Below are 72,089 nucleotides of genomic sequence, written 5' to 3'. Positions count from 1 at the left end.
GCGTGCCTGCCTCCAGCGCCGCTCCCCGCGCAGAGCCGCTCCGCTTTCTGCACGGCCCGCACCGGTAAGGCAGGAGCCAGCCGGCCCGCAGGCTCGGCTGCCAACAACCAAGGTGCTTCCCGGAGCCTGGAGCGGCAGCCCGGTGTCTCGGCAGGCTCCCGGGCACATCCCCGTCCGTCGCTGCGTGCCCGAGCCGGGCGCACAGCACCGGGAACAGCGCCGTCACTCGCTTCGGGACTCTGAAAAACGACCCAGGGGTCACCCAGCAGTGGGTGGGTATCCAATTCATCGGCTCGGCTCTTCCGCAAGGGAGCAAACAAATACTGCGCGAGTCCCGGAGGGTTTATTCAGGAGTTGTTGGTCTAGAGTCAGAAATCCAGCACTAGAGCGCTGCAGAGTTTAAGGCATCGTTTCTAACCCGCCAGTGGGTGGTTTTTGTACATCCCTAATCGGTCTGAATTGCAGATAAGATCAAGATCAAACAGAAAAACATACGTATTTGAATTAGTTAATCCACCTATTTCCACCCAAGAAAAAACTGAAACAAACAGAATCCAGCTAACACTGTCTTCAAAAGCAAATGGTATTTAAGCAGTATCCAGTAAATGATATTAAACGTTAATTAAAAGCATACTGAAAATATGAATTGAAAATATTCTCTTTAGTCTTGTGGGTTTTCAGGAATTTCCCTCCCTTTTAAAAAGAAACTAATAATTTAATCTCAATATATTAAACTGACCTACATAAAATATTCTGTGTAAAATATTATTTCTGCCATAAAACACATAATCTGTCACTGGTTTAATTCCATTAGAAAGCATACATTAAGGTCTATGTATTATGATCATTAGGATAATAAAAGTAATACAATATCACTTTTATTATGCTTGAATTTAAAACATTCTTCATATGAGCACAAAGAATAATTAAGGGGATGGAAGAAAGGTGTTTTTTTAAAATTTATAATGAAATAAAATCAGAGGCGAGAGCAAAGAAACTGGTTTTTAATATGGAAAAAACAGAAGCTATGCTTTTTTGCCCACTGTGTAGCCTTAGAGCTTTTTGTTCTCTTTAAATTTCCTTGTCTTTATAACTTTGATTTTGGTCATTTAATATAACCAATGTAAGCATAGATTCTCTACCCCTTACAACTCTTCTTCTGAGCGTCGTGGACGTTTTGGAGAGACAACATTTCTACTTGTACAAAGTAAGTTTCCAGACGTTTTCATTAAGAAAAAAGTTTGGGGGGAAAAAAAAAAAAAAAAAAAAAAAAAAGACTTTCAGCTCTGTATTATAGTTCCCAAAATATGTTTGCTTTAAAACTCAAGATTTTTTTAAGCTCTTCTCCAGATTTTTGAAGGTTAGTTTGTAATTTATTAAGATTTTGGAATAGAAATGTGATTAAGACCAGGAAATAAAAACAAATACGTTGTAAGCCACCCAATATATCAGATTTTTTTGACATAATCCTGGAAGCCCCAGGGCCCACACTCAGCTCAAGAGTTTTAGCAGTCTGAAAAACAGACAAAAGATTATTTCTGTAAAGATGTCTTGTTTTGGAATGTAAAGACTATGCTTCAAGTTTAAAAGCAGTCATGCTCCTAGCATTCATTTTACCAGACAACAAATGAAAGCACAGACCCCAAAACCTCAAAGAAATAAAACTATTTCTCCACAAAAAGTGGAGGAGAGGAGCTGGGACTTATGATGTTGCACACCTCAACAGCAGGAAAACTGAGTGCATTTAGGACATTGGAATTCTCCTTGGGTTTCAGCCAGGCAATACTTCCTCCCAGTTCCCTGCTACGGTGGGGAATGCCAAAGAAAAGATGATGACGTGTGCAAAGCAGCCGTGTTCCCCCCTGGTGCCACATGTACTGTCACCCTGGCCAAAGAGCAGTGACTCTGTGCTCTGCCTGAAGCACCTGCAGGAGCTTAGCAGCACACAGGTTTAGAATGCAGGAGTCACACCTGCCTTTAAAGCCTTCTCACGGCCCAGCACCTCATGCAGCTACACATCGGTTACATCATTTGGGACTATTTGAAAAGGCTTTGGTGGAAATATCCTTGCACTGAAAAAACATTTGTGTGTACATTTTTAACAATTTCCTATAATAACCAAGCAACATTAAAACTAAACATGGCCTCTCCTTTTTCTCATTTTTAAAAAAATGTTGATTCTGTTTTCATACTAAAGTATATGGGAATGAACTGTTTTCTTCAAAGCCACTCCGTTCTGAGGGCCTGCACTCTCTGAGCATCAGGCACCATGGCTCGGTGGCTTTATGGAGAAGGGAAGAGCCAGGAGGCTAATAAGAACAGGGAACTTGGTGTAGAATTCTCTGGAAAGGCTTGCTTCCAGCCCACTAAATTTGCTTGCAAGAGGAAAAGACTTCTCTGCCAGCAATAAATCCCATTCTGAAGACTGGAACTACAGGAAGGATTGGGATTCATGTTTTCTTGAAAGGGGTGTTGGGTTACACCATATCCTCACTTATAACATGTTTTACTAGCTGTAGTGCGTCTGTAATCTTTTATTTACAGCAGCTTCTCTCGTACAGAGTTTTCTGGCTTGCAGAGACAAAACCATGGAAACGGTGCTAAGGCAACATAAAATTTTGGAATTGTATTTTGTCTTCTGGTCAAAAACTGGCAGTGTGGCTGCATTTCTAGGATGCCCTCATTAATTTGACTTTTAATATTTCACTTCTGCAGGAAGCCTCAGATTCTACCTTAAGATTTATTAGAATCAACTTGGAAAAATACAGAAATGGCATTCTGCTCAATGTCCTAACAGGCTAAAATATTTCCATTCCAGATTTTTGGAGAGCAAAGGTACATGCTTCTGGAAACCCAGAGGAGGAAATAGGTGAGTCCGTGGTGGGACTTTCACTTCCAGACAGGAGGTTAGAGGCAAAATAACAAAACTGAATGTCCTTAGAAGACTTTCTATACTTTTTATGTGTAGCAGATAAGCATTGTGAGCTTGTACTTGCCTAGTGCTGCAGAGTCCTGTTGTGTGACTGACACTTTGAATTATGTGTATGAGGAGAGAGCATGGGAGTCAGATGCTGAACACAGGCACCCTCCTGCCTGACATACAACCCTTGTGTACACACAGTGATGCCAAATCACAACACATAGTTTAAAATTCTCTTTCCTCCCAGCAAAGACTTACAGAGGCAGAACGGATGGGCAAGGCAGGAGGCGAGGGACTGGGAGGTGGATGTGTGCATATCTGCAAGCAGCAATAACAGTTTGGAAGGATGCAGATTAGCAAAGGAGTGTGGATGGGGGATTTTGCTTTTGGGGTAAAAGTAAAGGCCTGGCTCTAAAATTCAGCTGAGACCTGCACACATCAAAAGCTGAAGTTGTTCATTATCTTAAAACACCCTCAAGCCCCTTAGCCACAGGTTCACATGGTTTCATGGTATGCAGGGGTTTGAAAGAATAAACCCAGAATCCCCTCAGCTACTGCTCTGGCTCAGCTTTTTTGTTTAGGTATGCATTTAAACTTTGTTCCATCTAAAACTCAAATAATGTATTTATTATTTAACGGTGTGTACTCACTGAGTTGTTTTCAATATTTGCAGATTACACATACGTTATTATAGGAGTTACTCTGGGAGCAGTTCTAGCAATTGGTTTTGTAGCAGTAATAATCTGCATGATCAAAGCCAAAGTGATTGACAGTGTCTTTGGAGGTAAGAAAAAAACACTCCTGATCCCTTTTCCATAGATCTAGCTCTCCTCATCTTCTGATACAGCAGATCTGAGGTTCAGTGTTAGCTATTGTGTATGCACAACAGCCCTGGTTTTCCTGTGAAGAACTAATTTAAAGGTGTCTGAATTGCTGGACTGCCTAGAATTGCAGATTCATATTTTACTATAACCAAGTCTACTCTTTAGCCTGGAAGTTGTTTCTCATGATACCCTGGGGATATGCTACAACCAAACTCAAACCAGACAAAGTATTAGCTAAGACACTGCTCTGAGATATTCCAGCTGGAATAATCAAGAAGGGCTTTAGGAAAGTTGCATGACACAACTAACATCAAAGAGCTTTGCCTCAAAAGGGATGGCTGGATCTTTACCAGCTCTGTACTCCTGGTTGCCTCCTCAAAATTCTGTGGAGGCCTGCTCATCATCACCACTCTGTTTCCTGTTTCTCAACTAACCACACTTTCTTCTTCTCACTTTAGAGTCAGATGGCAGAATGGATAAAAGGTAAGAGTCACTGTGTTTTCTGTTATGCACAGCTTTTAATTTCTCTCTCTCGTTATGCATGGTGCTTCCCACATTTGAATGATTGCACATAACACACATGGCAAGCTTCTAGAGGACTGGGATATCTAGCAAATCTGCATGGAAAAAGGCATTTTCTTCTAACGGCTTTTTAACATTTCGGAAATATGCAGGAAAACTCAGCAGACTGAGCTTCTTTTTAAAATGAAAATCCTTCAAACACTTGTGATGAAGCTTGTTTTTTTTTATGGTTGTTTTTTTGTTTGTACTACGTATAATAACAGCAAAATCTGGGTAAATGGCTTCATCTGAGGTTACTGTGTCTGCATCTCAGTTCTGAAAACTCCCTTTACTCTGGGCTCATACGAGTCAGGGTCATGCAGTGATCATTCCTGCTGGAAGGGATACCTCCTTGCCCTTCACCCTCCTCCCTTTTACCCAGCAACAGTAAGGCCATTGTGGGGTTTGAGCACCAGACCAGTTCACCAGCAGGAGAGCAGTGCCAGCCTTCTTGGGCATTGGGGAAGGGATGTACAGGAGCAGAGACTCTGGCCTGCGAGTGGTCTGTTGGATCATGGTAACCTACAGATGTGGACACATTTTTGTGTCCCTTTGAGGCATTTCATAAGTGACTAAGAAACCCCAAACATTAATTAACGAGCATTCTCATCAAGTGAAGATAACAGCTGTACTTGATGATATCAGAAACGGCTTTTGGCCTCTCTCAGAGAGCTGGATAGGAGAATGTCCCCACCACAGCCATTCATCACGAAATGAGCGCAGCATATGTAAACACTGCATTAAAGACCAAAGCAAGGACACCCTTTGCAGCAGCAGCTTCAGTGTTTTGCGTGCCTGACAGAGAAGGGCCCCAGTCCTGAAGCACACATTATTTTCCCGGGGAGATACTCCTTCAGTGGTAACTGGCACAAAATGTTTCCTTTCTAGTAACACACAATTCTCTGACAAGATTGGCAATTTCTGTGTGTTAACCTGAAATAGATTAGGGCTATGATAAGGTGAGAAGAACAAACATAGACTACCTGGTAAACTTTATGGTGCTTTCAGGACTATATAGACGGAGCAATGAATGAGAAAGAGCCAAGCAAGAACAGAAAAGCTAGAGCCCAGAGCCAAGAGAAAAGAGAGTAAAGTGATGAGAGGGACAAAGACAAGAAGAAACATAGAAGGTAGTGGTAGATTTACCGCCTGGGTGAAATGCAGACAGGATGATCTATGAACTGTTCCACACTGGACTTCTCTGGCTCTTTTTGCTGTTTATTATGTGTCATATTTTCCTTCACAGACAGTCTGAACATTTATTACACCATCTCCTGATCTTTCTAGGGGAAGTGATTGACTTTGTGGTGGCAGCATAACTCAATGTCTTTAATGGTGACCTTACATTGACCTCTTTGATGTTTCCTTATCCCAGTCTACAGGCATATGGTAAAAAGTAGAGTAAAATTTCCAGTTTCATGACAAAATTCTGGTCTTAAGGCTGGAAGTGTGACACAATATGCAAACATTCTGCCTTAGAGCCACTGACACTGACCAGTGAGAGAAACTCTAATTCCACAATGTTCTGAGGCAAAATTATTTATGTTAAAGATGACGCTTTTATGGCTAAGTAGGAAAAACCTAGAAATCCACTGTAATTTCTTAATCAATGTACTTTTCAATTCTGCTATGGTAGTCAGTAATTTACTAGCAGACCTTTGTTCTCTTTCACTTCAGGGCATCTATGTATTAGTCTCTGGTAGGTCACTAAGGGATTCTATAATGCTGGTAAAAATCTGTGGAAAGGGTATAGCCTCCTACTGCTTTTGAGGAAACCTCTGCTGTGGGCCTGACATTCCTAAGTCTGAAGGGATTTTATCCTGCTAGCAGTGCTAACTCTTTCCCAAGGGAAAAGTTCTCAAGAAAGCCTCTTCTCCAAACAATCATGGCAAAACAACTATCCTTTCCCAAAACAATCTTTCTCCAGGTGGTGTTTTGCTGTTTCTCTAGTTTCACCAGTGGGATGAGAGAGGTGTCGTTCCTAGTCACCAATCATGTTAAGTCTGTGTCAGAACACCTTATAAAAGGTGGTAAGAATTAGACAAGAAAGCCTTCTGTACTCTTTGCCTTCTGAAATACTTGGAGTCTTTTGTCTTTCTTTTGTGTCCAACAGCGACACTGACAATAAAAATGCTACCAGAGCCATAGAAACATTTAAAAATGCCCCTAATAAACTAATCCTTAGTAGGATTTATTCAGATCACTAGAGAGACATATGACAATTAGGCCTAAGTTGATTGCTTGCTTCAGTTGCCTAGGGAATTCTAATTCATGGAATTTTTAGACCAGTGGCTAGTCCCAGCAAAACCTCTGATAAAGTGAAGTCTATAATGTGAAATCATCTAATTTATTCCAATCAACTGTAGAGCCATCCTGAATCCCTCAGGGAAAGGCAACTCGAAACCTTCAGTGTTAAGAGATTTAGGATCCCTTTAGGACTGGACAGAAGAACTGGCAAATCTTCTACAAACAGCTTCATTTTCTGCTTGACCAGAGATGATTATTAATGCTTTTTCAGGAAAAATGTACTTAATCCAAATGATAAAACACGCAACCAAATATCACCTTCAGCCAAATTTTGTTTTAAATTTTACATCATTATTCCTACAAATGCCACCAGCCACTCAGTATTTCCCTAGCTGGGAAATACTCCGAGTGGGCATCGCTCAGCACTGCACTTTCAGAGCCAGTGGGGTTGCTCAGCCTGGTACCACCCAAAGGTCTTGATGCAGATAATCATCCTCTGTGTCAGAACCCCAATTAGCTGGTACTGAACCCTTTCCAAGAACAGATTTTCACTAAAAACAGGAACTATTCAGATGCATCCCCCTTGACAATTTCCAAAATACTTAAAACACAAGTGTTTTGATACCCACATGGCACTGACAGCTCATTGTGAAATAATTAACAGAATTTACCACTTTACTTAGTCAGGTACATAACATTCAGATTTAAACAATCAATTCACAATGGGTTGCCCTTAAACTCAATGGGGTATTTACTAACACTTGAGAAGAAAAAGGCTTGAGGCAAGGTTCTGTCAGCCAACAAAACAGCAATTTATATGTCAACTGACAATTACTTAACGTCCTCTTTTTTAATTAATAGCTCATGTCATTATCAAATGCCATCTTGGTGTAAGCTTGGTAAATTATAATGCTTAAAAATTTCATGCAAGTTTAATGTATTCATAAAAATGTCTGGGCACATTTAATGCTGGCAATATTTTGAATTAACTACAGTGCATGTCAGTCAGATTTATTTTGACAGGAGACAAAGAAAGAGACATACAGAGACAAGGAGAAGGGTGGAGAGACAGAGAGTGTTTACTAAAAAGGAAAAGGTACATATTTAAACCTGCCACAAATGAATCTGTTGTCAAAACAGCCTGGGCAACAGCACACACAAAATTCCTCATGCCATTCTCTGGGTTCTGCAGGATACTGTGTAAATCATTCAGGACTCCATGTGAATCATTCAGTAGAAAATCAGGTTTTAAATGCAATACACAAGTTCTTCTGATGTTTTGTGGAAGAGAGGAGGAGTTTGGGAGGTACTTGGCAAGTGCATTGGTGATTTTCTTTTCCCAAAGCCTCATCTAAATATTCTCTTATATTTTCCCTCCTGATGTCTAAGGCACCAACTTCTTTCTCCTTTGCTAGACTGTGCTTGAGAAACACAAGATGCTTTTGAGAGTTGTAGCATTCTTTTGGTGAATGGAGGAGTTCTTGGAAGGTAACTGCATCCTGAAAGCCTCTAATATGTTCTCAAGATCTCTAAAAAACAGTGTCACACATTGCATAGAAGTTGAAATCATCCACTTTGAAAATATAAACGTCACAGATGGATGCCATGGAAAAGACTAGGTTTGGGCAATAGTATGCAGGTTTCAAAGTTGATCTGCAATTTATTCCAACTCTCAGAACTGTGGCAGCCCAAACATCTGAACTAAGAATCTTTTTTTCTAGCATTTTGTCATGTTCAGGTCTATAGCCTGATAGGCAGGGACAGTGAACAAGATCTGATCTAAAAATATCACATCTTTCAAAGGTTTAAAGTCAGGTAGAAAGAGAAACATCTTGTTTAGGAAATGAGAAGAGTTCTTTCTGGTCCAAATAATCCAACTTGGTCTATACCACTGTGAATTGCAGAATGCATCATGTAACAAACAGGAAACCAAAAACATAGACATGAGTGCCATCACCTGCAAATGAGAGACACAGTCTGTCAGTCACCAGAGTCTGAGCCTACAAATAAACTTGAGATATAGTTTTGGTACTAGAGTGGCTACTTGAGAAAGCTACACGTATGAGTCCTTTGGAAAATGGTCCCCAAATTTACAAACCAAATCCATAAGTAAATACAAATTGAAAAAAAGTGACTTTGGCTTGTCTGAGATTGTCATTGGAAGAGTGGTGCTCAAGGGAAAAGGGTCAATACGGAGAACTCGGGTTTCCCAGGATGCTGGGCACTGAAATGCATTGCAGCCCCTCAGATACTGTGCCAGCTATTCACAGGTGCAAGTTCAACCCACAGCCTGGTAGAAATCTGCCTGCATCTATCTTTACTCTCCTAAAACAAGCCTATTTTTTCTTTTCCTCTCCCAGGAATATTCCTTTTAAACTATGCAGTCAGTTTCATCTTCTGGGATCTGTAGCAGAACAGTCATGTAGATTCAGTAGAATCTTTGACACCTGTGTGTGAAGAGATTCTCTTAACATCACTCAGAGATACCCTAAGCTGTTCTTTCACTTGTCACTCTTAGTTTCCCAAGCAGACCTTCACAAGATCTTTCATTCTGAAAGGTAGGATATTCTACATACAATTCAATCATCACGCCAACAAAGTTCTCACAAATTCTTAGTGGTTTACATATAAGGAAGAACAGAGTGAGCAATGACACTTAACCTCCTCAATGATCCAAATAAGCCTTGCAAAATCAGTCACATTATTCCTGTGAAGTCTGTTTTGACTACAGAGCCCCTCTTCTCATTGCTGCCATGGCCCAAAACCACGAGTGAAGAGCTGTCGCGAGAATGGGAGGGGAAGGCAAACTTGGAGGGCTCCAGCCCTCTTGGGCAGAAGTGCATTTGCACCCCACAGAGTAGATACCACCTGCACAAGACGAGTCTGGCCCTGTTGATACACCAGAAGAGGGCCAATTCCTCGCTCAGCACTGCAGGGGTTAGTGGGTGGTGCATAGGCTGAAGGCTGTATGCACTCACTGCTTTAGCTTTCCTCAGCCTGCATCCTGGGGGTTGACTTTAATGGAAAATGTTTAAAGCTTCACAAATGCCATAATAATGCGTGCTATAGCAAATAAATTTAAGTACAAGTAGAGATGATCTAAACAACTCCATGCGTATGCATATGCTAAAAAAAGGGCAAATAATCTCAGCAGAAATGGCTGTCTCAATTCCTTGTACATACAGATTTGCATAAACAAAATGTCAATATCCATTCTGTGTTGAGGCAATAGTTACCAGTGATTAGAGTAATAAAGTGGTTTTTCTTCCTACTTCTGTCACTGCCCTGTCTAGCTGAACTTGTTCCTCTGAACAACCTTGGACAAGTCACTGGCTCAGGTTACCCTTTCCATAAAATGAAATTAATCTTTTTATCACACACTTCAAAATCAAGGACATTAAGCTTTGCACTATGCTGGGGACAGCAGGCTTTAAAAAGCAGCAGTAAGACACTCTGTAGGCTCTCAGCTCCCTTAGCCATTCCTGGATTGAGGGAATACAGACACACACAGCCCCTGAAAGACAGTTATATATCTATATATACACTACACACATACGTATGTCACAAACTGCTGGGGTGAGATTAATTCATTAAACCCGTTTCCAGGATACAGCATACCTCACTGATGCCAGCTACCAGCCTGATGGGCAGAGCCACACTTCTGGTTATTTTTTGCTCCTCTCTGGTCACCCTCCACATTCCCCGGGAGGGTACCTCGCCCAGGGCACCTGCTCTCCTCTTGGATCTGGGGGCTGCCTTTGTGGTTGACCTTTTCACAGCTGCCAAACGGGGAAGAATCCTTACTCCTTCCTACCCCTCTGCACACCTGTTTGAGGCTAGTCTTGAATAGCTCTGAATAATGTGATTGTAAGAGTTGGTGCCAAACCTGCTGAGTCAGTGGAATGCTTTCCTGGTAATATTCAGACACCTGTCAGAGGCAATTCCTTCCACAGCCATCGTGGTCGCTGCTGGCAAACTCGGTGCAAATGATTCCAGCACTAAACGAGTAATTCTACCCTTCCCTAGAGCTGCTGCAAGTCTGGATACAAAAAAAAAAAAAAAAAAAAAAAAAAAAAAAAGAAATGTTTCTGGAAGAGTACCCTCTTCACCCCTGTCAACAGGCACCCAGGGTAACTCAAATATTAGATACCACCGAGCAGAGAGCCTCCTGCTCCCTGGCAGCACCAGTCTGCCAAACAAACTGAGTAGCTTTTGTTGCCTAGGGCTTGTCAGGGAAGTGACAACATGGGATTAGCTAGGAATGAAAGCTGCTATGATAGCCAAAGGACAACTTAAAACCAACACAAACCAGGGCCTCTTGATGCAAGAGACTCAAGAGTGTTAGTCAGACAAGAGCAGTATCGCATTAGAGCTCCTGCATATTCCAACTCACAGGTTTTCGTGTATCATATTTAATTTCTGTGCACAAGTTCACACTGAACTTATGAAAAAGGAATTACTGATTTCAGATCCTAGGAGCATTTATCAGTGAGACCTCAGAAAATAAGATTATTTACTGAACATTTTTAAGACAATGTGTACATTCTATCACGTTTTTTTATTTTGATTCCCTGATCCCTTACTGTCCAAGAGTTCTGCCTTGAACAACCTGCACTAAGTATCAGCACTGCTGTTTATTTTTCTCCTGTTTGCTGCTTATAATCATCCACTCTCCATATTCCATGTGTACTTTACAGCCTGGTGTCAGAGAACAAATAGCAAGCTGAAAGAAATCAATGAGTACCACAAAGTAAGGCTGACTTCTGCCTCTAGGCTGCAAATGCCTGGGGATCCGTGGTGTACTTCTCAGCAGTTCACGGAAGTTTATGGGCTTAAGGGCTTTCCACAGAGATTTAAACAGGTTTAAGGACAATTTGCAGAGGCACACAGAATCAATGGAAAATTTGTATGGTCTTCTAAAGGAAAAAAACACAGAGAACCACTGCCTGAAAAGTAATTAGGTTTTTGTGTGTGTTTCTGTGTGTGCATTAACACAACACCTGGCCCTCTCCCATGTCTTATTTACTGCACACTTATTTACTAGACATTGTAATGCTTGTGCTGGCACAGGAGAGGGGGAAGCTGGGGATAAGAAGAATAACTAACCCTGTAGGCAGAAATGGACTTTTTAAAGTGTTTGTGAATGGGCTTCCATGACTCCCTGGAGGAGAGCAAAGCATAGGAGCAAAGGATGTTCCATCTCTAGAGAAAGGCCTGCTTAATTTCCAGCCCTTCCCCACAGAGCTGTATGTTCTGCTCAGGCAGTTGCTCTTCGCTACTGCTTCAGGGACCTGGCCCTACCAAAAATCAATGTGGTAGAACATAAAAATAATTTTCATAGGTATCAGGTTGTTCAAGGACATCTGGCACAAGGGAGCTGAGGTACCAGGGAAGGCTGGACTGTCCTGTCTTGCGGAAACTGGCACTGTCAAGAGTGGGAAGATTGCTTGAGAGCATCAGCAAGACAGCCACTGTCGTGGGGTGACTTGCTAATTGCATTGGACTACATGGAGAAGAGCACTGGCCTCCCAACCAGTCTCTTCTTTTCTCTTTTTATGTGCAGAGAATTGAGTTACTTAGGATTAGACCACTTAGGCAAGCACTTAGGAACTTCCCTTCCTAGCAGTTCCCTGCCAGCTTCTTCTCCTGTGACACAGGCAGGAGAGCATCCCTGAACCTAATCCACTACTGATTCACCTCAGTTAGCTCATATCACTTTGCACTAGCCTGTTCTGTATTAATCGGTTGTTAAAAGTGGGAAAAATACTGTATTTTTTTAAGTGGCTACAGATCCAGACAGAAATTTGTGTAGCACTTCACAGGCTAAAGTCTGTTACTTTGTGTGAAGAAATTTTTGAGAAGTTCATAAGCACACCCTATGTCAGGTCCCTGGTTATGTTTTGAAATGCCCCTTCCTTCAGGGAAGGAGGTGCCACAAACTGGAACAAGCTGAAAAATATTACTGCATGACTGTTACCTCTTGGGTAATGTCAGAGCCGTGTCACTAAAGGGAATTCCTTGTGTCCGCAAAGCGCCCGACCAGCGCAGGCAAAGGAGGGCTGAGACAAGCCCCTGGTACTCCAGTGTGCCACCAGTCTGCAGGCAAGCAGGCAGGTGCAGGTGAGCCTTTGTCCCTGCATTCAGGTGAGCCTTTGTCCCTGCATTCCACCTTCCCTGGCTGCCCTGGAAGCTCCCAAGGGCTGGGAGAAGCAGGTGGAACGGGAACTTAGCTGTGACTGCGCTGCAGGACAGTGCAGAGCTTACAGAGCTGTGCTGGCTCACCCCAGCCCCAAAGCAGAGAAAGAAATAAGGGAGGAAAAGGAGCAGAACAGAAGAAATGCCTCTAATTCCAGCCTATCTGTGTCCCACCATATGGTCTCCCGTGGACTGTATGCCCAGGTCAGACTGCAGAGATGAGAATCAGAATCTTACAGACACTAACAGGGCAGCGAATTTCACGTGAACAGGAAATTTTGGCAGCGCATTCTAAAAGACACACGTGACAAAATTTCTCTCAGAGAAGGAAAAAAAGGAGGAGGCAAATTGTGTGAAGCTTTGTCTCTGCCCACCAAATCTCCGGTGCCATCTTTCTTTAGCAAAGACACCAGAAAATGCTTAAGTAGTATTGTAGGAATGGGGCTACGATGAAGTTCATTTTCCTGCGGAGTCATGAGATTTAATATAAACAAGTCGAGGGCTTCAAGACAAGATCGTATTCCCAAGCACTGACACTAGATGGAGCAAAACTGAATAAAAGATTTAGCGCGGTGAAGAAAAGATAAGTTCCTGCATTTCCACAACTCTAAAGTGTTACTCATTTGAATTCTCATCTTTGATTATGGCTCTGAAAGTCGCAATTAATAGCTCACTCTCTACACTTTGCAGGTCGAATTCGGGATCGAGCCAAAACAGGTATGTTCTTGGGGAAGGGGGGTGCTGGTGGCACAGGGAGGTGGAGTGACAGGACTGGGCAGCCCCGAAGTGGCAGAGGCAGGTCCAGCTAGGGAAAGGTCACACAGCAGTGAAGGCTGTGGGGTTACCCTGAGCTCCCACTGGCAGCCCGGCTCTGCTGGGCACTCGGAATGGGCTAAGGCAGCAAGTGTAGCTGTGCTGTCCCACAGTTCCCAGTGGTTTACCTGGAATACCCTAGCCTAAGGCCCAGGCACACTGCATGGCTGCCCCGTGCAGCTGCCCCACAGCAGCAGGCACTCGGAGCAATAAACTCCTGGGAAAGTGCATCCACGAAAGGGATCCAGGAGCTGCTCAGCTGCTCCCCACTCTGTGGCAAGGCAACGCTGGGAAGCACCTCAAATGACAATAGTCCTATGTCTGCCATACAGGGAGCACTGGGATGCTACCCAAAAATGCATGGCTTGCTGCTAGTGGATTCCTACCCTGCAGTGACAAGGGCATCTGGGAGTCACCACAACAGCCACAGGCATGCATTTGTTCTGTTAATCCACTCACGAAAACCAGATGCCTCCAAAGGTACAAAGAAACATCTAGTAAAAGAAAAGTTATGTCAAAGGAACTTCAGAAACGTAACTCCAGCATCTCCATTAATAATTTTCTAGAATCCTGTGATTTTTATCCGAGTATCTCCCAGCTCAGCTTTTACAGTGATGTTTTACCTGGGATAATCCAAGTAAAACCAAAGCCAGAGAGTTATTGTTAACCTGTGATTTTTCTTTCTTTTCACAGATGACAGCAATGCAATAAGAAACCAAAGGACAAGAGATCAATAACCCTTTTGCAATCAACAGTTACCTGGTCTGAGGATCAATAGAAATCTCTTGTGCACAGGCAGGAATCTTACCAATGCCAATCCTTTTCTTTGTTCTTTAGTTGAAAGGCTGATTGATTGTTTACAGGAAGACCTTATAGTGCAGCTAACTTCAATGGCCTGCACCCAAAAGGCCACTCAGCATGTATATGAAGGAAATGTATGAGGAAAATAAAATAGATGAGCTCTGTTCACTAATAGATCCTCTTTATTCTGTGATAATTATATGATTGATTTCTGAAGTCAGTTAAATACCAGCTAATCAGAAAGGTGGCAGTATAATTCAGGAGCAGAATTTATGGTCACACCCATATTTCAAGAGAAGTAAACAATGATTTCATCAACCTGGAAAATATTTCATTTGAGGTTAAAACAGAACAAGGCTTCTCATTTCAGGAAAAACATGTTTTCTGTTATTAACACAAAAACGTTTCATCAGTTTAAAGTTTTATCTTTTTTAGATCTAGAACTGATGTCTTTTTTAGGTGATAGTGATGATTTCAACCATTTGAAATTAATTATGGCCATTTAAAATTAGAAATTCCTTTTTGAAAAAAAGTTTTTCATGTTCTCTTGACACTTCATGTCAACACTGTAAAACAAGCTACTCTGTTATTTCCAGAATTTCCCTATCCCTATTTTTTAGTATAAAACTAAGTTCAATCAGAATTTATGAAAAATTTCAGTTTCCCAGCATGTTCGTTCTTGTCCTAACCTTATATGTTCTGGTGGGCTTGATTACATCAAAATTGCTTTGCCTGGGTCCAAAAACAAGCTTCTTACAGTGGAAGGGTTGAGAAGAAAAACTAGAGCTTTGTTTCAGAACATTCAGAGTACTTTAAATAATTTAAACCCAAGTTACTCTCTAAACATCTTCCAGCTTTTACCAAAGCTATGAGTCGGTGGCTTTGGTTTCAGTTCAGAATAATGCTGTAGATTCTATTCTGTTTAATCCTCTTCTTTCAAGAATGCTGTATATAGCATATTGTTATCACAAGGTGCAAGAAAATAGGGAGATTTTTGTATTTCAAGCCAGGCTTTTCTTTCACCTTGTGAAGACAGGGCAGCCAATGTCAGCTGTGGGAGCTTTGGGAGCTCTTGGCCAGCATGCTCTGCTATTCCTACAGCTTCTCTCTGGAAACCCAGCAGAACTTCAAGGCTTGGGAGCCTCAGGTTGATGGCATTGATCATTGACCCAACTTAATTGCGTAACATCCCAATATTTCACAGGCAGAGCTTTATGTCGTAGCACTACAGGATGACTCCAGGATGTTACACAATTTTATTGTAATTTAGCATTATCCAGATCCAAAGACCACAACCTGTAAATAAATAGGAACCTCATAACCTTTTAGCTCAAGCCAATGTCTATAGACATATGGGTTTTTTAAATCTCTCACCTTACATATATTCTTGAAGTTCACTTTTGTACCTGATCCTGCTCTCAGTGTGGCAGATCATAATAAATAAAATTCTTTCCAGCTTTCCGCTAATATAAAAGACTTAATCCAACCTAAAAATAAAATAAAATTTAAAAAAAAAACAAAACCCACAACCAACCCAACAAAACAATAGTAAGACTGAATTCCAACCTGAATTTCTGAGTGTTATTAAGAAATATCACTCAGAAAAATCATGGAGACCAGGGCTTCCTATCCAGTAATCAACTCTCAGACCAGGCAGAGCTGATGTGCTGGGTCAGAGACTTAGAGGAAACATGCTGTTAGAGCATAAGAGCAGATAAATCAGAATTTTGTTTTTATAAAGAATAAGCTACTGTATTACTTGTAACTGTAGCTAAAGGAATCTCAATATGGGTGTTTCTTGACTTTCACACAGCAGGCCATTTGTCAGAGTGCAAAGGAAACTGGATAGCAATTTTCCCACACATTTTGGACAACAAAATGTAAAATTTATTTGAGAGAAGAATGATACCTTGGAATACTTTCCCTGGTTTCCTAGGTGTCTGCTACCCATTTCAGTATCACTGCAGTTCATTAGCAGCATTTGCTAACAGATAAACTAAAGCAGTAATGTGATACTTGTAAGTAATTGTGTGTACATGTGTAAGTGAATAAAGCTTCTTGTAAGGTATCTGTTAATTGATTTGCTTCCTGTAGTATTTTAATTAAGACTTGGAACAGAACCGAGAGCCTGTGGTCAGGGAGGGAAGCTATCACCTTCCCTTATTTGTGTGAACAAATGTTTCAGTACACATCATTTCAGTTCACTATGGGAAATAAAGATGAAAATGAACAAGAAATGCTAAGTTACAAACAGTAGAGGAGAAAGGCCTGGAGAATTAGGGCTGGTAATCTTGATCAGGCAAATGTGCTGGGGTGGTGAATAGATTATGATTTCTCAAAACCTTTTGGTGTGTGTCTTGGCCCCCTGGGGATGGGGGGTGATGAGGAGTACTGAGACAAGAGAGCTGGGCACAAGGGACCCTCAGAGCTTCTGCTTCTGCTGTCACTGAGAGCTTTGGGCACACTTACACAGGGCTGCAGTCTTTTGCCACCCCAGGGAGTTGCTGTTTTGCCCATTCCTACAACCAGCTTTACCAGCACCACTGGGAGCATCAGCAGCTCCTAAATTCAAGCCAAGCTGCACAGCAGTGCTTGGAAATAATCAGTGAAGGAAAACTAGAAAGAGGAACATTTGGGAGGCATTCAGTCAAAGGACTGAGCAAAAGATGCTGTTATCTCCATGAATTCTTGGGCAGGGATTCAGCCCAGGCAGTCAACTTCCAGCACAACAGGCACCTGTCTGCACTTGCCTGTTTGCCTGCCCAGCACAGGTTCTGCCTGTCCATGCTAAGCACCCCACGCTCTCCCTGAGCTCACGGGCATTCCCTGGAGCTGATAACAGTGGGAAGCTCGTTGGAGTCAGGGTTTGGACACATGCCCCAGCACGTCATGCTGGACCTCAGTCACTTCACAGCAGATGCCCAGCAACATAATGGTGCTCGTGAATAGAGTTATTCAGAAGGGCAGACAGTTGTAGGCACAAGAAGTGAGCTAAGAGGTGCAGGCACAGCATGCATTTCTAAAGAGAGAACGACACAGCATTGGCTTTAATTACAATGCAAGTGCCACGGCAACAGTAAGATCGTTCATGCAGATTCCTTCTGTCAGCTGCATCAGTGCAAATCAAAACTAACTGCAGGAATCACACAGCTTGGTGTGGCCCTTGTTCACATGATAATAAATCAAAATCCACTGGACTCGGTACAGCTGCATGGGTAATAAAAAAGTGCCTGTGGGTGGAGTCCTGGAAATCAGACCCCAGTGATATAAATCCACTCTGAGCAGTATGAGGAAGAGGACAGTCTGATTCAGCTCCTCCCAAACAGAAAGGATGGCAAATGTCAATCGTCAAAGCATTTGCAATATGATTTTTTCTTGGCTTCTCTCATGCCTGTAGATGAAAATTCAGATAATTTGATTCAGGGATATTTTTTTCTGTTTCTCGCAACTGCACTTAATAAAATCAAAAAGATTATTAAAATTCTTTAAATCACCATGCTAATATGGGAAAACACAAGCAAAGAAAGTACCTAACTAGCAGACCTGATAAAGAAAGGATGTTTATACTGTTCAAGTAGGACCTGTATAGGCTTCAAACTTCTAAAAATTGCTCTCATTACACACAGGGAACATTACAATAGTCAGCCTTGGTCTGACATAGGTCCATTTTCTCTGATAGCCACAGCAAACATCTAGATGAAGCCTAAGAGCATTGCAAGCATGTGCCAACGCTCTCCTAAAAGGTCCTACTACCTTACAGCAAACTTCTGCTCAGTGTCACTAAGCCAAAAGTGTTGAATTTATTGTTTTCTAGTATATTTTTCTTCCATCATCAGAATTGGTTAATTCCATAGATACTATATAGTTACACATAAAATATCACAAAGGCCTTTACCCTCCCTATCACTAAATCAGTGAATTTGTACAAATTTTCATGCCAACACATCATGAAAGCAATTCACATAGTCCTAAGAAGGCATGTTCACTCTTAACCCAGAGGGGAAATGAGACATGGAGCAGCCTCAGTGCTGCAGCAAGGGCCAGCAGGATCAGCAGAGCAAAGAATACATACAAAGTTTTCCAAGCTCAACATGGGTGAGCTACCTAGAGTCATTCTTCTCTACTACTGCCTCCAACAAAAATGCTGCTTTTGGAATGGTTAGGTGTTAAGTATTTCACCTTCTTGAATATATGTGGCTTCAATTCTAGTATTTCTGGCTTTAATTCCTAGTCAAACCTCAGCTTTCACTAACAGCTGCACCAAAGGGAGCCTCAGCCAAGTCAGTGACATTGCACTGGGCTTGAGCACTGTGTGAGCCAATTACAGCCCCAAATGCACCCCAAGCACAGTGGCACAGTGCACACACTCTGTCTTTTGCACTCAGACAAAAAGTATGCCTTGTGTTCCCTGCCCATGCCCCCTCCACACCACGATCCACAGGCTGCTTGCAGCATGCAGGTGGGTTCATTTGCACCCCTCACACCACTGCTGATGGGGATCTGTCCAGATGCAGACAATGCACAAGGTCCTTCTTTTACAGATCAGATCCTATCCAGCACTATCAGAAATCTTCCTCAGTCAATGGGCAATTAAAATAATTAACTTTAATCATATTCTCAATTACTCTGCAGTACTGAGGGAGGACTTGGAGGGCTGGGACCAGATGCAAACATATTCTGTAGTGATTAAAACTGACTGAAATGCTCCAATGAATACAAACCACTGACTATTCACTTGTTTTGGGAACAACCCCTGTTTGTTTTAAGCTGCTTCATATTTAAACTCATTAGAGCGACACCAGGGAAGCAACAGAAAGCTGTGCTGAGTGCCCAAGGGCTCCTGAAGGGACCCCTTCAAAGGGGCTGCTACCTTGGAATGCATGCAAAACACAAAATATCTACTCAGAAGGAAAGGCCACTGTGTGCACTCTCCTGCCAAAGGGATGCAGTGCCCAAGGTGGAGCTGGAATATCTCTCAGGTACCTCAGGGGGTGCTGGTGTGAGGTATCCAGCTGTGTGCTGGATGTGTGGTATGGGACTGTGGACAGTGGTAGGTTCACAGGGACTTGGCTGGGAATGCCTGGGAAATTGCTTTTTCTTGTAAGCAAACCAATGATATAAAGGAGAACTTAAGATAAGAGAGCACTAAATGCTGTCGGGAAGAGGTAAAAATTGATTGCAGAGGAAAAGGCAGAGTATGTGAACTTATACTTGTGTCAAATCACTGTTTTAGCAGTCAGAAAAACAGAAAGCAGAGTGGTGTCAACAGTCCTTATTTCATTTGGGAGTTTTGCACTGTCTGATACTCTACTTGAGACACTAAATCTTCAAGTCATATAGCTGTGGCAACACCCACTTTAATTTTAAATATACCTTGCTTTCCAGCACATTAAGAAATAATGCAGATCTAATTCATAACATTTTCCAAATAATGTTAATGAGACAATAACTCAAATCTAGTTCCTATTACAGCATGATCTATACATACTAGATGGTGCAAATGGAAAATTATTCTCAAATCCATAGGATGTAATATTAACATAACCAATAAAGTTTTGATTCAGATTCAACACCTGCCAGGCTTTCCAAACAAGATGATGAAGCTGTGACTGGACCTTCTGTGTGAGTCATAAATGCCTTCCTGCCATGACTAAAGGAAAATTAAAAATATATCTCATGTCATTGATTATTCGGTAGAAATCATTCATTGACCTAAAAGCATGTGTTTTTTCAGGCATCCTTCTTTGGGAGGTGATGTTATTGATCAGAATTGGGCTGAGGCTTTGAGCATGTTAGGGAAAGGAGCAAAGGGCAGCTGTGAGAGGAGCAAGACTCATCTCCAGCAGCAGCAGCAAAGAGACCATACAAGGATCAGGGGGAATCCAGAAGTGGTACCTAGCCCCAAACCAAATAAGAGCTGCTAGTTTTCTGCTCCTAAGCCTTCCTACTATTATCTATTATCTTCTCCTGCATAATTTGTCATAATCTCTGACTCGTCAGGCCAATTAATCATGCTTCAGAAAAAATGAGATTTCTCACAAGGAGATTATCTGTCTCTGACAAACAAGGGATAATTCAATTAGCTTCTTTTTCTAAACATTTAGTAACTGGTTTTGGTAAATTAGTCCTTTTTGTAATTTAGCTATAATTTAGGAAGATTTAATATGTCATTAGGCACACCGAATTCTGTGTTAATATAACATTATGGCTGAGATTTTAATTGCCCCAGAGTCAGGAACTGTATACATAAATGGCTTGATTCCCACATGGAAGCAGCTGATAGGAAACACATAGAGCTCCACAGAAATTCTCTTTAAAATCCCTTATTTTAGTTAAGCACATTCTTAAGGACTCTGGAGAATAGGAGGCTTTCTCTGACTTGGGTAAGAACTCCAAGAATTCAGTGTAAAAGACAAATATTAACATATTTATTTGCAGAATTTCTACACACTACAGAAAATGTATGGATTTAACTTGGGTTTAACCCTCTTCACAGTTCTTGAAGTTCCTGTTTCCCATTCTGCAATTTCCTGGGAAAATCCCAGTATCTAACAGTAGTACCTCACTGTGGCCTGTCAGGTAACGAGAATTTCTTCTGTTTCAATCTGGAAACAGGCCTTTTAGTCCTTTTGGACATTGGCAATTGATACTAATGTAATGGTATTAAAGAAGTCGATGCAACTACACACTGAGAGTAAAAATCAGCGTCTTTCGTGCTGGGGGAAAATCAAGAGAAAATCAAAGCAATTGAGTTGTTAAAACTCAACATCCTCAACACTTACGCCTTTTAACATCCAAAGCAATTGGATGTCAAAAGGCATAAGTGGAGAAGCAGATTTTAAAGCAATGTTAATTGCTTTACTACAGCAGGGTCAGCCAGACTTTGCCTGAGCTCAAAGAGTCGGTCAAAGCAGATTGATCCCCACTCACTGCTGGCTGCAGCCCAGCCATGCACGGGTCCAGAGCTTCCTGAGTGGTCTCTGCAACAGCTGAGCTCAGGGAATTTCCAGTATACTGAATAGTAACCTGCCCATGGCAGATCCTTTCAGAGCTCACGTTTGACTGTATGGATCCACCAAAAAGTGCTATGATTTACAGAATCTCTTCTGTCAGAGAATTTTGGAGCTCAGGCCAAGGCAGCCTCCTCCCACCATTTGAACAGATTTGCCAGTTTCTATCAGAATTTGATAAAAAAGCAGAAGCCTCTCAGACATTTACATTCCAGCATGTTTCTGGAAGGCAAACAACTAGAAAAAGAGGACACAAAACTGTGTTTCAAGCTCTTTCCCAAACTGGAGCCTTCTCTAGATCTCTCTTTGCAGGTTACCTGACACTTACTAAGATCCATGGCCTTATTTAGCACGCATCAAACAGGCACAGAACCAAATCTGTTGGGAAGCCAACTTCATTAGTTCTATTTCTTTCACAAGACAAATCTGTTTACGCTGGAAACACACATGTCTCAGCAGAAGGAGTAGGAAAATGGCCACAGCCTACACCAAGGCAGCTCAGCCCATCAGACTGGCAGATGCCAACTCTGTGGTAAACCACATTGATGAAAACACCAAGGTGGTTATCACAGACCTTTTTATCACAGCCTTTCTGAGTCCCAGCTGGAGTGACTGGTACCCCTTTACAGCCAAACTGACCAAGAAAAAGCCTCAAAGCAGCACAATCTGATTCTCTACCTGTCTTGAAAACACTCATCCCTGTCATGACAAGGGAGCTTGTACCTCTGTCAAAATGCCAAATGTTGTAACCACACCTTCATTTAGAGAAAAACAAGAATTTTCCTCCATTTTATTTTAGGGTTAAGATACTGCAGGACTCATTAGATGTCATGCTGTTCACTAATTAAAGCCCTAAATCCATATTTGAAGCAAATTGTATAAAACTGAGGCTTTTTAATGAATTATTTCATGTGGTAATAGGAGACATGATTCTGCACTCAGCTGTACACCAGCAAAGACTGGGAGTAACTTGATGGAGTTAATTAAACCACTGACTATTCACCAAAATAGGGGCAAAGAACAGTACAGACAGGAGGAGACTTCAGCCCATGCATTTTTTAATTTAAAATATTCCTATACTTAACTACAGTTCCAAACTCAATGCTTATTACTATTAAGGGATTTATTAGGGAAGGATTTCTCTGGACAAAGCCCAGATTACCTCAGTGGGAATTTTGCCCAAGTAAACTTCCCATTGGAGTATGCAATACTATTTGTATGCTCACAATCCTCAGCATTAGCAGAGGCCAGACCCACATCTGAAAACTGTTTCATTAGCTCTCAAAGGTACCATTACCAACAGAGGTGAAGCTTTAAAAACTATTGGGACAGATTCCCTCTGTGCCTTTTTGGCCTGCATGGTGTCCATTAACACTCTGCAAGCGGCTGAGATGAATTCACAGCCCTGGGCTGCAGGGTGCATTAAGCTCTTTTAATTTTCCTCTTCCACCATGCCATTGCGGGGCGTAAACGTGCCGGGTGGAAAGGTAAATGTCCTGGGGAAAATGTGTTCACAGCATGTGCACAGCTGTGCCTTTAAAAACTGCTGCTCTGAGACGTGCAGAGGGAAATGCTCCGTTCCATGGTGCTCCATGCAGAACAATGCTGACACATTCAGATATCACATTTACAGGCCGTCAGGCTCACAGGCTTGGCGTTAGCTCGGGACAAAGTACGGGATCAGGGAGAATCAAACTGTTCTGCAGGAATGGATAATGGAGTGGGTAAACCCCCTGCTAGTGAAAAAAACCCTCAGGGAAGACCTGCACAGTTTCTACAGCTACAAGGAATGCTATCAGAAGGATACTGGGCAGAAAGTCAATTTATTGCTGATAAAAGTTGATTCTCAGTTGCTTGAAGTTTTTATTAGTTTTCAATTAAGACAGCCAAAAGGCTCACAATGAAAATGGATTGCAGAACCTTAAGGAGGACTGCATTCTGTGCAAAAATGGAAAGAGATTGTTTTAATGCAGGGGGAATGGAAAGTATTAAAGGAGTTTGTAGCAGATCTAAGAGTTGGAAGATGAACTTTTTTTTTCTGGAGTGGGGAGGAGGGGGGGTGGGGGAGCATGGTATTTTACTAACTCTGATAAGAGCAGAGTCCATCACTGGCATGAAGGAACACATGTACAGAGAAGCCAGAGAGAGGATCATGAAAGACCCAGAAATAAACTCTGACAAAACATCTGGAATCTGACAAGCAAAGGAAGTCACCCAGACTTAACTGAAGCTTACAGAGCACTGGCTGCTCTGATACTGTGGCCATGATAGCATGCAAATACACCATAAGGAAAGAAATAAAGGCAGGAGCTGCTCATGGCATTCAGAGTACACAACAGCATATGACTTGGCACAAAAGCCAAAACCATGGCCAGAGCTTAGAACTATATTAGAGCCAAAATTCTTGATGAGATGGCAAGGAAGGCCTGGCAAGTTCAATGATGACAACACCAACACTGCTGCTTCTGGAGATGGCTGGACAGCATGGCTACAAAACATGATTTGGCTGCAGCTGTGGGCTGCTCAATAATACTGTGTTTTCTAAGATTTAGTGAAGAAGGAAAATCTTATATCTGATCTTAACATTCTAAGTCTGGTCAAGAAAGTACCAATATCAGAGAAGAAGTGACCAGAACAACTAAAAAAGGCTTTAGTGACACTTTTAGAAAATTGGGATGCTTTCAAAGAGGGCTGAGCAGTGCTGAAAGGACACAATTGCTCTAACACACAAGCTACAAGAATAGCTCTCAAGAAAAGTTACTCTTGTAAAGAGAGGATAACCTTAGACACATTAGTCTGGGAAGGCAGGGAAGAAATATCAGTCCAGTTGAACATTTGTTCAGGTTGCTGAAAGGGGCAAAACAGACAGTTCATGGAAAGCCAGGATGCCCCTGAGGACAAATACTGATATGAGCAAATTCAAAGTACAACTCAGAGTATTATAATTTTTAAACTTCAAATGTACTTTTTCACATCTTATTGATCCAAAGATTGTGCAGCATTTAAAAATTGAAATATCATCACTAGAAAGAGCTACAGATGTTAATAATTAGGGACACATTACTCACATTTCATTGTAAAACAGATGTGTGTTTTAATCTAATTATAATAACTAATATAACATAGGCCTTTGACATATATATAAGCACAATGTTTTCTGTGAGTCAGTGCTTTAAATATGGTTTTGATTTTGTTTACTTTCCTGAGTTCAGTGTCAGAGAAGGAAAGTATATTTGTTACAGGCTAACAGATCAAAAGAAGCAGAGAAAGTCTCTGGGTATTATCGGAAACCCGTGTTTTGACAGTAGGCATTTTCAATGGGTGAGTGGAATGTTATGATCTCCAGCTTCACTCAAATTACTTCTTTTTGATGATAATACTTCCTTACTCTGAGGCTATACCACGAACAATTATGGAACATTTTGGAGCCTGCATTGTGTGCTATTACTTCTAAAAGATAGTATCTTGCTTCCTTTTTTCCCCTATAATCTTTTTTTTCTTCTTCAGAGCAGTGTTCAAATACACTCCTTTTTGGAAAATTACTTGCTTGTGCCGTGGCTCATATTATGGTCATTTAGCACTGTGGTCATTTGCTGTCTGGCTAGCTTTTCTTTTCAGTCAGTGTTGACTGCCTTTGCTCTGAGGAGTCTGAATAACAAAATAAATAAATCAGACTTCAAGAGCAGAATCACCTGCAGACATTTAACAAGATACTACAAGGCACAACGTAACTTAAGTGCCAGTCAAGCACAGACTTTTGATGCTCTCACTCCCCCATCTGATTTAACTTTGGAGGTTTCCTAGATTCAAATACAGACCTCCCTTAAAGATCAGCATGATGTCTGTTGTGAGTCCCAGAGAAGGAGGTGAGCTGTCCTCCTCCTCATTTGTGTCTCTCCACAGCCACTTAGGCACACACAAACCGCGCAGCCTGGTGAAGTCAGTCAGTCAGTCTCAGGTGTGGGACACCCTTCAGCAGTAACTTCCCAGCTGGAAGCCTTTGCTCAATGTCTGCTGTGGACAACACACATTTTTATAAAACTGAAGCCCCAAGAAACAGCACTGTTTTTCTAGATATAATGCCACAAACCCATGAAAAGCAACTCAGCCACTGCTTATTGGCACTTCTCATCAACAATCCCTGTCAGATTTCCACTGCTATTATTAATAACTTTTGACAGACTTTAACCATTAGAATAGAAATAGTCTAGCATAGGCTCTCTACAAAGAGAAGTTTAGTTTTTTAAAACTATGCAAATATTAGTATTCTCTTTAAAACAAACAATCCAACCAACCCACCACTGGAGCTTTGCCAATATCTGACTTAACATCAACACAGTTCACTTTCAATACCTTCACGGGTGACAAAAATAGCTTTTCATTTTTCCAGGGTACAATCCCGAGTTCTAAGCTGCCTATCCCAAGCCAAGGTTTTCTGTCATTTAGAAAGTACAGAGGAAAAGCCCTCTTAGTGTTGTACAGAGGAATTTGATGGGTGCTCACTTGTAATTCTGCCCACGTCCCAGCTGCCCTGCACAGACTATTGTTCCATGTATCCATGGAGCCAGCAAATCATACCAGATGCAGTCAAAAGGGATCTGGCTGCTACTTCACCACATCAAAATCACTAGTTTTTAATGGGTCAGGACCTCTCCTCTTCCATCAAACAATGCAAATAATTTGGCGTCTTTTGAAGGCCTGCTGTTGAAGCAGTTATCTTCTTCCTGTTTTAGGAGACAAACTTTGTCTATTGCCTTCTCATGTAAGGAGAGGAATGAAGGGAAAAAAAACCCAACAAACCAACAGCTTTTTTTTTTAATAGATAGTGCATATTTGAGAGTTTATCCAAGACAACTTTTCATTCAGAAGAAATAAAAGCTGATTTGGTGATATGACATCTCTACATCTTTTCCACGTGGCCACAACAATAAAGAAAATAAGAAAAGAAAAATATCTATTTTTGGTTAAGGGATGCATCTAAGCTTATGGTATGTGTGGTATGTGAGACATGGCTTCTTTCTCTGCGAAGAATAATTTAACAAATAGCACCCAAAGTTCTGTACTTTGAAAAAGAACAGACAACGTGGGTTTTTTGCTCCTTATTTTTACCTTTAAAGGAAAGAAGATGAAGAACACAATATTCAGTACCTGACAGCTACATGAAAGAGATGCCTTTAATGTGCTGCAGCATCTGCCCATTTTTCACTTAGATGCAGTATTGAGGAACATGTGTCGTCATCTACAGCATGTAAGACAATCTGTTCTCAAATTCAATATTTGAAGGATGTGAAACCAATATTTTGTTTATTCAAAGCTGGGTCAAAAATTCTTCAGTGAGATCATCTTAGACACACAAGTGAGGTAACTTTTTAAGCAGCTCACAGACCTACTGGATATTTGGATAAATACGTTTTCATTATTTCGCTGCTCAGCAGGAAACATAACCACTTGTCTCATCCATTATTCCTCCTGAAGCTCAGAGGTCAAAGTTCAACCACACCTCAAACCTATATAGCATACAAACTTTGACTGAAGTTCCCTGATTAAACTGTCTCTGATATTTACTGGAAGGATTCCTCAAGAAAGAGCAGGCTTTTACTTCTGTTTTTAAGTTTAAAGAATCTGTTTTAAAATTAGCAGCTGCCAAAGTGTAGCGACACCATTCCTGACAACAGAGCAAAAGTGCAGCACATCTTCCAGGGACATTCCTGAGGTTAGGGAAGGATTCCCTGCTTTTCTGACAACAAACTCTGCACTGTGAGTATGTGCGTGGGTATTTTGTTTTCAGCTTGGAATGTTTTAAAAAACTCCAAACTCAGAGTCACAGCCTTTATTATCCAAATAAGAAATCTGATCAAAGATTTAATATCCTTAAGAAAAGCAGAAATAGAAGAAACTCTTGGTGGACATGGTAGAAAATGGAGATCAGAGGGCAAAATTCTATCTATGTCCAAGAAGGACAAAGTAGGTCAGAGACAAAATGTTACTCCATGGGATGTGAAGACCTTAAATGGGTTTTTTTTTCTGTGGTGTGTTCAAAGATTTAGTATTTCTACTAAAGGAGACAACATACAGAAAGCATAAAGCAGTCTCAAAAAAACCAAAAAAACCAACAAGGCTAGAAGAACTTTTTAGATCTCATTTAGTCCAACATCCTCTTTAATTCACCTTCACCCAAACCTTGCATTCCACAACCATTCAGTTCTCTGCCTGGACACTACTTCGATCTTTCTCAATCCAGGTGGCTGGGTAAGGGCAGAACAGAAATATCATGAAGGGGGAAGGGGTGCATTTCTTGTAATATTTCTGGTTTCTGAACAGAAGCAGGTATGCCAAAAGAATTTATGTGGAAGCATTTATTCTTAAGATACATCAAGGCTAAATGTGCTTCTTTGGAAAATTTGTTGAAGAGATGTTTGAAAACTTGAGACAATAAATTCAAGCATAACCCAACAAATCTGAGACAAGTACACTACACCTTCTGACTTTAGTTCACTGCTTTTGCAGTGTGACTTTCCAAGAGCCATGCAGCAGCTGTTCGACCATCCCTGTGTGGGTGCAGTGATTGTTTCATGATCAGCCTCACGTTAAAATGTTCTCCCTCCCATCAAGCTTTATTCTATTGGAAACCACATCTGGCACCATGGGAGCCACACGGCCACCCTGTCCACAGAGGAGGGATGCTCTGGAAAACTTCTGTCTCCTCAGCCCAGAACTAAGTGACAAAAGAGCACATTGAGTGGTTGGGTCTGATCAGTGAGGCCCTGAGACACATCTTGCTGAGAAAGCACATACTGCAAACCGTACAGAGCTGGAAAAACCTCCTAGGAACACAATACTGTGTGTTTGCCCTGTCCTTAAATATTTGTTTATTCCAGCCACAGTCAGAAAAAAGGGGCTGAACCAGAAGGATCATTGCTTTGTCTCAGCAGACCCATCCTTATATCTGTCAGTCCCTTAGAAAGAAGGTCCGGAGACAAATTATGGATGCAAAGTCCGTATAAAACATGGTGCCAGCATAGGTTGTGTGGAACTTCACAGATAAACCATATCCTGCAGTCTTTCAGAGAAGCTTATCCTTCCCCAAACCTGTCTGCAACATTTATTTGGGGAGGAAGGCAAACCAGAACAGGTGATAGCAACTCTCACTGACTGTGTGGTTCTGGAGTCTGCGCCCTCTCTGAGCTGAGCTGAGTGGCATCAGCAGGCTCAAGGAGGTAGCTTGAAGTCCTGTCAGTAATGCTTTAACTGGGACAGGTGCCTAATGAGAATGCATAGCCAGAACATACCAATGCACTGAAAAGCCTTTGAAATCCATCTTTGCATGACATTTGCTCACCTACTGCCAGAATTAAGGCCAGCAAAAAGTGACATTGTAATATTTTTGGAGAACAGAACTGGAGCAGCAATGGAGTTTTTAATGGTTCCCAAATGACAGTGCCACCTACCATCCTATGAAGCTGACACTGCTCTACACCCCTATACGGAGCTGGAACTGTGTTCTTGTACGCGACAATCACAGTAAGACTCTTCAACTCTTGCGCACACCTAACAATGCAGGAAGTACACATGACAGAGTATCTATATGCTCTTGCAAAACACCTACAGACCTAATTTTTTTTTCAGGATTAGCAGTGTCTTTAAAAATGGAATTTGAAGCAAAAGCTATGAAAAACATACTAAATCCCCTGTGGTTTTATGCAGTCCCAAACATAATCATAAAAGTAATAACAAAAGCAAGTTTCCTGTACCAAAACAAAGTGTGGTCTTATTTGAAGAAAGAGAAAATGAAAAATACATTACAGTATCAGTAGTAAAGATTTCACTTCCCCATGAAAGTATGGCTGCACAACAGCCACAAAACCTCAGACCCGACCCAGATACACCAGTATCATTCATTTTTAACCCTGAAAGAAAAAATGAAAAGGGAATGGAAGAAGGACACTACACAGGAGGAAAGGAAATCTGCAGTTAACAACATCACCTTATGTATCTATCTGTTTTCCATTCAGTCAGAAATAAATAGCCACAAGAACAGTGCAATCAAAGCCCCAAACACTGTGTAGACATTGCATGGTGTTCAGAGACTTAAAAACATGATGCTTACAATTTGGAAGCTCTTACAGTGTTTTTCCTGTTGACAAGGAGCTGGGTTCACAAAACAGTATTTTCCTCATGCTGGTCCACCAAATAGTCATAAAAAGATACCAGGAGCAGAACCACGTTGTGCAGAAGTTCCAGATTGCTACAGTTCAAAGGTAACTTGGCCCATTAAAAGAATAAGAAAGTTTGGGTACAGATCCAAACACCCTCCATGCTTGGTAACATTGATTCAGTTAGGATTTTATCCTAACATTAATCATTATTTTAATTATATTTAATTATTATTAACCCTGAACATTAATTTTTAATTGGGATTCCTTGGGCAGTGGGAGCTATCAGCTGCTGGATTCTGAGAAAGAGCTGGCCATAACTCATGTCTCCAGTGGTAGGTTCCAAGCAGGCAGAGAGACTCCTTGCACCCTGCCTGCACGAGTTGTGGGAGGGTGATAAGCTGTAGTTGCCCTGAAAGATGATGCCCAGGTGAAAGATCAGAGCAGAAAGTTCAGAAACAGTTTATCGCTGCAGGTGGGGAACAAACTCCCATACATCACTGGGAACAAGCAGAGCTTTCCTTAACAGCATATCAGGTATGAAAGCAGGCAGCCCATCCCAGCCCATCAACACATGGTGAGAGCTGCAGCCTCAAGAAAACCTTTTTTCCACGCTAGAGCCCAGCCAAAGCAGCCCAGTGTGAGTTGCAGTGGATACCACTGTGTCCCTCTGCCACACTGCAACACTACTGTAAGGACAAGCCACAATCCTGCTCACAGGAGTCCTGCAGCACATTCTGGAGAAGGATTTGGGAATGCAAGTAAGACCTTTCAAAGAAAGACAGCCAGAGAGGGAGGACAGGACAGCAGAAGCCAAGAGGCTGTGGTTACCTCTCCTGACAGATGTGACTTTTCAGAGAGGCAAAGGGGATTTGCACAGCAGGTCTCACCCGAGCAACTAAAGCTGATGATTTCAATAACACTGCCCCAGGGAGAGAGGGGCTCCAGGCTCTGCAAACAGTAGGTCTGTGCTGTGTCAGCTGTGTTGGAGTGCTGATTAGGCACTTTTCTCCTCACAGCAGACCCATTCAGCAGGAAATGAGGCCACATACGTGCTGCCAGAGCAGAGAAAGCCATATCCTGCCGGTCAGAGGCTCCGCTCGTGTGCGTCAGCACACTTCCAGAGCAGCAAAGGGAGGTGCACTGCCTTACAGAGAGAGCTGTGCACCCAGCCTGGGGGGGAAAAAGGGAATTGCACTGCATGTTCATTTGGCCTTTGGGACTTTTGGTGCATGGGAAAACTGTGAGGGTATCAGATAAGAGACATCAAAAATCTTAAACTTTTTACAAAAGCAGAAACATCTCAGAAGCAACAAGTGGGTAGAAGGGATGTGAGATATTAAGAGCAAAGAAAGGCAAATCATACAATTGCCACCTTTCATGCTGATTGCCCCAGTTCCAATAGCAAACCCTTCCAACAGAGGGACAAAAGAAGGTTACATTTCACCCACCTGCAGCCCAGAGGTGAGAACCAATTTGTGAAAAGTCATCCAACAAATCAGCATCAAACCTGGGAAGATGGGAGGTCAGAAGTTTATGTTTGTCCGCACCTCACTAGCCTGATTAGTGAGTCAGGTCCATGAGTACTGGTCCATGAGTATATCCTAGGAGATTGGCACAATGTAGATTTACTCAGGTGCGTTAGGTGTTGGTTACCTGATGAGTGCTGCTGGCAGTACAATTTAGAGAGGGCAAGACACGTACATAGATCTACAGGTCCTGTTCTAGCTGTGCAAAGAAAGCTCTCCCTTAGCAAAAACCTAAAAGGGCAGCATCACCTGAGCTCATTTAGGCAATGACAGGTAAAATAGATTTTCAGCCTAGACCACTTTTAAAAGTACCTTTGGAACTTTAGAATAAATATCCCTTTGAGAATAAGAATCACTTTTTATGTTTTTATGTTGTTGAAGAACTTTCGAGACGGAGCAGTAAAAGTGATTCTACACAAAAGACAGAACCCACAACACAGAGTGACCTGTCAAAAGTACAGAGATCACATGCTCAAAACAAAGAGACTGTTTTCAGTAAACTGTCAGACACAAGGGATTTCAAAAGTCCAAATGTGCCTTTGACTCTTCTTCTGTCTTCTATCATTGACAAATACATTATATGAAGCCTCCTCCCCAGTTAAATGATCTAGTTCTGCCCCAAAGCTTGTTAGGGTTCTTGATGCAATTAAAGGAACAGTTGGTGCAAACAGGAATCATTGACAAACAACAAACTTTGATACTGATTCTCACAGTGCATCTTTCAGCTCTGTAGGGCCCCAGCACTCCCATGAGATCTTAGGCAGTCCTTACTGATGTCTTTACACCAGTATTTTGTACACACCAGTAAAAGATTAGTAGGCTGAAGGAATTTGTGAGAGACTTGGAGGGAGGCATGAACGAGCCTAGCAGAATTATAGAGGTGTAAGATGTCCATCCAGCCTATCTTCTCTCAAGCAACAGCAAGGAGTAGATGCTTTGGAAGGGTATGCAGAATTAGTCATCTCTGGTTTCCTCTCTATTAGCAGCCCAACGACTTCCTGAAATTTCCTTCAGTTTCCATCAGGACTATCAAACTACATAATTGCTGGTAGAAAGTTTTTGGTGAGTTTGTCTGTTTGTTTTTGAATTAGCTTATCTCTTTGATAGGATTTCCCTTTGCTCTGTTAAAGGAGTAGATCTGAATCTACAAATTTTAATTACCTCCCCAGGCAGTAAAATTTTTAAAAACTGCTTCTGCTTCCTTAAGTCTGCTGATTGCTCTGTGCATAATCCAGACCTGTCACTCTCTTGTGAGAAGTGTTTGCTGTATGGACACAAAAGTCTCTCCCTGGAGGAAACAAATTACAAGATTTTAAAGGCAGTTTTCAGCCTCATAAGGATCAGATTTAGCACTAAATTTTCTGTGATGCTTAAAAGCAGACATGTATTATCCTGTCTAAGTGATTACCAGGAAAGGGGTGGAGTAGCTAAATCTGTACTAATTACCCTATCCAGGGAGGCAGGAATGCCAATGTGTTTGTATCATCCATACTTCATGCAACCTGAATATATAACCCGTCATACCTGCAGGCAGAAGTATTAAATCCAAATCTGGGGAGATTTGTAGGCTTTCAAGTGATAAACACTTCAAGAGGAGCACAAGGGAAAGGCAGGAATGAACTGCAAGGTGCCAACTCCCCTTGTCCTTTCTGGCCTAGCACTGTAGCACCATTTGTGAAGACAAGGACGGTAACCTTGGGGCGATGCACCTTAAGCTGTATCAATTAATTCAGGATGCTTTTAGAGAGGTTGATTGTCAGTGGTCAGTAGGTGCTGTCACAGCAGAAGGCAAACACCAGGGCACGGTGTGCAATGTCCTGGCACATGTGTCCTAAATGCCTGGAGCATTCATCCCCATGCCTGCTGGTGGGCTTCTCCTGCCTGTCAGGCCTCCTTGCCCCCAGGCTTCCACCACCTGAACCCACGGAATGGGAGATAACGTTAACTAGAACTGCCAGGCAATGGGGGTCCTGTTCCAGTTATGGAATGGGGTGAGTGGAACGGGCATGAGGGCCTGCAAGATTGCCGACACATCCAGGAAACCTGAGAGGATGCTTAATACACCCTTCGCCATCCCAGCAATCTACCCCACAGCCTCCAGCTGCCGGGCTGCCTCACCTGCTCACACGGAGGTTTTCTGTGCTCAGGGAGGGAGGGAGGGAGCTTCCCATTTCCCATCGACACAGATCCGTGTCCTTTGGGCAAGGGGTGTGTGTGTGTGCAGAGAGCATCGCGGAGGCGAGAGATGGAGCATCCCCGTCTAGCCCTAATGCCACCCTACAGGCGCGGTGTGGACAGACACGGCGGGGAAAGGGGGTGAGAAAAAGCGGAGAGTTGAAGGGGGGCAGGACGCCGGGAAGCGCAAAGGAGTAGCGAGGGGAGGAAGAAAGCGGAAGAAAAGAAAAAAAAAAAAAAAAAAAAGGAGGAGAAAGGGGAGGAGATGAAAAGCAAGAGGAGAAGGGAGGACCGGGCGGGGAGGAGGCGAGAGGCCGGGGAGGAGAGGAGGGAGGCAGCTCGGCAGAGGGGGACGGGACGGGAGCCGGCGCCCCGCGGGCCATGCGCGTCCTGGCTACGGCGCTGGCCGCCCTGCTGGCCACGGCCTCGGCCCCAGGTAAGCGGCACCGCGGGGCCAGCGCCCGGCCGGACCCGACCCCTCCCGCGGCCCCCGCCCAGCGCCGCGGGCACGGGCCCCGCACCGCCCCGCACCGCTCAGCGCGGGGCTGCGGCTGGGGCAGCGCCGGGCTCGGCCGGCCGGACAGAGATAGAGAGATAGATACAGAGATACAGAGATAGAGAGATAGATACAGAGATACAGAGATAGATACAGAGATGGGACCGCCGCCCGGGGAGCCCCTCCGCCAGCCCGCTCCCTACCCCGCTCCGCCGCCGCTTCCCCGAGCTCCCGGCAGCAGCGCTTCTTCGCAGCCGTCGGACCCTTTTTAGAAAATGCAAGTTCGTGGAAATGGGTCCTCCGCCGTCTGCTATGCCCGGCAAAGCCGAAGCAAGGGGAGATTTGGCGTTGTTATTTCCACAGGTGCCCCGATCCCGTTGGCATCAGGTGGAAATGGAACCTGTAGGTCACTTGTAGAAGGCGGCCGCCCTTTAAGACCTTTATGCCTCCAAAACCAAAGGTGTATTGGACAGCGCTGTGTGTCCTGAAGCCGCAGAACAGACGCAGAGTCTGGATCTGAACTTCCAGGTGCAGGGAGCTTAGAAGGGTGGGGAAGCCTTTTTCATTCAAGGCTAATGAAAGTGTTGAATTTGAGCTCCACTCCAGAAGGGCAGGAGATGGTAGAGGCAGAGGTTTGGTTTAAGCCCATCTTTAGTCAATGCAGAAGCTTTCTCTGAGGGGGAGCCACTGACTTGTGAAACTTGCAGACAGATCTGTTCAACTGAAAACAGCTTGTTGTTTCTTTTGGTGCTCTTGCTAGCCAGCTCCTAATTATTTTCATTTAAACAAAGAGCTTTGCTTCTTCTCGGCTCATCTGCTCTTTTTAATTGTAAAGAAATCAAACCAAAGCAGGCTTTGACAGTAGCATAGCTTCACTGAACAAACTACAACACAGATAAAAGCCATTCCATATGCTTCTGGTAATGCAAAGCTGAGATCAGAAGGTAACCACCCTAGCTGCATGCCCCTCTAGTCCCCCAGATATCCCAGTCCCCCAGCAGCACTAAACCTGGACTGTGAGCAGTTGTGCCCAGGAACAACTCCACTTCTATCTCAACTGGAGTAACTGGGATCTTCTACAAAACCACAGCCATGCTGAAACTGCTCACCACATCTAAGTACCCAGTGGCCACGCTAAGACCTTTGACCCTGTTCCAGCACAGACAGAGGGCAGAGCCCCTGGCATAAACAAGTTCCTGGGTGCTAGAAGTACAGTTTGGTACTCCTGATGATGTTAAAGTGTTTTGCTGTGTAATATGACAGACAGCAAAGTCCAAAGCTAATTCTTGGACTAGAACTCGTGTAAGCAGATGTGGACTATTTTCAAAGTGGGATTTTTAAAAATAGAGCTTAGGCAGCAGTCACCTTTCCTGACTCCCCACAGGCTACTGAGACATGCCGGTGGAACATAACGGAGAAGCAAACAGCTAAAATGTTGGGATGGGAGCAAGTAAGCAAGCTCATTGTAAAAAGGAGAGAAGTTTGATGGTTAAGCACACTGCAAAGAAATCACCAAGTCTCTGACTCTCTCCTCCCCCTTACTATAAATAATTTCCCTTTCCAAGCAGAAATGAGACTGAAACCCTTGTGGTGAGCTCCACCTGAACGGGTATGTCGTACTATACTGGGAAGGCAGAAGAAGATAAACAGTGATTCCTCACTTGAAACAGCAATCTGAGTCCAGAAATTCAGTGCTATGTTGGCACAGAAGCCTGCTCTTAAGTTGTGAAGTCTCCTGCTCTTGGCAAGGAGCCCATTACAAGGGTAAACCTCATGTTGGGGCTGACCAGTGCCTGCTAAAGACAGGAGGAACACATCCACTAGTGTCTGAGAGCCTTGAATGAGGGTTTTCCTTTCCACATAGGATGTAAATGAACTCTTTCCTTCAAAATCCACTGTTCCTCCTCCAATGGTAGTAGGAGGATAAACTCAAATGGATACTGTTTTTCTGCTTTGCATAAAACATCACCCAACTCTGTCCAACATGAGCTGATACAACGATAAAAGCAGCATGAGATTCCCAAAATTCTCCCATTGCTGTATTTGTGCAGCTGTACCAGTGGGAGCCACAGAAGGAAGATAAGGAGATAGGTTCCCACTGATCAGAAACATGAAGGCTGCAAAATTTGATATGTCCCTATAAAAAGGCATGTCCCCAGAGGAGAAGTAGAAGCCTTAGATATAAAATACCAACGTTTGTATGAGTGTAAACAGCTAGAAAGGGATCAGAGTCTCCATGTACAATGCTGCTTTATCTTCTCACAGAGGTTTCCATCATCACCATATCTGACTTCCTCTGTATTTTCTCTTGGGTACTTCTTGGCACTATGTTCTGCCTAGTTTGGAATTAAGCAATGAGTTTCTTGCCTTTTATTTTGGGACTCTGTTTCACAATTACTCCTAGCCAGATTTTTCAAAAAAGAAATTCATGTGTCAGGAAAATGACATAATTGTTTCTCTTTACAGTTTTCACAACATGTTCATAATTTCAGTAGAAAAAAGGTCTTTGTTTTTCATTTACCCAAACCATAACTTTATAAATGATTTATTAAACATTTATGGCCTAAGTGTGTTTGAGGACCCCAAAAAGTGTTGAAAATCTAAAAGTTATTCCTTATTTACTAAGCAGCGCTAACCTTCAAAATTTAATGTTATTTTGATGGCAGAGACAGCCATTTACTGGCTTCCCTTCAGCCGATAGAGCACCAGGGCTAGTAAGTCTAGAGAGTAATAACTTAAGTGGCTTTCCATGCCTGGAAAGCTTTTGGTGGGATTCAGCCTTAATTTTAAATTTCAACATCCTGTTCTACTTATGTGCTTTCTGCAATCCAAAATAATCTCTTTCTTTGGTATTTAGGTGAATTGGAGACACAAAAATAATGCACAAATAATTTTATCAATAACCTCATCCATGCTTAGCTGTAGTTTCTTCAAGATTTTTTTTTAAAGCCAAACTGTTCTTTATACAAAATATTTTCTCTTTCATAACCAAAAAATAATGTCTACTTGGAATAAAAATGCCCTTCAGTAGAGATTTTGACTGAAGTGGAACAAAATAATTCTCATACTATTAATTTTCAGAATTCTTCTCAAACAGTTGCGATGCAACTTCTTTAATTTAGTGGATTTACTGTAAGTAAGGTGATATAATTCACTGCTTCATTTCACTGCTTCACTGGGACCATAAAACCAGTGTCTCTGTCTCCAAAACTCCTTCAGAAATAGAGTGGAAATACTTTACTTGCTTATTTTGAAGATAAATATATGTTTGTGTTTCAGGAGCTGATGTCAGACAACAGTCTCTGCCAAAATGCTCATCCCCTTTGTTAAAATGTTCCTTACTGATGTGCTAGAAAAGTGTCCAGAAATGAAAAACTCGTTCTCCCAGGGTTGCAATTCTCATTAGTATTTGAGTACAGTACAGTATTCACATAACAGGAAGTTCACAGTTTAGAGGACACTTCATGCTTTGCAGAGTGCGTTGCAGGGAGTGTTTGCTCACTGCTGGAATATGGATCTCTCTCTAGTGGATGCCCTCAGAGCGGTAGGTTACACATCACAAGTCATTTAGGGAACACATTGCCACAATACACCATTGGTCAAAAATAGATCACTCTCTGGTATGACTAACCAGGACATTCTTAATGTGCATTAGGAAGGAAATACAATGAGTGTTGATTCCCATGCCTCAGAAAATCAGTTCAGTACAAATCAGTTAGGTCAGGAAAGGGAAATCTTTCCCAAATGAACAGCTATGGACACTTTTTTTAGCCTCCACCTATACTGGCTATTATTACAAGTAAAGCAGAGAGACAAAGAACTGGTCTAAGTGATGGTTTAATATGAAGAACATTAAAGACAAGAATCAGAAATTGATGGGAAAATGGAATAATAATTTGTCCCGATATGATCTCATGTCATATTTTGTTACGCAAATAATGTCAGATTAACTTGAATTTGTAGTCAGAAAAACAGTCTGATGGCTTTAGCCCAGGTTTGAGGTGACTGACTATGAAAGGAGAACATTACTTAAAAACTGAGGACATGGGGAACTGTAGGATATAGAGAATCCAGTGGTCTTCCAGTGATAATCTAGGGAACAGTATGATGTAAGGTCTGCACAAATGATGTCTAAAAGGAGTAGACAGAAGCATGCACATTGAAACTGTGACCTTATCAAATCAGCATAAGATGTGGCCAGCACACAGGAAAAACTGAGGATGCGGTAACAGAAGTGGAGCACAAGTTAGTACAGCAAAGTCACATACTTGGGGATTAGTAAGAATTTCTGTGGTATACTGGTAACTGAACTGCAAATGACAAAGAAGGAAAAACACCCAAGTTATGCTATTTTTTTATAACCTGACACTTAATCACATATGAAAGTATCAAGAAAAAAAACAAGCTAATTCTGGGATATACCAGGCAACATATATCCCAGTCAAATCTGAGAAGTGCTGTGAGTTTTCCACAGGACACTGGAGAACTTCTTTCCAGACACTGCCTATAACTGCAGTCAATTACGTTAAAAATAAAGAAAAATAATTACAATCAAACCCAAAATTTAAACTGTAACCAATGCAGAGAAGAGCTGTTAGGATGAGTAGGGAAGACACAACTTTACTAGAGGAGACTAACAGAGCTTGTCTTCTTCAGCTCCACAAAGCAAAGGCCGAGGCCAGATAATGGCTTTGTATATGGAGTCAGGAAGTAAGCTCTAGAGAAGAAAACACTATTTTAAGCTTAAAGCTGGCAAAGGAACAAATGAGCATAAACTGGCTATTGAAACCGTTTAGCCTGGAAATCCTAAGAAGGATGCAAGACGTCGGAAGAGCTGGTCAGAGAACAGCTTTCCGAAACTGTTCAGACTGATAAAAGATTACTTGAAGTTGGTCCTGTGACGGTAGCAAGGTCTCCATGTCAGCTCTAGGTTATTGATGAGTGACAGAAAAAATGCTAGAGCAGACTCAGTGAAGGAGAGCCTCATGCCATCCTTAACATTCATAAAGAGGCAGATGATGTCAGGTTCTACAAGGTCATTAAACTGCTGCACACTGAACAGGTACCATCAGTTTATCTGCTGTGGGCTTGCATGCTGCGACAGATGATGGTGCTGTTGTGCCAATGTGGAGGATTTTCACCATCTTTTCTTCCCTTTACAGATATTTGTGAGGCTTTAAATGTGACGGTCTCTCCTGGGCCAACAGTGCAATACTCTGAGGGAGATAATGCTACCCTTTACTGCCATATTTCTCAGAAGAGAAAGACAGACAATTTGCTGGCTGTGCGGTGGGTCTTCGCTGCATCACCTACCCAGGAGCATCTGATGATCAAAATGACAAAGTTCGGGTCTGTCCAGTATTATGGAAATTATACTCATCATTTTCACAAGCAAAGACTTCATCTTCTTAAAGAAAAACACGGAACTATGTACAAATTTCTTATTTTAAGCCTCCAGCAAACAGATCAAGGACATTATATATGCAAAGTACAGGAAATTGGCAAACACAGAAATAAGTGGACAGCATGGTCAAATGGTACAGCAGCTACTGAAATAAGAGGTGAGAGATTACTGATTTCAAGTCTATAATTTCTTCTTGTTCTGTGATCCATTCTTTTTTCTTGTAAGTTCATCCATAAAACATTTGAACTTAGATTATTTTTGAGTATAATCTGTGGATAGGAGAAGAAAACCTAATACTCACGTTACCTCTCTCATGGTGTTTCCCTTGCTCTTAGTTCTAGTCTAGCAGCAGCTGGTAAGTGGCACTTTTACTATCACTTCAGTACTATTGTTTTTTACCACTTGCAGCAAGAAAGCAGAGCTAGAAAAGCAGTGGCCAGCCTGCTGGTATTGAACTTTGGACAAAATGACCAGCAACGAGTGGCAGACGTAAACCAAGTTGAAAACAAGCCATCTCTTTGGGATGGATTAGCTCAAATCTTATGCCATCACACCCGCACTTTCAGAGGTGGCTGAGGTTGGATTTCAAGAGCAAGCTCCTTTGAAGAGGTGGTTTTGCTTAGCAGCTGTGCTGTCAGTGCTAGCTGGCAAACTACCCCCCTGCTTGTGTCGTTATCAACAGAAAAGTTGATTTCTCACAGGGGCAACTCTAAAGGCAATGCCAGAAAGCAGTGTAGCGTGTTTTCTCATTCACTGAATGATGTAACTTCCTAAATGCCTATAGTGAAACCTGTGGATTTGTCAGGAGTTCTTGGAGAGGGCATGGCATGTTCCAAGTAAGTGGCAGCAGAAGAAAAAGCAATATAAAATATTGTCACGCCACCTGTCATAGCCCTCCTCACAAAGAGACACTCCACAACTTTCATAGCTTTTCAGGCTATTGCTAATGATAACACTGAATCCTCTCATTACTTTTCATAGCTAAACTATGGAGTTCAGATCAATGAAGTTATTGAAAAGAAGAAAATCCATAATTTTTCAGTCCAGTCCTCAAATCTTATTTTTCCCCAGATTTCTAGTATGAGTCGTGAATATATAATCAGAACAGGCATTTGAGACTTCATCATTTTCACACTGTCTGCTCCGCTGTATTGCTGCTCTCCACTTCAAATGACCCAAAGCAGAGCAGGAAGCATGAGAGGAGCAAGGAAGGCTGGCCAGCCTGCAGAGAGTTGTAAACACCTGTGGGGATCTTAGGCAAACACCACAACCACCTTGATCCCTTAAAAGTGTATTAATTCTAACTCTAAATTCAGATTAAATATACAAAAAAATATCTTATAAAAAAATTGCTTATCTTTAAATGTAATAGCAACTGTTTTACCACATAAAGCCTCTTGTCTGGAAACAAAGGACAACCTTTGCTAGCATTTGGCTACTGCACCCTGACTGTAGGGTACTTGGCTGCACTTGAGAGGGAAGGTAACTCTTTTCCAAGTACTGATAGTTTCCAGTTTTCCCGACAGTAACTCTTGGGCTTTTCAAGGAAATTTTATTCCGAACACATTTTGTATTTATATTGTGATCGGTTACACTTCTATTGCAAAGGGGTTTACTTATATAACAGTTAGACCCAGGGTGCAACAAAAGGAGCAATACAAATTGCCTGAAGAATTTGGATACTTAAGTTGCACTGTTTGTGCTTTATCAAATAAGGTAGCAGTGTTCCACCACATCACAGTTGCTGTGTCGCCTAACATTGTATTCCAGTAATGCATCTGCAGTTATGCCCAAATTCAAAATAGTATCTTTATGCTGAAGCACCAGGCAAATTTCTTAAAACTTCGCACATCAAGAAGAGGAAGAAGTAGAACAGCCCCCTCTTTTTAATTTATTTACAGGAAGAGGAGGTTACTGTGCAAGGCACAGATTTCCAGGGAGAAAAGGATATTTCTGCTTCTTCAAAATGTAACTTGCTCTTGAAGCAAGTTCACAGCTGGATCTGTAGTATCTACTACTGTTAATTAATATTCAGATTTTGTTGTTTGCTAGCAAGTTTGCTTGTGTGAATTGGCATAGGCCATTGAAAAGTTGCAAGTACACTTTGTTGCAACACATAAATTTGTACAAATACACATATTGGACTTATAGAAAAACAACTGAGTTACAGGCTACAATTACTTACTGCGTAATGATGAGAGTTAAATTTTAGCTACATATCTGGTTTCTACTTTAGGAGCAAAATACATTTATTTGGAAAGGAAGCCTTGCTGTGGAGATGGAATACTTACAGTTTTCTGTTCCTGCACTCATGTCAACTACAGCAACTCTGTAGTGTTTTCAGAAGGTCCACCTGAAATTTGAACGGTTGCAGTTTGCCCCTTTCAGTGCTGTGAATACAGACATCAGCATTTTTAAGAAGGGTCTGTTAAACCTTGTAGGTAAAACCAAGAGAAATCCATGTGCCAGTGTTATCAAGAAGTGTCTCCTAATCCAGCCATGCAATGTCTTCTGTCTCGTCTTATTTCAGGATGAGATGATCTTATCTTATCCCTTCCCTCATATTTTCATTAAAGGCATCTCCTCCTTTCCTGGGCTTGTGTCATCAATGTTAGCCTAAAACCAAGTTAATTGTAGTAGAGAATACACAAAAAAAAATAGTTTATCAGAGACACACACACACACACACACAAAAAAAAAAAAAAAAAAAAAAAAAAAAAAAAAAAAAAAAAAAAAAAGTTTCTTCTACTCCCTTCCTATCAGAAAACTCAAGATAATCAGTATTCTTCTCAGAACAGTATTCAACATGCCAAAAACATCATTTGCAATCAGGCAATCCCTCATGAAAACTGCACATCTCTTAGGAAGAGCAATACATGTTCCAAATGATTTACAATCCAAGGGAAGAGACTACTTGTAGGAGGACAAACATAGAAAATTAGGCAGTCCAACTATAATTGTACTGGCATGGACAACAAAAACAAATAGATGATCACAACAATCTGTCTTGTTGGGAAGCTTATTTATCAGAATTTCCCATAGAAGAAAGTCTGAGTTCCAAAACATTAGTTGCATGTGTCGTTTTCTAACAGAAAACATGTTGCAAGATACAGGAATGCAAGATGGTTTTTTTTTTCCCAAAATGAACAAAAGCCCTTTTTTCAGGGAAGTTATCCCAAAATACTTGACAAAGATCTACACGTGTGATGCTTTCATGTTACAAATTATTAATTTGTTAAAATATTCAGGATGAGCTTCCCATCACAATTCAAGATTTCATTAGTCCTGAAAGTTGTATTTCCATTGATCTAGCCCCACACTTCACAATTCTGCAGGGGACTCCTTAATGAATTCCCTTGCCAGTAAGAGACTTGTTCTCTGTTGATGTGCCACATGAAGCTCTCTTGGAGGTTCAGACCTCACTGGCAATCTGGAGGACATTACCAGACTCCCATTTCATTGCAGTGATTGCTAAAGGAAGAAAAGCCATGGAATTGGCATGTGACATCGTCTAATCTGATGTCATAACAAATGTCAGCATGCATAAACAATCTGAGGAGAGCAGAGAGGGTTTTGAACAACATTTCAGCAGTCAGAGCATTTGGATTCTGGTTCTAGGGTGTACAGCTGTTATATTGACAGCCATCCATCCTCCTGAAACAGAGAGGACAATCCTGTGCAGCTGTACTGCTCTATTTAGATGAAGCAAGCTCTTGGGACACTGAAGTCCAAGGCAGCATACATTTACTTCAAGAGGATCAAACTTTTTTGCCACACATTTCTCAATTTTTGTCATGTCTTTGTTTTTTTTCAGTGATTGCATCAAAATCTTCTGATCATCCCACTTTCAAGAAAAACCAAGAAGCTTGGAAGTTTTTTGAAGGTAAAGATATATCTAACAGCTATATGTTTTTATACATGATGTTAGTTTAGTCCAATGGACAGGACAACTAAAGTGCCCCAAATCGGGACCAATTTTCCTAGTTCCTGTGCATACCCAGCCTTACCTCAGAAACCATCCCACAAAGTACAAGGGGTGCTGGACAAAAGAGAATGGAAGAGTCCAGCTTCAGTTTCTCATGTATCTATTATGGCCAATAGGAAAAGAACCACTGGAAATATGAATAAAAGCCATGAAGGGAGCCTAAGGCTATAATTTGAAAAAGAAAAAAAAAAATCATACAAAAATTTCAAGCCAGTGCTGCCAGCAGAAGAAGCAATTGTAGACTTTTTTCCTTCTTCCCCAGCCACTCAGCACTCTCCCCACTGCCACTTTTCTTGTTTCATTGTTTGTGTGTTTGTTTTTTCCTTTTGTTACCAAAAAAAAAAAAAAAAAAAAAAAAAAGTACAGCTGTTTGAGCTGGGAAATAACCCAACTGAAGTCCTTTTGAGTTTTGAGTTGTTACTCAAAAAATCCCCAAAAGCCAAACCAGTTGTTTGCTGTTGAAAGTCACAACTTGTAAGCGCAGTTATGCAGATTTGCATTCATGCTGACTTCAGCCAAATTTTAAACTGAGCAGGACACTATAGGAAAGTTTCAAGAGGGTTAAACTTCTTCAGAGTCTGTTGAGATCTTGTGTATGTAACTTTTTTCTGTCCTATCATCATAAAGCATCAGCTGCAACACTGACTGTCATCTGTGCTTGTGTTTCAGATCTGTACGTGTACGCAGTGTTTATGTGTTCCATAGGAATCATCAGTGTCCTCCTTTTTACACTTGTCATTCTCTGTCAGTCACTCCTGAGCAAGAGGAGATCCACAGGTGAGCAGAATGCCATTCCTGATGGCTGCAAAGCCCTTGCCAAAAAGGGGGACAGGGGGAGGGGAAAAGAGAATGCAGAGAAAGAAGGAAAAATAAATATTTCCTTGCCTTGATTGTATCTTTAAATAAAATTGGTAGAAAGAAAAAAAATCTGCCAGCCAAATTAGAACAAAGTCATTTTCTTCCCTTTAAATAGGGAGGAAATAAAACTTTAAATTTGCATTGGACTTTTCAAAAATCTTTTGCCTTTGCACAAACGTAAGTTGAAGGTAGTTGGAACTTCTTTCAGAGGAGACCAAGTGCTGAATCATTAAGCTGCATTCTGACCAGAAGCTAGAATTTTGAATGAGTCAAGTTTTCTTCAAATGTGTAGAGGGGTTTCAAAACAAAATAACTCTGTTCTATTTTATTCTCCTTTCTTGAGTAGCTGTCAGTATTCTTGGGAATTTGGGGGGTTTTATTAGCACTCTCTGACTTGCAGTATTTTCTGAAACTAAAGCATCATTTCCACATTCAAATCTGGCTCTTCATAACAGTATTTCAAGATCCAGGCTTATGTTTCATTCTTTGCCTCAGAGAGGGTTTCTCAAAGAGGCTGCACCAAAGCAGTGTTGTTGTCAAGAGAAGTGCTATTTCAGATCTGTGGAGTAACCAGTGCAGGCTCTACTTTCATTTCACTTTAAAAGTGGTTTATTTGGAGACCTCACACAAGCTGCAAGGATGAGATAGCAGCACACTTAGCAGCTACCATGTCAGAGGAGAGTGCAAGGACCACCTCTGAACAGAAGCTTTCAGAAGGACTTTGGTTAGTGATTTGCTTTGTTAATGACAGGAGAGAATCATGACTTTGCTGCTTCTGCAGCCTACACAGATCCCACGAAGGAATGAGTGACTCAGATATACAAGGGAGAAGACAAGTAAGCCAGAAATAGATGTATAGAGAATCCCTTGCCTGACCACAAACACATTTCAGGCTGTGGCTCCATCTTCCTGGTCGTGTACTTAGCAGAGTAACTCTGATTCTAACTGAACCCAACAACTCTGCTTGCCAAGAGGAAGGAGCAAGATCAATGTTATTCTTCCTACCCTGTTAAGTGATGACAAAGGTTTTGTGCCAAGGGAGTACCCACACTTAAGTATGTTGGTCGTGGTGAATCACCCTGAAGCCGCAAGCCCTAGACTGATGTATCCCAGTTTTCCTTGAGCAGATATTGGGTTAGAATTTGCTTGTTTTTTTCAATTTACTGCTGTGAACATGCAAGCAGCTTGAAAGAAAGGTCTATTTACATTGAACCAACATCAGCTAAATATTGAAATAATATACAGTACAGGATAAGGATATACAAAAGAGAAAATAGGTTCTTTTGAGCTGCTAAAACCTTTCTTTGCTACCCAAATATCTGAATACCTGCATGCTCAAAAATGTGTCAGCAATGTACATGAGCATTCCCTTACTCCCTAAGGATCTGGCCTACTGCTCTCCTATAGATTTAAAAAAGGCCTGACAGGTAGATGGAAGCGCTGCCTTCACTGGCTTAAACATCGTCCCTGTGTTAGTCCCAGCTCCTGGTGCTCTCAGCACCCATTTCCTTAGGACCAAATTGCACCTCCTGGGAGTTGTACAGCTGTCTTAAAATGGAAGAATTTAGCTAAGTCCAAATATGAAAACTTTCCTGTAGACAGGGGCATAGTCATGTGAGTGCCCTGTTGTCTGGTTTTCATGGTGCTTTAAAGAGCAGGGAGTGAAAGGGAGGGGCATGTCTGTGTTGCATTCAACTTCACACCATGACCCAGGGATGCACTCTCCCATCCTTCTGAGATATAAATTGCCAGTAGGTTGACCAGTAGAGCCAGAGTCTGTCCTTTAAGAGAGGCATAGAAGCCACAAAGGCACAAAAGAACATCTTAATAACCCTGGCTCCTAAAAGGCTGCAGTGGGGGCAGCTGCCCTTGCTCAGGACTACTGACTCAAAGGAATGTGAAGTAGAAGGATTTACACAGCTCACACACACAGCTGTCAGAGAGAGGATGGTGGCCGGACTAGACCTCTGATCTGATCCCAGAAGAGATCCCTTTATGCCTGTGGCCACAATCTGACTTACATCAGGAACAGCCATGGCTCCTGTGGGTGAATGGTTTATTTCAGGCTTCTGGAAATAAATACGGGCACCACAAGGGAAATAAAAGTCTTCAAAGTAAAATTACTGGCCTGCTGTGCTTTTCCTGAGCAAGCTGTCTTTTGGCTGGGCTGACCACTGGAATGTGTGTTGCCCAGCATTTCCACAGCAGAATTTTGGTGTTGTCTAATACATTCCCCTCTCCCAGAACTAGCGATATCTTTGAATCAGACTGCATTTTAAAGCACAATCCAATGTATGATGACTATCCTTAGCTATCCCAGTGTAACAACCTGGCAACTCCACCATCTCAGCAACACTGGTCTGTCTGCAGTGCTCATTTGAAACTCATTAACTATGTTAGTGTGAAGCCACATTTTCTTTCTTTTTTTCTTTTCTTTTCTTTAACAGTGAAGCATTACCTGGTGAAATGCCCCCAGAACAGGTAGGAGATTACACATCTCTTTAATCTAAACCAAGGTACTATTTTTGGATTTGTGTTGCTATGTATGCTGAGGAATAGAAGTAATGTTTTCAAAATGCTTATACAAACATAAATAGTCGCAGATCCCAACTCATGAATGTGCCTGCTGTGCATGGAAAGGGAGATCTGCCTGGGCTAGCTGTAGGTCCTGCAGGTGTTCCAGTGATAAGCCTCTCCTAGATGCTCTGAATTGCTTTCTGAAGAAGCCCACTTTCATTCTGTGTGGGTTTCTGGAGTTTCCCAACACCTCATGGGATGGTAATGACCTAAACTGTCCATGCACATAGAACAAATCATAATTTTACCCAGGGATTCCAATACCTAGGAGTGGAGTGGGGCTCAAAAGCAGATTTTCAAGGCCCACAGTCCGTTCCCAGCTGAAGACTCCAAGTGATGGGAATTCTTCTGCTGCAGTGTTAATCACTGTCCCTTTAAATACCACCAGTTTTATAGCCAACCCATCAAAAACCAAAAGTTTTTGATAGGGTGGCTATAAAACTGATTTCCATTGTATGATTTTCCTGATATGTATATTGGACTGGAACTGCAGTAAAAATATATGACAAATATTTTACAAACAAAAAAGATGAAAGAGGGATGCCTCATAACAACACAGCAGCACAGCTGTTTCTCAGTTTTCAGTGACAGAAACCATGTGTTTCTAGCCTTGCAGTTTAAATCCAATACCTCCTGGTATCACATACTGTTTCACGTGGTCTCTTTAGACGCTATGGGATTCAATGCCAAGTATAGCATACCCTGGATCCTTCAACAGGGTGATTTTTAGTGCTTTCTCATGGGATTATCATGGTATTCAATCTAACTGGCACTCAGATAGAAGTGAAATCAAAACAAAGCAGCACAGGGTTCAGGAGAGGCAAGGACAAACCAAAACTTTCACACTATTCATGGACAGATCTTTGTTCTGTGACCTTGACCAGCCATTGCACCACCCAGAAATTTAGAGAGAGCTCAGCCGTTTTCATTTTTTTCCCTGGATGTTTTCACTTTCCCCCTTCTTTATCAACTGCTGGGACAAAGTAGGAATTACAGAAAACAAACAAAAAAGAATGGGGAAGGGAAAGAAATCAAAGTATACTGGCAGGGAACATAAAAAGAGAAGGAAAATGAGACCCAACAGAAAAAATGGAGCATGGCAGTCAGATAAAAAATCATACTACAAACTGTGACTCTCTGGGAAGAGATCATGTAGCCGTGATATTGCTGCAGACACTGAACTTAGGAGGCTGAATAGTGGGGAGAAAACAAGCCAATGTGATTTCTTCACCACAAAACATATTCTCTAGAAGTGAAAGGAGTGCATGACTCTATATGGATAAAAACACAGTTTCATGTATTTCAGTGTGACAGGTTATGCTAATGAAACCCTCAATCACACAAATGCATGCCTAAAGTGCATTGACTTTGGGACTTGAAAATTAAATAGCTATGAAAGCGTTACCAGCATCATAATTGTTATGTTTCACACTTGGTACCATTTTTTTCCACCCTCTGCTAAAAACACAAACCATCACTTCCTTTGAACTCATTGCTCTTCACCTGCAAATTGTCTTGGAACTTAATTCAACACACTTAGACCCAAAACCTACTGTCTAAATATCCATTAGGCCAAACTGATTAACTAATTTGCATGAGATTCTTGCCATTTAAAATTACTACTGTGCAAAATTCAGCCTTGATTAGAGAAGCTCCACTCCAACTCCCTTAGTGATATTTCAAACACAGAGTAGAATCCAGTTTCAAAATTACATTAATAGTCTGATGTCTAAGAAATGTCTCTATTCCCACTGCAGTAATACCTAAGCATCCTAAAATATTTTAAGTCTTGACATCAGAATGATGGTTTTACTTTTAATTGGAATCTAAAGCACAACAGGATAAGTGATTTGCCCCAGGTCTCACAAAATAGCCATGGTAGAAAAGAAAATTAAATCCAGATTCCCTGCGTATAGCAAAGCAAATGTTTAGGTTTTGGTTTGCTACTTGACCAGTAACAAATTAAGAGGAAAAAAAATGAGTTGGCCAAAACCCATTTCTTTGCCGCATTTTAAAAATAACTACCTAAATAAAATAGTACAGTTATTTTTAGTTTTCCAAACCACCTAATTCCATTTCCTGGTGTTTTCTTTTCTTTAAATACCCTTCTTCATATTATTTTCCTTGTTATTGGATCATTTTGCCAGTTTTCAGATCCAGAAACCCCCAGGAGGTGAGGCTTTGAAAACAGGAACATTATTTTCTGTCTTTTGTATTTGTGTTGGCCTGAACTCTCTAGTCTCTCAGTGACTGTTCTTCTGGAGATAAGTAATTGGAGGCAAATGAATTGTTTGCCTGAGAAGGCTGTCTATCTCGACACCTTGGTTCCAGAGTGCCAATCTCACATTACAGGAGCAAATTCTGCCACACAGAACCAGAAACAAGAATCTGTAATCCAGCTGTCCCTGGCACCTTTTCACACAGCTCTCCTACCTGGAGAATATCCAAGTAACTCCCAGTTCACTCAAATGAATTTTTTGTCATGCCCCCGCAGACCTTTGACAAGAGAAAATAGCTGACTTAGATGACAACAGGAAAAGTTCCACATCCTAGACTCTAATAAAGATAGCAAAACCAAAATTCTAGTGTTTCCCAGGTCTTGCAACAGCCATGTCCTCCAGGGAAACTGTGCTGCCCCAGTTATTGCACACCTTCCACAGGTTACTTCCCCAAACCCCTGTATTTTTCCTTCTCTCCTAAAACTCATTAGATCCTTCAAGAAATGCACAATGTGACACCATTGAAATAGAAGCCAGGGGGCTGAAGAAGGAGCTGGAGATAAAAAAACTTTCCTTTTAGACATAGAACAAGACAAGGTCACAAAGAAGCAGTGTTTCAGAGCCAAGGAGTCTTTTCTGAGCCTCCTTGTTTGGTTTGAGGAGCTAATTTCTAAGACAGCAAGTATAGTTATTGTATCTCCCAGAATTACTTAACCCTGTGTGGCCCTGGCATTTAAAAGGAACCTGCAAGTCTCAAATACATTTCTTTGTAGTTTTACTTTCCCTGGCAAAGCAGGAATAGTAACTAATGCAATGAATTGACACTAAGCCTTTTCATATATTGCGCTAAAAGAAGTTATATGGGAACAACAGCATCTTTAAATTACACATCTGCCTTAATGACCTTGGATTATTAAACCCAAAAACATTTTAAAAGATCATTCCCATTTCCGTTTTGGTAGTCTTTCTTCTTGGTGGTTTGCTGTTTGTACAAAGAAGCCAGGCAGAACAGTTTCATTTTCTGCTGGTTTTAAACCATTTCATCTTGATTTTAGTATAGAAACAAATGGTTGCTGTGGGATAGGTTCATAGCAGAGTAGGCAGACTTAGAAATTGTTTCAATCCAACCCTCAGTTTACATAAGATGTGATTTATTTGTGAATCACAAACATATTTTATTTTTTAAATGCTTTTTAGAAAGTTTGGCAGCAAACCTATGTTTTTGACTGAGTACATGAAACAGAACTCAGGAAGATCAGCAAATCAGAGTCTTTTTGTAATCCAGACAAGTGTAAATCCAGGGTGATTTTACCAACAGTAGTGACATTCATTTGGATTTACAGCCATGTAAAATGGTAATGTCTGTAATTTTGTTGTTGTTGTTGTGTGGGCAATAGCTGAGACATCCCAACTTTCATTAAGTCTTTGGCCCAGTCTGAATATTTTATTCTATTAATATTAAGACAATGTTTCATTATGCAAAAGAATCTGGAGAGGAGCAGGAACTTGGGACAAATGATTTAAAATTCAGTGAAATAGTGTTGTCAGTGTTACGACAATGGAGACCCTGGTTGTGTTCCATGGTGTGGTGGAACTCACAGTACGGAGGAGAAAGGTCCCTGCAACCACACTGCCCCAGCCTTTCCCAGGGTGAGCCCAGGGGCAGATGAGGCTGGGCAATGACTGCTTGCCAAGTCACCTCCATCACTGTAGTCACCATAACTACATGGTTTACACTCTGGCGCCGCCCCAGCTGTAAGTTAAAACTCCTTTCATCACCACTTAAGCCAGTACAATTTTATTCCCCTTAGCTGCAAGCAGGGAGCCCCTGCAGAGTCAGCTCCCACAGCTGACCTGACCCGTGGTGGCAATCGCTGCAACCTGACTACACATCTGAACCCTGAATATTCAAAGCAGGATTTTTGATCTCAGCCTTTGGGAGGTGCTAAGGGTAAAAAACCCAGCCTTACAGCACGTTAAACTGTGATAGTCCAAACACAGAATCTCTCTTGGACAGGAGTGTGTTTACAATATATCTTGCATTTTTCCCTTATAGCTAAGGGCACCTTTTCAGCACACGTACTGGAGAATGCCCGAGTTAGAGAGCAGAGCACAGCTTCTTGTTTTGAATTCCCTGGGCCCACTGGCCTCCTTGAAGAAGCCAGATTTTGAAGATGTGGTTTTGTGAGCTGCCTGAAGACAGGCTGCATGCTCTCCTAGTCCCTCAGCCAGTCTTAGCCCAGAATCTGCATTGAAGATTTTGCTTTTCCATACACTTCCCATGGGAGCTTGTGCAACTCCTGTAATCTGTCTGAGCCTCTGACTCTCGAGGGTGGGTGGGCAGAAGTTCACCCTGGGTGCAGCAGTGGGGTCATACATGCTTTTAAGGAATAGGTGCTATGAAATGGGTCTTGTTTAAATCTGACCATTGGCATTTTCTATTCCAGGATGAGTGAGACTCTTTGAGTTTCTCAGCTGTACTATACAGCTGAAAAAGTGCAAACCCCACAATGTTTCCAACCCCTGTAAAAGGTTTTTCATTATATACCCAAACCACAATCCAGGTTGTTGGGCACAGATTCCCACAAGTGACAAGTGGAAGGTGATGTGTTCACATGAACTCACAGGGACAAACTTTCTTTCCCTTCATTGTCTTCATTTTCCCCTCACTTTTGGGTCTGTGCTTTGCAGCTCTGGGGAGACGGTTACCAGTGTGACAAGCCTGTCTCCTCTACAGCCTAAGAGGGTAAAGAAAAAGAAAGAGAAAGAGAAACTGGAGCAGCCACCAGCCATCCCAGCAAAAGGTATGAGAATAGAGGCAGAGGTATTTCAAATCCTGAGCACAGCCATGGGGGGACAGGAGAGCATGGGACGTCAGGAATCCTGCACTTTGCCACTGTCTCTGCCTGTGAGGTGGGCTGTTCTTGCTCCCATCTGTGGGGGAATAAATGCCCTGTGCCTGCTAATGGGACAGGCTGACACCTCCCTGCGGCTTTAGCCATTCTGAGATGCTGCTTGATGAGTTCAAGCAGGGGGTCTCAGCTCCAGCTAACCAGAGGAGAAAGAGGAACCTCTGCAGCAGTATTCGCCCTGCTCAGAGAGAAGATTAAAGTTAGCCAAGCTGAAATTACTTGTTGGGGGTATTCTGAGGGAAACCAGCACACTGCACTCTTTAAAACTGCTTGTGCACTTGGAAAGTCAAGTAAACTGAGCAGATGAAGACCAGCCTCTTGGGGACTTAATTTTCAAGAGGATTTGCAACTCTGAGGTTAGTCTTACAAACTCTTGGGTGTACCTTCTGAGCAACGCTGCCAGTGCCAACACAGTGGGAGAGAGGAGGGAAAGGACCTGAAGATTTGCAGTGGGTTAGGTCACAAATGATCAGTTCTCAGGGGGTATGCTTGCTCTAGCGTTTGCATACAAACACCATGTCTTGCATATCAGATTCTTTAATCTTACAATTTTTTTCTAATTCAAAACATTCATTATGTTTCCTTCTAAAACATCTGAAATATGGTTAAACTCATATATAAGTACATGCACTTGCTTCTAATTTGCTATTAATATGTAATTTATAAATTGCTAATGCATATATTAAAACTGACAGTGAATGATAATAATACAAAATAATCCCTTAATATATATTTTTGTAGCTCCAATTGCCAATAATTTCCCGAAGCCCAAGCTCTTGAAACCTCAAAGAAAATTGATCCTGGTGAGTAATTTTCTGCAACATAATTTTCTGCATATTCTTCTCTCTCAATACAAATGCTGTAATGTTGCCAAAACTCTAGGTTCAGATATTCTAAATTGCCTTAAAAAATCATACAGGTCCTTTTTTTTTTTTAAAGTAATAATTTTTCAAGTGATGAATTATCTTGTTTTTTTTTCATTTTGAGTATTATATTACACTGGATTATGTTTTCCAGTTTTCTAACAGTTGTCATGTCTACAAACTTGGCCTGTCCTTAAGTGAAACCTGCTATTCTTTCTCACATGCTTCTGGCAGCTGGTGTTTTGGAAAAAAATACCAGTTACTGACAGAACCATAACTGTACTGTTCACACTTCTTTTGAGACTTTTCAGGTGAGAAATGAGTAGCCTTACTCTGCGCTTCAGTGGTGTAAGTCAGAAATGCCTTGAATTGCAGGAGTAAGATGGATATATATAGCTTATACCAAGAAAAAAAAAAACCCTTCATGTGACAGTTTCTCTTGGGCATGGGTTTCTGATTGAAAAATATCCTTGCAGACACTTCCCAGACCACTTTGCCAATTCCGTTCTTCTTGCCTCCTTTTACAACACAGTTATCTATGTTTTTGTATTCTCAGGAAAAAATAATCCATACTTTTTGTTTTTAAACTACTTTTTTTTTTTTTTTTTTTTTTTTTCCCCAGCAAGGGAAATTAAACTAATTGAAGTTAAAGAAGTTTAAAGAAAGATTAAAAATACAGAAAATACAGAGAAAAAGACATATCAAAAATTCTAAATTAAACTCTGTTTTATTTTTAGCAAACTTCTCTCCCCATTTTAATTCTCAAACAATTCTCAGATTTTATATTTTCCATCTGCCTTGGGGCAAAATATTATCACCATCCTGCCAAATCTCTGCAGTATAAAATAACCTTTTCTTTCCAACTATAATGATTGCACAGCTGGTGTCTACACTAGGTCTTTTTTCACTGATGGCACACACTTACCATGTAATCACTACTGCAAGGACAGACACAAATTGCTGAGTTTCTGGGCCACTTCTGCAGCTTCCCTGTTCAACCCAAGGAAGGGACTATATTGGGGCACCAGGAGAATATTCTAGAAAATCTAAACTAACAAGATAGAGTGTAAAGGAACATTACAAAATAATTCCAGTGTTTTGGGAAATTTTTTTGTAATAGCCTAAATACCAGCAAAATTATTTCCAGAGGACATATGCTTTTGGTTTCTTGAAAGATGTTTATAATAAACTAGAGAATTTCTTTTGTTGTTAACGTGCTAGAGTGGGTTGCAGTATAATTTTACAAGAACACAATAACCTGGATAAAATACTGACATAATCTCAATGAAAATTAAAAAGAGAGAGAGAGAGAGAGAGAAAGCCTAATACCAAGTTCAATTGCACAGCTTTGACTAAAGCCTTTTAAATACTCTGCCTATGTCATATTGCTTTTGCTTTAGCCAGAATAACAATTATATCCTCCCCCTGTTGCAAAAATATTCCCCATCAGTGTCATTCTCTATTAGCATCAATGAGAAATGTGTACAGATCAAAGGAAACAGAGATGCTGAAATGCAAAAAGGGATGTTTTTTATAGCATGCAAAAAGCACAGAGAGTCATTACAAAGAAGAAAATTCTGGGGGCCCACAAACTCTTTTCTCTAAGGGCTGTTCTGCTCTAGCTTTAAATACTTAGCCCTCTGAGTTGGTAGAGATAAATCTTCTACTTCCTCAACCAAATTTTCTGGTAAGTCTTTCATTGCCTCCTAGAGATTAGCTGTCATAGCCCAAGAGTGTCAGTTAGAGAACATCATCTAAATGAAAAGGCTTTAGTGTCTTTTCATGAAGGTTTGAACCATCAATCTTAGGAGCTTCTGCGTGATTCACTACAGCCAGTGGAAAGGATGTGACTTCAGGTTGGATCAAACCTTGAAATCTTTACTTATGCAACATTTCTGTTGACTTCACCATTTTCACACTAAATTTTAAGGGGAGGTATACCTGGTCAGATAAGACAGGCTAATGGGGTTTTCTGATTCTGCCACTGATATGCACTCTGCTGTATCATATAAATACCACACTTCAAAATCAGGTAAATATCTCCTGTAATACAAATTATTCCCTTGGGCTTAACTCCTCAAACATGTCCATGTAAATGTCACAGTCCTCAAGAGCTGGCTTCTGCTGTTCCTACACTGACTAACCTCTTGAATAACCTCTCTATTGAAGAGAGTTTATCTGGCTTCTCTTGTTCCCCACCACAGAGTGTGGTGGGATATTGTTCCTGCGTGACTTCCGGAGCAGAGCACTCTCAGTGACCATAGTGCTGAGCTATTTAAGAGAAGCATCCCTCTGCCTTCAGCTCATACAGCATAGACAGTATTGTTTATTTCAGCAGGGATTGGATCACCAGTGGCTCAGCACTACATGATTACTGAGATCTGCTTTTTAGGATGATGTAAAAGCTGTTTGAGAAACAGGAAGGGATTATGGTTATCTAAGGCAGAGGGAAATTTCTAGCAGTCACAACTAGTAGGATTCCTCAGTAGTCCTAACTGTAGGTACCATTAGCCCTGTCCTTGAGAAAGAAAAAGGAAGTTGTTGTTGTGTATTATTTGGGTTTATATTGTATTTCACTTTTATATTGGGTTTTGTAATGGTTTCTTCTGTACCCCATGTTCCCCTGGAAAATGTATCATCCCAAAATTTGTCCCTGCTCCTTTTCCCTACCCATTCTCCCACACTGGAATGTAATCCAACTCTGTTCCACTCCCACCTTGTCCTTGATTGGGTAGTGGCTTGTCCCTGCCTCTAGCCCCTTCCCCCTGGATGAAAGCCAGGATAAGCATGTGGGAAAACTTCTTGGCTGGGGGATAGGGGCCGGGCCCCTGACCCTGCATGGGCAGGACCACAGGAGAAAGACTGAATAAAGCCCTGATTCCCCCCGAGATCAAGTGCAGACCTTCCTTTGCCGTTGATGGGAACCTGTTCTCTCTCTAAAGGAAAAGGTTCACAGCTGCTCTGGGATCTTTGGGGCCCTGAGGAAAAATCCTTCCAACTGTGGTTTGTCTCTCAAGCTAGCCGAGGCAAAAACGGAGCTGGAGGGCTCCGAGAGAGAGAGAGAGGCACCACAGGAAGTGAAATACATCTTCTCAGTATTTTGTGAATTGTGAATCTGGGAGCAATCAGGTCTTCCCTTCTGCTGGATGACTTAAAATTAAAAGCTGTGCTAACTCTGTTAGAAGAGTTACTTTCTCCACAACATGTAACAGTGAGCAATGATTTAAGCTCCCAATTTTTTAAGGCATTATTGATCATCCAGACTTCCAGTAGGACCATTCACATGATATTCAAAAGAGTGGTAAACAGTTTTTCCCTTGACTCCAGGTTATTCTTTAATATTTCCATTCAGTCCTCATAAATCCTCTCTCTGTAAGATGAATAATCCTTTTTTTTTTTTTCAGTTTCTCCATAGAATATGAGATGTCCATAGGTTATGAATATAATTTGCACATTCAGGTTGACACTTGTTACTCAGTGTACTCAAAGCAACTGAGTTATGCTTACTTTGTCATTCAGATTGCAGTTGCTCTTTACTCCAAAGAAGGAATAATTTGTATAAATATGTAAAAATTCTTGTTGGATCTGTGTTGAGACTTGGGTATTTACAAAATCCCACAGTAGATGATTTTTGTGTGATGACACATTTTGAGTAACAAGTGTCACCAGTGAAGTGAAAACTTTGAATTACTTCATTGGCTTTTTTTGAATGGTAAGAAGGAATCAGCTTGATTTCCAGCAACGTTGGTTTAGAATCTAGGAATAACTGCAACTGGTAAAGAAATAGAGTATTAGCAAAGATGAGGATGCTCTTTCCCCCAAACTCATTCAATGGGGCTTACCAAATCATCTTTGTCCCTGACTGTGTAATCATAACTTCTGTGGGACTCAATAATAAAATTTAGGTGCAATGGTGAGAGTCTTCAGAAATTGTTGCAGATATTGTTCTCAGGGAGAACAATATCTAGGAAACATTTTTTTGCCATAGGGAGCAAAAAATAGGTGTCTTAATAGGAAAAAACGCCCAACCTTTTAAACTGATAATGCCACTAAAAGACATAATTTCTACTCTCCATATTTTCCAATGTCATATTTCTTAGTTTTGGCACTGAATGTCTCTCGATATTTCAGCACTCTTACTGGCCAGTAGATGGATTTCTAGAGGATAAGTAATAAGTAATAATAAGTAATTTTGCAGATCTAGCTTTCGAACTTCGGCAGAAGGATAATCTCTGGCTTTCTGCTAGCAATCAAGCCACTGACATTGGTAAACACTTGAAGCTCTTAAAAAAAAAAAAAAAAAGATTCTGACTTCTGGGTTATGGTACTATCTTAATGAGGAAGTCATCCCACTGAAGTTCTTAGGGCTTGGACATTAAGTGTATCTGTGGCCCTCAGGAACACTACTGACTTTAGCACAAGAAAGGTCGCAAAGGGAGGGATTTTCCAATGTAGATTTAAAAACAGGACTGTCAAAGGCTAATTCTTTCCTATGTGAAGCTCCAGTGAGTTTTCTCCTGCCCAGCCCCACTGCCAGCATGTGCTTTCTCCAGGGTCCCTGGTGGCCCAGACAAGGGAGTTGCAGCCTATCCACAAACACGCTGGATCTTTGCCACAGCAGAGCCTCGCTTTCATCTCCATCACTGACCCCTCAGTGATGACCAAGCTGGCAGCCATATCCCATCCCCTCCACAGCTCTAAAAACCAGAGCCTTTGAGAAGGAGATATGCAGAGGAGATGATGGGTTACCCCTTTTCCCTTGGGCTGCACTCAGCAGGCAGCATCCACCCTTCTGGGCATGCATACAGAGACAGCCAACAGTCTCTTCCTGTGGTAGCACAGCCCAGCCAGATGGCCTGGGGAGTCCTGTCTTGACACTTTCTGGTGGAGTGTGCTCAGCAGTGACACTGGATGCTCCTGAGCTGTGCCATCTGGACAGTATCTGCATTTTTTCTAAAAGTCAGAGATTTTTACCGGCTGTGACTACAAAACAGGATGTTTCTCAAATATTAAAGGAAAACGGCCAAAGAGTCAAGTTTGGCTTTTGCAAGAGAAAGGGAGAGAGAAAAAAAAAAGGTAGTTCCAGAGTGTTCTTGCTAAGAAGAGCTCCTTCATGGCAGTGGGGAAGGCTGCTTGCTTGGTGCTGTGGAGTAACCTGGTGAGAAGTGCAACTCCCAGAGCCTGGATCAAGCATTAGCAGCACCTCCCTACTCTCTGCCTTTCCCATTTGCCCTTTCCTTCAGCATCCCTGGACACCACATGTCCACCCAACATCAGGCATGACTGGGCCACAGGTGGCAGTTTGCCATGTACTGGTAATCACACCAGAAAACATCTGCGGAGTTGGCAGGATTTTATCCCTGCTGACCTAATCCATTCACCCGTGAGTGCAGGGCATGCCAGTGAGGGTGGAGTTTCATTTTCAAGTGTTCCTGCAGGAAACCAGAGTTACTAAAAATACTGTAAAACTCCGACTGGAATTTCATAGAACCATAAAATGGCTTTAAAAGGGACTTTAAATATCATCTAGTTCCAACCCCACTGCCATGTGCACAATTTGGGACATAGGCTTGTTGAATCCAGAAAACTCAGAGCCGAAAATTCAATTTCACCTTGAGGGGTTTTTTCCCCCCCTGTGTAAAATCTTTCTGTATCATATCTCAAACAAAAACTACATTACATGGGATTATATAGACACTGAATTCAAGCCTTTTCTGCTCATTTTTGATAGTAAACTAAAAATACATACTGAGTTTGTCATCCTCATGACAACATGTGTGGTCATGGAACAGTGAGATTGCAGCACTCTCTAAGTGCAAGTTGGCATCAGTTGTTTTTCCAGAGAACTTAAATTTATGAGGTTATTATTTGCTTGTTTTCTTCATACTTAATTACAAATTTAGATAAGAGTAGTCTTAGTTAAAACTTCAAGAACTTTCAAGTCTGACATTTCTCACAGTAAAAGTCCTTGAGGCAGCCAAGAAACAAACTAGCTAAGCCTGGCAGGAGTAAAATTGACATAAATGGTAATTATGGCATAAAATTCAGAATAATTTGGATTAAACCCCCAACCCTTCTAGATAATTTCTAACATGTTTATATACTAGACAAACCCAATAAAAACAAAAATATATTCACATACTTTAGTCGCTTTTACGTATTCACATGATAGACCTTGCAGATTGCTTAATAAGAAAAATGTTCCTATAAATGTATCCTTTTGAGTAGTTGCCAATGAGAAGCCCTGTGACTGGAATAAACTAAAATTAAACTGGAAGAAACCGGGAAGAGGAATCATTTTGCATTTGCCAGAAGATACACTGGAAAATCATAACTCTTCCTAATTTATATTTTGGCAAAGTATATGATCCCAAGATGAGAAAACAGACATACAAGATAAATACTGTATCTAGGAATGCCACATTGGAATAGAATCCTACTTGGAGAAATAATTTTAATATTATTTTAGAACATTGATGCAATTTTTTAGAAAAGGATGTCGTAACCCGAGAAATCCCAATGATTGCCTAGAGGAAGAGCCAGGACAGAAAGAGAGGAGTGAATGGCCAGTCATTCATTGTCTCTTCCTCTTCTGCCCTATTCTCCATCCCACCTATAACACCAGTTATTAAAGTCATGCAATTGTTCTAGAAAGGAGGTGGTGGCACCGTTCCAGGTTAACACTGCCAAGACAATATCCAATCCTAATGAGAGATGAAATCGTAGAATTAGGGTTTTTTTTCCCCTGTCTGATCAAAAAAGTTGGTTTTGGACAAACAAATCAGCAAAATTAAATTAAAAATGGTTGATAAATGAAGTGCAGAAGAGTATATGGAATAAAACCCTGGCTACCACAGGTACTTAAAGTACTGTTGGCCCCCATGCACTGTTATTACACATCTTTTGCAGAAAACTGTATACCTTTCACAATTTTGAACCTCCTGTGTGTTTCCTCATATTTTCAATCAAATTATTACATACTAGAAATATGCATAAGGGAAATTATTCTACACATTTTATGGTGTGCTGTTGCTTGTAGCAGTAATTGAAGTACCTTTTCCACTTATGAAAGTACTAATTTTATTTGGTTTTATTGCTTTTCTAGATGCAATTATTTATTTAGTGTGTTTTGGCTTTATTAAATTATGTTTACTATAGGAACATCATAAAAATGTATGAAAGCAACACATCAGCCACTACTGCCCAATGACTTGTTTTGGGGAATCTAGTGTTATTTTTCATATCCAAACATAATAGAATAAGGTAAGAATAAAGAGATAATCTACACTGAAAAACAATGCAATTTTGAGCTAATATAATAAAACACCTGGACAATATGATTTCATAAATCTTACTTCTAAAATTTACATGAGCTGGGCATTAGGGTGGCTATTTTAGGACACGCGGCATTTTCTAAATGGAAACATAACAAAAAATATGATTAAACAGTAAAGGGGAAAACATACACAGATTTAGCTTGTCCTGAACAACCGGTTCCTACAGAACAATGGAAATGTTTCTACCTCAACAGATGTTCTGCATAAGACTTAGGAAATACAGAGTTTTACTCTGGCAGTGACCAACAGCTTTGTTTCAAAAGTTGTATCAGATTCATTTTAAGGAAGCTTTTCACATGCAGTGTGTCATTATGCACTGAATGTCTGATGTGACACTAAAGTACACGGCAAGATTCCCAAAACCTTAAACAGAGACTCAATATACTGTCATACACTCAAAATAAAATCTCCAGCATTTGTTGGTGTTATTGTGGTGTCCATCCTCAATGTAACTCCTGTAGCTTCTGTACTACATAACTGAGTAGACAGGCACATATAATCTGAAATCTCAAAAGGAATCTTTAACTTAACATTAAAGCAAGATAAAACTGAAGTGCCTAGAAACCAAGTGAGGCTAATACTTTCAGGATAGAAAGAAAAGGGCAATATTAAAATTTTTCAGGCATCACAGCAGATGACCAAGAGTTTTTTCTAAGTCTTTAAGCCAAGGCCAGGATAAGAGAGGTGTCTTTCTAAACAGTGTGGTTTGGTTTAGCTCAATCCTAATATATTAACAAAGAAAATATATGTTTGATTTCTCTCACAATTAAGATCTGTCTGGATCCACAGGAATTCCTTTTGACACTGCACCAGAGAATTCAGTGAAAGCAGGAAATTTTCTGTGTTATCAACAGCAGAGCATTTTGTAGTGAATGAGGACCAGAAGTTCAGATCAAATAGGGCAACACATGGAACTGGGGGAGAGAAGGAAGACAGCGTGAACAGTGAAATGCAAATGTGCCAGTCCTGCAGGCAGTGCCCTGCAAAGGGCTTGAACTCACATTGCACAGATCAGTTGACTTCAGTGACACCACTTAGAGCTGCACAAATTTTTGAGGATTTGATCTGCAGGGAAGACAAAATTAATGCTGGAAAAGTGTAAACTTTTTCACCCTGATGGAGACAACCCGAACTGCCGAGTGTGTGAAACTGTCAAGGCAAAAGGAGAGGATTCCAGAGCAGTGCAAAGGACAGGAAGCAGGGGAGCACAGGGACTGATTTCAGAGGGTATTAGATCCTTATCTTTTTAGGCAGAAGACAATACAATAATTATTCAAACACATTTCAAGGAAGCAGAAATCATTTGTGTTAAATCAGAAATAAATAAGCAATAAATAAAATGTGAAACTTTTGGCCTTGGCAAATATTTACAATTTCTCCTTAGCATTTAAGTACTGTGTGGAAATCTTGGTTTATGAATGTTGAGCCAGTTTTAAGTTTATAACTGCCAAAACATTTTTTAATCTGAGAGATACATCGTTTTCATGGTTGCATCTTGTGACCGCAAAACTTTGTGTAGCTGAAATGTTTTAGTTTTTTAATTGTCTTCTGCATTTCAACTCAAGGACACCAGTTATTCGAGTAGAACACAGTACTCAAAAAGATAAAGAACAAATTCTCCAGTATCTCACTTACACAGGGCTGTAGAACTTCACCCTTTTTCAGGGAACATAGACCTCAATCTTCTACAGATGAACTGAAATCTATTTCGAGTACTGAGCGTCTCACATGGAATTCCCCAGTAAATCTTTTATTTGTCACTACATTTTCTGAGGTGAATTAGACATGAACAACCCACTCCCAGCTATGAGCAACACACACACAGGAGCACAATACAAGATTTTCCTCCTCTAAGCCACCTGAGTCTGGATGAAGCTGCCAATAGCAGTAGGCAGCTTCTGCCACACATGAGAAATTTGTTCAGTAAATTTTATTTACCATCTCCCTTAGCTAAATTTCATAGTTTTAAGTCAAACTCAATCATTGTAATAGAGCAGGCAGTTTTGGTGGTATGGCCTTTGCTCTAAACTCTGAACTCATCTATAGCTTGGCAAAAGTGGTGAAATTCCACTGGAATGGCAGTAATTCTGCCCCATTTTTTTCTGCCTTCTGTGTATTTTTAACATTTTTTTGGTTCTGTTAAGAAATATACTGAGAGGCTCTGTGAATGGCTATGATTAGAGATGTAACTGGTCCAAGGCTTACAGCTGGAAAGCAAATCTGGTATATATCATTCAAATTGCGAAATCTGCAATAAATAAATTTGGGAAAATTACTATTAAGGAGGCTGAGCATTTTGCTAACATACATCTTCAAATCTGCACTATTTGAATTGTCAAAATGTTCTGTGTTTGTGAAATTAGAAGCAAACCTGAAAATCCTACTTAGCCCTGTTTCTTATTTTTAATATTATTTTTATTTCATCTTCTATGAACTAGCTCTAATGCAGAGTGAACTGATTAATGACATAGTAGAATTAGAATGGGTGGGAGAACTATACCCAAAGTTATAAAATATCTACATTCAGTGGTAATGACATTATAATGAATTTGTTGGTTCTGTTTTGCAGCCAAAAATCACAGAGGAGAATTTAACATATGCTGAACTTGAACTGATGAAGCCAATTCAGGAAGCCAAAGGCATTTCCAGTATGACAGTCTACGCACAGATACTCTTTGAGGAGAACAAGATGTAATAGTTCATGCCTGTATGAATGTCCTCTGTCTGTGTTCTATTTAATTCTTGCTGTGCTGTTTATTTATAAAAATCATACAAATGTCCTTATTTTTTTATTTCTATTCATGCACTTCTGTTTTTATATGAGACTTTTAAACATGATGTAGTTAAAAGTAATCATAGAAAAAGCAGCTGGTCAACAAGAGAAATCCCAGCAATACCCTTTGTAGTGTTCTGTGCCCCTGCTGGAAATGGACTGAAGTTCAACCGGGGGTGTTTTTAACACTAAGCATTATCCCTTCTTTAACGTTAATGTGGTGAGTCCAGCTGCAAAAATCAGTATCTTAGCAAGCCTCAGGAGGACTAATGGCAGGATCCATGCCCATCAGCCTGCTACTGAAGGAAAAAAAACACTGACCAGGAAAATGGCCACTTTAATGCATTTTGTCACATCAGAAAAATATTAGCCCAGTAATATTTTTTCTACAGCCAAGGAAAAGCTAAAATTACTTTTTCTCCCTTTTTCCCCTTCTCCACAAATAGTCTAAAAGTTTTGTGCTCTATGTTTTCAAATTCCCTTTCTAAATGGCATTGTCTTAAAAAAATTATATTGCTTTTAGTATGGTGTTTGAAATAAAATATTTCAAAATAATATGAAGGAAACATTTATAATTAAACTCCCATGATTTAAGGAAGAATATTCATAGCTTGGAAACATCTCCAAGGATTTGATTTTTTAAAATTCTGATTGGGAATAGGAAAAATTTGATAGTGAGTAAGAAATTGAGAGAACCACGACACTGCTTTTGGTCTTGGTTTAGTTTGGTGTTTCCAAACCTGCAAAAGTTTCCTCCTGTAGCTTGCACTAATGAGCTGCTGATCTAGAGGAAAAAATTACACAGGTTCTCCTTCATTATGGAACAGACTCTGTAAGGCCCAGCTGACTTTGGAGTTATTTGGAAAGACTGGGGCTCAGGAGATAGGGAAATGAGCTTAATGTGAGGACACGAAATAACATTCCTCTTCCTTTACCTCTTGATAACCAAGAAGGCATTCTTCCTTTTCCTTTGATACATATTCACGGAAAATGAGCTATTCTGTGCCATCCTGGGCATTTCAGTCGTGAAGAATAGCTGGACTGATGTTTTCAAGCTCATGCATCTTCATTGTCTAAACTTCCCCAAAGCTCAGGGAGAGTTTGATATTCTGGTCCTGGGAAGCTCTAACCCTTGAGAAACTGTGCAGCTCACGGAGTCATAAAAGCATGGGCTCTTCAGGTCACCATCAGGTCATGGAGAGCCAGTACTTGGCACATGCCAGGTCTTCTCCAGGTCTGTGAGGGAGCCCCATGACAAGCTGCCCATTCAGCAGTATTTAATGTGGATTTTGGAGCAGCACTCCGAGCTGCTTCTATCTTTACAGGTCACACTGTTTTAGTGATAGAACAGCTTCTCACCTGGGCTCAGAGCACAGCTGGGAATCACCACAGGAACACTCCTGCATGTCCTGGTTCCTGCTACTGCATGGGAGTGCAGGAGAGGAGGATGGGGGGGGACAATCAAAGATGGGGACATGCATCCAAGGGCAACCATGTGACAGAGCACATCACTGCTTTTGGAGGGGTTCACCAGAATAAGTGAGTCTATATAAACTGCTTTTTAACTTTTTCGAACAGTGGCGGAGATTAGGCAGCACACGTAACCTGTTACTGTCTAGCCAAGATCTGTAAATATAAAATGCAGTCATCTTCTTCCACATTGGATAAAAATCTCTTCTATAGAAAGGAATTTAAGTAAAGCTTACTAGGCTGACCATTATGTACAGTACTAATTTGAATTCTATTCCTTCATCAAAACAGTTCTTTCCAAACTAAGGCCAGCTTTCATCAATAGATTTTCTAGTAATTATTTGCATTTTTAATGTTTGCGTTTGTGAGCTGTCAAAAAAGATGTTTGTTGCACCTTTGCATCATCCCAGGATTTAATCATCCACCAAAGGACATGTTATCTTTCCTTGTCCTCTGATCAGGTGTTGGACTTTCAGTGACAACACCAATCAACTCATTGACCAAAACCAAATTGGTGCTAATGAGTGAATCAACATTCAGGGATCAATTTTGGAGCAGCCAGTTTAGCTGACTATTCAGAGAGAATATCTTCAATGCAGACAGCTGTTCAAAAGGCCTTAGAAAAATATAGAATTTATTAGATGCTACTTTGAAATTTAAAATCCTAACACATTAATGATTTGACCACTTAGCTGTGAAAACTTCCAGGTTTGGTTACGAACATTTATTTTACATAGAACTGGCCATTGTGCCCGTTGTTCAGAAGAATCCTCTTCTGTAATATTTATGCCTAGCATGTTCATGAATACCATTCTTTATGTATTAATATCCTGTATATTCTTGTTTATGTTTGATATCTAATTCCCCAAAATAATAGTTAATGGAACTGAATAAATTACCTTTTTTTGTAAGATTTGTTGTCTTACTATGTGTAGGATTTATTGCTGCCTAGATTGAAGGACATGAAGGACATCTCTTACACAGCATTTAGAAAGTCACCGTATTTGGAACTGAGTTCTTAATTCTGAAGAAAATTCCAGGCTTTTGGAACTGGCTTCAGATGGCGGCAGAATCCTGAAAGACAGCAGACCAGCTGAGTGAAACGAGGCCAGAAATATTACTCGGGACATCATCCATCTTCCCGAGCAGACATTTCCTATGTCTTTTCTTATGCAATGTCCACCTAGATGTAATAATGTTAGATCATATCACTGGGGAAAGGAAAACATCACCTTGCAATTGATTGCACATCTCTTAAGTGTCAAAACAACCCACCAAAAAACTACAGAGAAGAAAATTTATTTGAGTGTAATATGCTTTAGTATGAGAAATGCAGAATAAATGGATTTAGCTCCTTCTAAGAAGAATTGCAAAGCCAGATTAATCCCTGGCCTAACTGTCTCTGGCTTAAGCAGAACAGCAGCAGAGCTGAAGGTGGCCCACAGTTCTTTTATGACAGGAGTTCCCATGAAGACCCTTAGTACCTTATTAAGCATCAGTTGGAGTCTGCTGAGTCACACTGTTTTGGTTACTTCTGTTGTCATTGGTAAAACCTGGCTTTGTGCGGAAATCTTAACAAATGCAGCTCTATTAGATTCATACCAGTTTAACATCAGATTGTTAAATGTTAATGTACTGCACCCTATAGCTTTAAATAGAATTAGATATGTTTACAGCTTTGGTTAAATGCACCTTGTTCCTCCACATTAAATTTTATTACTAGAATCCTCCGTCAGCAAATAGGAGTAAATCATATTAGTGTCACAGGCTGTGTGGGGGTTGAATCTGCAGCCCAAGGAAAAGGTATTTTATTACTCTTTATTACAACTTTCTAATTGGTAGGTGTGGTCAGCATGTCATTATCTCTGCGATTGCAAGCAAATTATTTGTTTTAGTATAACTGTAACATAATTGTGGGGTTCTCTTCATTTAAAAGTTCAATAAACTTGTTTCCTTAGCCAGGATTTGGCTGGGTGCTGCTGGAAAAGAAGGACTCAGACCAGAAAAGATTGCATTTAATGTTTAGTTTTGTAGGTTAAATTTTGTTTTTAGAGGGCTTCTCCAAAACAGCTCTGGTGAATGGTGTCCAGGTGCAAAGATCCTTTTTGGCTTCAGTCTAACCAGCCAGTGTAAGAGATAAAATTCCTAAATTTTACTGCATAATAAGTGGTCATCTGAGTTTTCTGCACATGAAATGTTCTCATTTCACATGCTTTGTTCCACCAGCAGGTTTGATTCCATTTTAATACCTTGGTTGGGCAGATCAAAAGACTGTATGTCAAGGGAAGACTCTTGCATAGCAAGAGGTATTTCAAGGAATCCTTCCTGTCTTGGCACCTTGTTGTGTCTCTCTTGTTCCTTACCAGCATTTCTGGGCGGTTTCCAAACCCCACAAAACCACCACTATGGTCGGAAATGTTCTGGCAGCCCTTTGTGAGCCTCCTGCTGAGACCTGCTCAGGTTTTCATTTTAGTACGTAACAGGGACAGTAACTGCAGCTGTATTTCCCTGCTGTCAGGTTCTGAGACCTGATCTCTGAGGATCTGCCCCTGCATCTCACACCAGGGAAGTAAGAGGTCATGTCCACAGAGGCCCTAGGCAATCTCACTTGGGTTGTGGTCCTAGCTAGGGAAAAACTTAAGGAAAACGGACTGGTTTGGTCAAACACAAGCTTTACCTCATGGGCTTAATTTGAGTTAAGCTTTGTTAAAATCCTATTTGTTTGTAGCAGTATTTTGCCATAAGGAAGTGAATGGGAACAAAAGAGTGCTTTAGGGCTTTGTACACAGAGCTGTGACAAGACAAGATCACCTTTGGAGCTTTTGCCTTCCTGTTCCAGGCTGGCATCATCTTGGGTGCAATTAACAGCAGTACATAACTACCCACAACCCCACATCTTTCCTTGAGAAATTAGTCATTGATACTTTTGGATTATCCTGAGGAATGAAGAGGCCTGTAGGAACTTCTCAGACTGCTAAGACAAACTGTCTCCTGACACAGGGGAGGGTGGAGGAGCACAGCACAGAACAAAGACATCACGTAAAATATATAGGGCAAAAAACCACATGGGGATGGGTAACAGCTGTCACTTTCAAACAGTAACTGGATGCATGTTCTCCCCTTACCATGAAAGCAAATAAGAAGTCACTGAATACTGCTCACTGGTGCTGCACCACCTCCTCCACCTCTGATTCTGCCTGCTGTGCAGAACCAGAATGAAAACTGCTCAGCCCTGTCTGTGAAGAGATTTTTCAGGCAATCAGTTAAGCAGCTTTACACATCTCTTTCCCTGAACTACTCCTGTGAAGCTAAAGCCAGACTTAGACCAGAGAGTTAGGGATTAATTTAGCCTTGCAGTTCCGCTTAAAAGGAGCTAAATCTATTTATTCTGCATTTCTCACACTGTAGCATATTATACTCGGTGAAATTTTCTTCTCTGTAGTCTTTCAGTGGGTTGCTTTGATGCTTACAAAAGTGCAATCAATTGCAAGATGATGTTTTTCCTTTCTCCAATGATGTGATCTGACATTATTAAATCTAGGTGGACATTGCATAGGAAAAGTCAAGAATCATGGCCTAAGTACCCAGGTCAGGGGAAGGTCAACAATTTTGCTATTCAGCTGTTATTTTCTACATGGCACCTCTTCATCTTAAATGGTCCTGCTTTGCAACTGTACTCTGCTGTCAGAGGAAAACATGCCCTTCAAATCCCTCAGGCAAACACAGCTATGCTCACTTCTACCTCTACTTCCTCCTTGCTTGCTCTCAAACAGCAACCAGAGGATAGAAGAGGAGCTAGCACAAAAGCCAAAATTAGTAAATCACCATGCACATGATTACAGCAAATGGCAAAGGCCACTCCTGTGTATCAGTATAAAAAATAACACTAATTGGGATGCTTTGCAATTTCCTGTACAACCCATAATTAGGTTAGATAAGAAACTAGCAGTGTCTAAGTGCTATAAATGTCTAAATTAAGTTATTTTGAAAGTGCTTGGTGCTTTGACATTTGAGAGTTCAGAGTAATTGGTGTATTGAAATAAAATTGCTTCTGTTATTTAAAAGGTCATTATCTTCTTCGGGTAGATATATAAGGACTATTTTCTACTCTAGTGAGCTGGTCTATTTGGTTCAATTAGACCTGCTTCAGTAGATTTCTAGTGGGCCTCCTCCCACTTATCACAGCCCCAGCACGGGCACAGAGAAGGGCCTGTGAATATACAGCCCAGATATGGAGTATATATTCAGCTCATAATCAGGCTCTGAGGAGCCCAGAGCTTCCCCCATGAACACCACAGGCTGCTATACAACAAGGTGGCAAATGAGATCTTACACAGCAAAAGCCAACAAAAACTGGCTGAAGCCAGCCTGCCAGACAGACAAAGGCTTTGGAGCGAATCAGGATTTCACCTTTCCAACCAAATAAACTCATGGTCTGGCAGCAGCTCTGGTTATTGCCATAACTACTGGAATTCTTTGTTTACAACATCCGCGGTCCCACTGTCACACAAAGATATGCCTTTCTGCTTGCTTACTAGATCTGGTACTCTGCAACTGTGTCAGTCAAAGATGGGAACTTAAATGACTGCACCTTGACTGCATTTGATTTTGGTCAGTCCAGCAGTATCAGAAAAACAAGGAGTATAAAGACATGGACATTGGCTAAGGAGATTTAACTTACCACTACTTCTCCACTGGAGATGCCACAGCCAGGAGTTGGTAGGGAATGGACTGAGCACTGGAGGGGCCAAAGAGCACTCTCACTATTCACTGCTGTGGCTTACTTCATGTGCTCCTCATGTTGGAGAGCAGAGCATTCCACCAAAACTGGAGTAGATATGGGAACAGAAGCTTTTGCTGTCCCTCTTGGCCAGAGAACACATGTGCAAGGGAGAAAAAAAGTCCCAAAAGCCTCGTGTCTGAACTGAACAAGGAGACAGTTTCTGACCTGAAACAAGGGAAGTTCCCATGCTCCTGTTGCCCACATGACTGCACTACACCAACAGCCTCCACATGCATAGAACTGTAACACGTGAATAGGAAACACATCAAGTGATTGCTGAACAGAGGCACCACTGTCCTCATCAAAAGGGCTACATTTGTTCAGTACTCATTGCAGGAAATACTCTGGCCACTAATATGCCACTGTAATGCTGGAGACTGCCTGGTTCTGGGTACCACGCTCCTTCCCATAACCCTAGTGCAGGGAATAAGGGTGAGCCCTTTCAGATGAGCCCTTTAAAAAATTTCATGTGGCAAAAATTCATGGGCCTCCTGATGCTTCGGAAGAGCTCTGATGACGAACAGTCTGTCAGGAAAAATGTATTGAGAGGGTTGGCATTCCTCCACAGGAATTACACCAGCCTGTACCCTCTCACACCCCCCCCCCCCCAGCAGCCTGGTTGACTTCAATGACAATAAGTAGCATGCACACATCTGAAGAGTGACACCAATAATGCAACAACTGATCCCTGAGTTGAGAAGAAAAGCACATAGTGACAATCACAGGGAAAATATTCCTGTGGGAATTATAGATTGCCTTGCATAGATTTCTCAAAAAATTGTTCAAATAAATTCTCCTTCTTGAGGATGAAAAGGCCTTGCAGTGCACAGGCAAATATTACTTAATGAGTGTTAACTAGCCTGCGGAATGCTAGAGATCAGACTCTACTTAATGCTCAGTGTAATATTTAACAAGACTTCTGTTGCTGAACAAGGAAGCAAGATAGCCTGTGTAATAACCAAATAAGTGTAATTAAGGCATTTTAGGGTTTATGGTACCCAATTAGATTAAACTGGTTTTTAAAGTCACATAAAGGTTTGGTTGTTCCATATTTCTCTTCTTCATTTCCCTATAGGGCAGAATAAAACTTATTTCTGCATTTCTTATTCTAATGGCATTTGATTTCTTTTAAGGATAATTCTTACCATGAGCTACTTACCCCATGCAAAAGTTGGTTCTGAGATAATTATAAGACTCTGTTGATGTTCACACTGTTCAATTTACAGTAAAAATGGAGTTGTGCTAAAAGTAGTAGCTGTGGAATCGCTGTACTTCATTTTTCGAGCATATTCTTGATCTGCTACTGCTACATCCCAAGCATGTGTCATCAGGATACACATCAGGATACTCACAATTCACACCACTACTGCCCCTGACCTAGCACCAAGTCCTGTCTATGTATCAGTCAAAGCCACCTCCACATCCAGAGCTGATGGAATTTCCTGGACATTTTCATGGACATTCATCATTTACCAAATATGCAGGAGACCAAAACAAATATTAAAACAGGTGGTTGCAAGAGGGTTGGTTTCAGGTGATCCCTCAACCACTTATTAAAAATATGGAGCAAAAACTTCCTGTCCAGAGACTTACCTGTAGAAAAGTGACCTGGTGGCACTCTACCCGTCACACCCACTGGCTGTATCAGAAAATTTGATGACTGCAGCATGCTGACATTCATGCCTTAACTCTCCAGTCTGAGTCATGCTTTTGGTACTCACAGTATGTGTTTCTTCCTGTGATTTGTGACATTTGGGAAAAATTCTCTGGAGCTAGAGAAGAACACAAATTTTTATCAACCAAGCATTGTCGTACAGCAAATCATTCCTGATGAGAACTTTTACCAGGATGAAATTGCAACCCACTTCTGTTCATTTGCCTTTCATATTCTTCCAAATTACACCTCCTTGAAGATGAGGAGAAGCTTGACTTAGGAAAACATTTCATGTGCTGACCTCCATTCGCACATGCACACTCTGGACCTATTCTCTGTGATTCAAAACAGGTGTTGCTGAAGCAACTATTGAAGATTTAAGAGAACTGATGTTAGGCACAAAGAGATGAGCCTGTCAAATTCATGCACGGCCAGCCACAGCTGGCCTCTTCCTATACCAAACAAAGCCGGGTTGATGTCTACAGTGCTGGAGCCATTAGTGAGGCTGCCCAGGCTGCATGCACAGTGAGCCCACGGCCAGCTCTAGAGCAGGGGGCATCTGCTCTTGGCAAAGACGGGCTGCATGAAAAGGCTGAAGGAGGAGGCAATTTGCAAGCTATTCAAGATGCTTACCAAGTAAATGAAAACATAAGTAGCGACCTTTCACAGCTCTTATTCACCTTTACCATGGTTCAGTAAAGCTGTATTTGCAGTTGGTATCCAAATCACAATTTATTTCTAAGCAATGTACAGAAGGAAAAGGAAAGAAATAGTATACTTTCGTTAAAAATTGACCTTTCCCCAGTTCTCAGGAAAAATAAAGATAGTCACAGTTCACCTTTGCTCCATATTTTGATTTGAATATTGGTGTGCCTTGGCCTGTTTTCAGTGTATGTTTCCCTGAGCACAGAAAGAATAGTGTTTGACTCATCAAGTCATGCCCTTGGAGGTCAGAAAGGAAGACCAGGCAGGTCATCTGTGTAGTCGTAATGCAGACTTCCTTGTATGCCTGCATCATGAGCTTACATCTAATTACTGCATTTTCCACAGGCAATTACCTCACTCACTGTGGAGATCAGGCCGAACCATGGGGAGGATGTGGTGGGGACATGTCTCAGCATTCTGTAGGGAAGGAGGCTGTTTGCTACGGGAAGATTTGCTCATTCAGCAACATAACTCAAAAGAAGAGTCATTAGCTAAGCAGTGTCCTATAGGAAGAAGAAAGTTTGTCATGTAATTAAAAGAAGACTGGTAAAAACCTGTGTTCTACTCCAGATTCTTCCTAATGATGCTAGCAAGTCTCTAGCACCAAGAATTTGTCATACAGCAGTTCCTCATGTGCAGCACACATGGGGCTTCACTCCTGCAGTGCTATCCAGTCCCAGTGCACTGGAAATCAGGGAACTGTCTGCTCAAGGATGTGTTTGGTGGTATGAACAAAAGAGCCTTCACACCCATAACACGTCCTTCATGTTCTTCCCCGCACATTTCTGACCCAGTCTGTGTGTCCAGGACACTGTTCTGACCGTG

At 41.3% G+C, this 72,089-nt stretch overlaps 2 protein-coding genes across 2 annotated transcripts in view; both read left to right on the top strand.

The window, feature by feature from the left end:
* Positions 1-14,767, top strand: part of TMEM273 (transmembrane protein 273) — a 16,294-nt gene extending 1,527 nt beyond the window's left edge. Inside the window, exons 2-6 of the mRNA XM_040071682.2 lie at positions 2,819-2,869; positions 3,594-3,704; positions 4,203-4,227; positions 13,438-13,464; positions 14,254-14,767. Coding sequence (XP_039927616.1) covers positions 2,819-2,869; positions 3,594-3,704; positions 4,203-4,227; positions 13,438-13,464; positions 14,254-14,257 — 218 coding nt within the window. The 3' untranslated portion in view covers positions 14,258-14,767. The remainder of the gene's footprint in view (positions 1-2,818; positions 2,870-3,593; positions 3,705-4,202; positions 4,228-13,437; positions 13,465-14,253) is intronic.
* An 18,803-nt stretch (positions 14,768-33,570) lies between these two features.
* On the top strand, positions 33,571-64,989 carry VSTM4 (V-set and transmembrane domain containing 4). The gene is made up of 8 exons (XM_040071209.2): positions 33,571-33,664; positions 38,887-39,285; positions 42,943-43,011; positions 43,783-43,890; positions 46,419-46,452; positions 51,459-51,571; positions 52,421-52,482; positions 62,449-64,989. The coding sequence occupies exons 1-8, from the start codon at positions 33,610-33,612 to the stop codon at positions 62,572-62,574; spliced, it is 966 nt and encodes a 321-aa protein (XP_039927143.1). The 5' UTR covers positions 33,571-33,609; the 3' UTR covers positions 62,575-64,989.
* Positions 64,990-72,089: the final 7,100 nt, after the last annotated feature.

The sequence above is a fragment of the Hirundo rustica genome, chromosome 8 (genome assembly GCF_015227805.2).
Source record: "Hirundo rustica isolate bHirRus1 chromosome 8, bHirRus1.pri.v3, whole genome shotgun sequence".
Classification (NCBI taxonomy): domain Eukaryota; kingdom Metazoa; phylum Chordata; class Aves; order Passeriformes; family Hirundinidae; genus Hirundo; species Hirundo rustica.
The sequence above is the reverse complement of the archived record's forward strand: the minus strand, read 5'-3'. Positions and strand labels throughout refer to the sequence as shown.

What these genes read in the sequence shown, in the direction of transcription:
- VSTM4 (XM_040071209.2), top strand. Translation starts at nt 33,610, where the DNA reads ATGCGCGTCCTGGCTACGGCGCTGGCCGCCCTGCTGGCCACGGCCTCG. An exon ending in AGCAGCTACTGAAATAAGAG is followed by an intron (nt 39,286 to 42,942) that starts GTGAGAGATTAC and finishes GTTTTTTTTCAG; the next exon opens with TGATTGCATCAAAATCTTCT. An exon ending in GTGAAATGCCCCCAGAACAG is followed by an intron (nt 46,453 to 51,458) that starts GTAGGAGATTAC and finishes TGTGCTTTGCAG; the next exon opens with CTCTGGGGAGACGGTTACCA.